Source organism: Lolium perenne, chromosome 3, assembly GCF_019359855.2.
Source record: "Lolium perenne isolate Kyuss_39 chromosome 3, Kyuss_2.0, whole genome shotgun sequence".
NCBI lineage: Eukaryota > Viridiplantae > Streptophyta > Magnoliopsida > Poales > Poaceae > Lolium > Lolium perenne.
The window spans coordinates 59,784,694-59,856,782 of NC_067246.2; the positions used below are offsets into that span (position 1 = coordinate 59,784,694).

General features: G+C 47.4%; 2 protein-coding genes and 1 long non-coding RNA gene across 3 annotated transcripts; all 3 read right to left on the bottom strand.

Annotated features, from left to right (window-relative positions):
- Window positions 1-10,202: 10,202 nt before the first annotated feature.
- Window positions 10,203-12,037, bottom strand: LOC127341134 (UDP-glycosyltransferase 1-like). Its single transcript, XM_051366905.2, has one exon. It carries the CDS (start codon window positions 11,849-11,851, stop codon window positions 10,391-10,393), a length of 1,461 nt encoding a protein of 486 aa, XP_051222865.2. The 5' UTR covers window positions 11,852-12,037; the 3' UTR covers window positions 10,203-10,390.
- A 22,970-nt stretch (window positions 12,038-35,007) lies between these two features.
- On the bottom strand, window positions 35,008-37,502 carry LOC127341135 (uncharacterized). Its single transcript, XR_011754017.1, has 5 exons — window positions 37,167-37,502; window positions 36,739-36,805; window positions 36,469-36,534; window positions 36,236-36,325; window positions 35,008-35,266 (listed from the first exon to the last, which is right to left on the bottom strand). It is a non-coding gene; the product is annotated as an uncharacterized lncRNA (long non-coding RNA).
- Window positions 37,503-38,089: 587 nt separating this feature from the next.
- LOC139830048 (UDP-glycosyltransferase 1-like) lies at window positions 38,090-40,061 on the bottom strand. Its single transcript, XM_071827965.1, has one exon. The coding sequence runs from the start codon at window positions 40,009-40,011 to the stop codon at window positions 38,485-38,487; it is 1,527 nt and encodes a 508-aa protein (XP_071684066.1). The 5' UTR covers window positions 40,012-40,061; the 3' UTR covers window positions 38,090-38,484.
- Window positions 40,062-72,089: the final 32,028 nt, after the last annotated feature.

Genomic DNA, 72,089 nt, shown 5'->3' on the forward strand with positions numbered 1-72,089 from the left:
TCCGGACTCTGAAAGATGCGAATGCAGAACTAAACAAACAACTGGCGGAAGCTCAAGGTTGGTTTCCGCCCTTTGCTCATCACTTAAGTCACATTCCGATTTTAACCTGTGTTATTATAGGCGCATCCTCGTCCCTTGTCACAGCCTCCTCGGAACTTGAGAACCTGCGCTCCTCGTACCAAGAATTGGAAACGAAACTAAAGGAGGCGGAACTAAAATGGGAGCAGGCCGAGAAACAGCTGGCGGAGAAAAACTCCGAGCACGTCAGGGAAAAGGGCGAATTTGTATTGAAAAGAAATGCTGACAGCGAGACCATCAAGAGGCAGCAGAAAGAGCTCAATGGGTTCCAGAAGTATATGGAGACCGCGGAACATCACTGGGACTTGCTCAGCGAGAACATCTTGGGTATTATGCTGAAACCTTGTCTAGATGTTTGCTCCGACCTTTTTCTTGTGCTCAAATTGCATACTTATATCCTGATTATCTCGTGCAGAGCCGCTTGGGTATCCGGAAAAGCGTCGGAATTTGTTCCCCCGAGACGACCTCCTTCAACTAGCAGGCGATGATTGCAAAGACCTCATCTCCGCCTCCCGGAAGATATGCTACAACTTATCCATCAAGAGGAGTCGTACTTGCAATGTTCGCAAGCTCATACAAAAAATGGACGTTCTTCCGGAGCTGGTGACGGATCTACAAGCGTCATCAGCCCGAGGCGCAGCTGTGATGGCCTTGGCCATGTGCTTGGCGCATAACTCGGAGCTTGATCTTGACCAGGTGACCACCGGTGTTCCTCCGGACGCGGATGTCAATGCGCTCCTAGATGCAGTAAACGGCTACGACACCCGCATCGCGCGCAGGATCCGGCATGAAGAATTCTACGACAAGTTCGTGCTTCCTGCAGACGAGCCCCTGGAAGCCGAACTTCAGAAGGAGCATGACGCGGAAGCACGACCTGCGGAATCCGGCACCCAGTTTACCTGGACCAGCTCCAAGGATGCCCCCCAAGAGGAACCCAAGGATGGCGCTGCAGCTTCGAAGGAAGAAAGTGACGAGGACGTGTCGTCTCCGGCAGAGGATGCCGAAGAAGGGGACCCAAAGGGCAAAACTTCTCCAGCTAAGGGGGAGTGAAAACTTTCTTTCCTGCGGGAAAAACAATGCATCCCCCAGCGAGGGTTTGTAATATAACTTTAAATTCTTAAGTAGCTAGGGACGAAACATTTATGCATGGGCGGAAACAACTTATCCTGCTATCCTTTAATATTATTTGCATGTTTCGTTTTGTTTGGAAAGCAAGTGCTGATTTCTATGTTTTCCGGCTTACTCGCTTGACCTTCCACGAGCCGGAAGCCCTTTAGCCGGAAACGCTCGCCAGCGGCGATGAAGCTCAATGGCAATCCATCAATAACCGCGGAAACAAGCCCCCAGCCGAGGTGCCGGAAATCGGTACTAGGAATCCACGAGTTCGCAACAGAAAAAATTTCCATCAGAAAACTTAAGCTTACGTCCTAAAGGACGATTTTGAGAAATCACAACTTTCATACACGCCTAGGCGGAAATATCCAGCTCTGCGGTTTTAGTCGGAAAAAGCATACACGATCTAAAATGAACAAGTAAAGGAGGTAAAAAACTCAAAGAGTGAACCAAAAGCTTTATTTCATTGATCATGTATGATTGTTACAATGTATGTAATTCTATGCTAAGTGTGGAAAGGACGTAGCTGTGCAATGTTCCAAGGACGCTCTGTTTCGTCGTAGATGTCACCCGGATCCTCCCTTTTGCGTTTCCGACGCCAGTTAGCAGGTCTATCCTTTAGCTCTCGGAAATCGACAAGGTAGTACGATCCATTGTGAAGCAGTTTGTTAACGACGAAGGGTCCTTCCCGTGGAGATTGCAACTTGTGATCTTTCACCTGGCGAAGGCGGAGAACCAGGTCTCCGGCCATGAACGAGCGATTCCGGACTCGACGGCTATGATAACGCCGGAGCTTCTGCTGGTAAATGGTGGAGCGTTGGTCTGCTAAGTTCCGAGCTTCTTCGATCAGGTCCACAGATAGCTGTCTGGCCTCGTCAGCAGTTTCTTCATCATATGCGGAAACTCGCGGTGAATCGTGGATGATGTCGGAGGCCGGGGAGCACGGCTTCGGATCCGTATACCAGGAAGAACGGAGTGAATCCTGTTGACCTGTTGGGGGTAGTTCGTAAACTCCACAGGACGGAGTCTAACTCCTCTGCCCAAGCTCCGGCTGCGCGGCGCAGCGGTTCTTCAAGGCGTGGTTTTATTCCGGATAAGATGAGTCCATTGGCTCTTTCGACCTGACCATTGGACTGTGGATGAGCCACTGATGCCAAGTCTAGTCGGATCCCAACGTCATGGCAGTAATCCTTTAATTCTCCTTGAGCGAAATTCGTGCCATTATCTGTGATTATGCTGTGCGGGATGCCGAATCTCGTCGTGACGCTGCAAACAAATTTGAGTGCCGTAGCACCGTCGGCCTTTCTCACTGGCTTTGCCTCGATCCACTTACTGAATTTATCAATAGCGACCAAGAGGTACTCAAAACCGCCAGGAGATGATTTCTTTAGCTTACCAACCATATCAAGCCCCCAGACCGCAAACGGCCAGGTGATAGGGATGGTCTTCAGCTCTTGGGCTGGAGCATTTGGTTGAGTAGCATAGTACTGACAACCTCGGCAGGTTTTTACCAACTTGTCAGCATCTTCTTTAGCTGTGAGCCAGTTAAATCCTAGCCGGAAAGCTTTGGCAACGAGGGACCTGGGAGCGGCGTGATGCCCGCAATCCCCTGCGTGGATCTCTCTGAGTATTTCAATGCCATCTTGACTGGAGACGCATTTGAGGAAAACTCCCGTTGCGCTTCGTTTGTAGAGTTGTCCATCAACGATTGTGTAGGATCTTGCTCGTCTGATGATCTGTCGTGCTAGGACCTCGTCCTCCGGCAACTTCTGATCAATGAGATAGTCCAGGAAAGGCTGGGTCAAAGCCGGAATGATAACCATCACTTCCTTTGCCGGAGATACTGCCACTTCTGGATTTTCCGGGTTAGCGCCTTTTACTGAGGGTATCCGTAGGTGCTCCAGGAAAATGCCAGGCGGAATTTGCTTCCTGCCGGATCCGAGCTTGGATAGCATGTCTGCCGCTGCGTTATCGTCTCTCCTGACGTACTTGACTTCGTATCCGAGAAAGCACTTAGCGATCTCGTCAACTTCGTCTCTATAGGCCGCCATGACGGAGTTTCTGGCGTTCCAGGTTCCGGCTACTTGTTGTGCCACCAGGTCAGAATCTCCACAGCATATAATGTGCTTGATCCCGATTTCCTTAGCGATGCGCAGACCGTGTAGTAGAGCCTCGTATTCCGCCATATTGTTTGTAGCTTCGAAGTGGATCTGCAGAACATACTGCAGTTCTTCTCCGGTAGGGGACTTCAGGGTGACTCCGGCTCCTGAGCCTTGATGCTGCTTGGATCCATTGAAGTGCATGACCCATGTTTCTGGTTCCGGCTCCAGACTTGCATCCGGAGCTTCAGTCCAATCTGCGACGAAATCTGCCAAGACTTGGGATTTAACCGCAGTCCTAGGTTTGTAAGCGATGTCGAAGGCGGATAATTCGATGCCCCATTTAGTCGTACGTCCTGTTGCGTCAGCGTTGTTGAGAATCGTCGACAGCGGAGCCTTGCTCACAACTGTTACTGGGTGCTCTTGGAAGTAATGTCTCAGCTTCCGGCTGCCTAGGAACACTCCATAAGCTAGCTTCTGAAAGTGAGGGTATCTTTGCTTTGACTCCGTCAGTACCTCGCTAATGTAATATACTGGTCTTTGGACGTCATATTCATGACCTTCTTCCTTTCGCTCCACCACGATGACGAGACTGATGACTTTGTTGGTAGCTGCCAGGTAAAGGAGCATTGGCTCTGACTCTGCTGGGGTTGCCAAGATAGGTGGGGATGTGAGTATTTCCTTCAACCCCCGAAGAGCTGCGTCAGCTGCGTCGTCCCAGACGAATTTGTCTGTTTTCTTCAGCAGCTTGTACAAAGGTAGCGCCTTCTCGCCAAGACGACTAACAAACCTACTGATTGCTGCGACGCAACCAGTTAGTCGTTGCACATCTTTGAGACAAGTTGGCCGTTTGATACACATGATTGCCTTGATTTTTTCCGGGTTAACCTCAATGCCTCTATGGGAGACTATGAAGCCAAGGAGTTTTCCGGCTGGCACGCCAAAGACGCACTTCAGCGGATTCAACATCATCTTGTACCTGCGGAGATTGTCGAAGGTTTCTGTGAGGTCGCTGATCAAGTCGGATCCTTTCCGGGTCATGACCGCGATGTCGTCGACGTAGGCGTGCACGTTCCGGCCGATTTGATCCTTCAGGCACCGCTGCATCGTACGTTGGTAAGTGGCACCTGCATTTTTCAAACCAAAGGGCATGGTGACATAGCAGTAAGTGCCGAAGGGGGTGATGAACGAAGTCGCCTTTTGGTCAGACTCCTTCATCAGGATCTGATGATACCCGGAATACGCATCAAGAAAACACAGAAGTTCCGCCCCCGCCGTCGAATCAATGACTTGGTCAATGCGCGGCAAGGGGAACGGATCCTTCGGGCAATCCTTGTTCACGCCGGAGTAATCGATGCACATTCTTAGTATTTCAGTGTTCTTTTTGGGTACAAGGACTGGATTTGCGACCCAATCAGTATGGATAACTTCTATTACAAAACCTGCCTCTAGTAACTTAGCTAGTTCCATTCCTATGGCGCGGCGCTTCTTATCTCCAAAGCGTCGCATAGCTTGCTTCACCGGTTTAGCCCCCGGATTTATGTTGAGGTAGTGCTCGGCGAGTTCCCTAGGTACTCCGGACATGTCAGAAGGTTGCCATGCGAAGATATCCATGTTAGCGCGGAGGAACTCGACGAGCGCGTCTTCCTATTTGGGGTCCATGTTGGCTCCGACTGAAACCTGCTTGGAAGGGTCGCCTACAATGAGGTCGTGCTTCTTGGTTTCTATCGCGGCCTTGAAGGAGGTCTTCTGTTCAGAGATCTGCTTCTTGGTGGTCTGCATCTCAGTCGGATCCACCGCGGGTCTGTAGCCTTGCAGGTCCTCTCCAGATATCACAGACTCTGCGAAGGCGGCTTCGCCTAACTCGCATTCATGAGCCTTCTTGTAGTCTCCGGATACGATAATCATACCTTTGGGACCCGGGATCTTGAGCTTGTTGTAGATGTAGCACGCTCTAGCGTGAAACTTGTTGTAGGTGGGCCTGCCAAAGATGACGTGGTAGGAGCTCTTGAAGGGCACGACCTCAAACGTGATCATTTCTTGGCGGAAGTTATTCGCGTCGCCGAAAGCCACGGGAAGTCTGATGCTGCCCAGGGAATTTGCCTTTTTTCCCGGAACCACACCATGAAATTCAGTGGTGCTGTGCTTTAGCTGTTCCTTGGTAAGGTTCATCCGCTCCAAAGTTTCCAGGTACATGATGTTTAGGCTGGCTCCTCCATCCATGAGGCACTTGGAGAAATCATACCCGTCGATGCGGGGACTTACAACCAAGGCGTAGCACTCTTTCGGAATGACAGTAGGATGATCCTTTCTGTCAAACGTACACGGAGTTTCCGACCACCTGACGTACTGCGGCACAGCGGGAACTGTGGCGTTCAGGATGCGGAGAGCTGATTTGCTTGCACGGACTGTTGGAGTTCCAAGGAAGGTGTGGTATGCGCCAGCACTCTTTTTGTCGAATGGGTTAGGTTTAGCTGCAGATCCGGCTTTGGGATCCGGCGAAGCGTCATCCTCGTCCATCGCCTCGGAACTGTCTTCATCCTTGTCCTTGTTCTTGCCCTTGCCTCCCTTGCCTCGTGGGCGGTGCTTCCGGGCTCACTTGTATCCTGCTTCCGGGTCAGATTTTAGGTCATTGACCCACTTGCAGTTGCGATTTGTGTGAGTGGACTTCCCTGTAGCCGGATCCAGGTGGGCCAGGCAAGGCATGTCTCTGTACTCTTCATAGGTTTGGGGGGCGCGGGTTCCGGCAGCAGTGACCTCATCGCCACGCTGCTGGCCCCTTCCAGCTCCACCACCGCGGCCGCGGCCTCTTCCGCCTCCTTGGCCTCCGCGCTGGAAGGCCATGGCGATCAAGTCGGATCCACCGCTCTTTTGGTCATCAGGGTTTTTCCGCTTGGTGCCGCTGCTGCTGCCGTTATCACGGTTCTTCTTTTGCTGGTGCAGGGGGATTGCTGTAGCTGCTAGATCTCCGCCTGCGTCGTCATCGGCGGCAGTATGATCACTGGCGATGGTGATCATGTCATCCAAAGTCAGCTTGTTTCCATTGACCAAGCAGGTCAATTTATGCCGCAGCAGCCCTCCTCGCTGTAGGCCACCAATGAAGGCGTGCATTGCTGTGCGGTTGTCAACGTTTTCGCACTCGTTTCTGCATGCCAACCATCGGGTGAGGAAATTCCTCGATGTTTCACCCTTCTTTTGGATACATGCCTGCAGGTCGCTTGTTGTGGCAGGTCTCTTGTAGGTGCCTCTGAAGTGTTTCTCGAAAGCGTTCTTCAGGTCAAACCAGCAAAAGATGGAGTTCTTCTCGAGGTCGCTGAGCCAGATCCGGGCTGGACCTACAAGGTACAGCTGAAGCATGGCAGGCAATGTTAGGGGTTCCTCCGGCGAAGGTTACAACATTGTAGTAATCCTCAATCCAGGTATCCGGCCTTTCCGTGCCATCATAATTCTTCAGGTTTCCGGGTAGCTTGAGGTTCATCCTTGGCTTTGGTTCCTCTCGAATCATCCTGCCAAAGCATTTTGGGCCAATGTAGTCAGATCTGTACTCATTGAGGCGTTCTCGGGCATCGCGTGGGCCGCCGCCTGGGGTTTTTGAGCGGGAGCGGGATCTTCGGCCACCGCCTCCGCCTCCGCCGCTGGGTGGCGGTGAAGGGGACCTGCGAGGGGGCCTGTAAGATTTTTTGCTTCCGCCTTCTGAATCCCGGCGGTCTTCCCGAGGCTCGCTCCGGCTTTGGTGGCTACCTTCACCTTGGTGATAGTCTCCTCCATCGTTCCGGCTTCGGCGAGGCTCTGGCTCACGCTCCGCGTTCCGGCTCCTTCTAGGCTCCGGCTCGCGATCATTATTCCGGCTCCGACGTGGTTCCGGCGTACGCGCCCTGGTCCTTGGCGGCGGCATATTGTCGTGGATGTTAATTCCACTAGCTCCATGGGGTCTGGTGTTTCCGGCTGGACTGCGGCGGCGAGGTGGTGGGGGACGCGGGTACCCGTTAGGCGGAGGTGACGGATCCCGGTACTTGTTCCTACCGGTGTACATTGCATCCTTTCCCTTCTTCGGATCTGACGGAGGCGTCTTCGACGGCACGGGGATTGGATTTGGGTGCTCCCTTGCTTTTCTTCTGCGCTCCGTGGATCCGGTGCGCGATTCATCATCAGGGTGGCGATTGATACGGGCGTCCTTCTGCGCGGTGGATACACAGTGATCCGGATTGGATTCCAACCTGCGCGAAGTATCGGCCTTACTCTGCTGCTGCATTGCAGAAGCAACGAGCTTGCGGACGTAATCAATATCAATTTCCTCGTCCTTTTTGTTCAGGATTTCCGCCGCTTTCTGCATGTTATCCTTTGGAGTTGCGAGCGGCTCCTATTCGACAGGGGTTGCGAAGTTGATCCTGCGGGGAGGGATTGCTTCTCTGATGATTCTATCAGCCTCCGCCTGTGCGTGGGTCATTTTCACCTCCCACTCTTTTCTCATGCTCTTGACTTGCTCGAGTGTTGCGGTGATTTCGCGATCCTGTCTTTCAAAACGGTTCATGAGATGCGCAGCTTCTTCCCTCTCATCCAATATAGCAGCTGCGGTATTGGCAAACTTCTTGGCTGTGGCCAGCATCTCCTTTCTGGTGGCCTCTAAAGCCTCCGGATCTACGGCATCGCCAGGAGTTATTGGCTTGTTGAGGACGTCTGACTTTGCGACTAAATCCATGCGTGCTTGTGCAACTATTTCTTCCGGAGACAGGACATCCTCGTACGGTGGTCCCCGATCTAGCGGAGATCCTATATTGGACGGTCCCGGATCGGAGGCGGTGTTTTCATCTTCGGGTTCCTGCTGATCCAGCTGTGCCACGGTTGCGAGAACCTGCATGGGCTGGGCGGACTCAACCTCGGGTTGTTCACCGTATCTGTATTCCTTTATCTTCCGATCGAACTCTTCGGTGTCCATGGAATCCCCGGATATTGGGCTTAGGTTGCCGAGGATTGATTCCTCAGGGTTTCCGGCACCCTCTGGACCCGGAGCGTCGCTTTCTCCGACAGCCTCCTGCTGATCCGGAGCGATAGCGTTTTCCGGCGCCTCATCCTGCACGGGGCCAGCTCCGACTTCTTGAGGGGCGGCTCCGGCGGTATGGGCTATGAAGTGCACGAAGTGACACCTTTGCTTCTCTAACACCTGGGAGACCCAGGCGGATCTGCATTGGTCTTCCACCGTTATTTCCTGCTCAGGGGCGGATTGGGTGGGTTTTGATTTTTCCAGATCTAAGGCGGAATCTTCCTTAGGAAATTCCTGCGACTCAGATCGGATCGTCGCGACTGCGTCCTGCTCAGCGGCGGTCGCGTCAGCGCTACTTACCAGTGGGTTTCCGTCGGAATCGACGGTTTCCCCGATGAAGATGTGTATGCCGCCGATTGGGACGATGGAGAGCTTGACGGGGTTAGTCTTAGCCGGAATCCAGCACTCATCCGGAGGGACGATCGGAAGATTTCCGGCGTAAAGAACACGCCCCACCGCGATCGTGTCGTCGTAGCTTCCCATGGCGGAACCCTCCCGGTTCCGGCCTCCAAACGCCGCAGGCCCCACGGTGGGCGCCAACTGTCGTTGCCTGTTCAACGGTACCTCGGAGGAGGGATCCTCACGAGGGGGAAAAGAAGTAGGGGCCATAGGGCGGAGTGCACTCGGGACGGTGGTACGCGATTTACCCAGCTTCGGAACACCTGCACGAGGACAGGGCCTACTGCTGCTTGTCTGGAATTATCTGGGCGCTTTTGCGATGTTACAATGAGTTGTGGTCGTGCCTCTAGGGCTCCCAGGATCCGGCTTATAAAGACGCACAGATCTAGGGATTACATGGAGAGTCCTAGCCGGAATACAAGTTGCCTATCTACGGTACCATGTCTTGCCGTGTACGTCAAGGATCCACCTTCCTCTAAATACGTGCCGGATCCGAATACTTCATGGGCTGTCACGGATCCGACCTTCCTCGTAGGTCGGTTAAGATCCGGCTTCCTGTTCCTGGGCTGAACTTCATCCTTCAGGATCTACAGCAACTGGGCCGCCCGATGGGCCACATGCCTCACCACCAACTATGGGCCACCCGGGCTTGCCGGATCTAGGCCATGCCGTTGATATACCCATAAAGTATACCCACAACAGGTGGGGTAGCTGGCGGCCACCTCGCCGCCCGGAGCTCGTCGCGTTTCTCCCGTGCAGTCTTTGTTGACCTCCTCCCCTGCAGCCACGGAGCTGGCGTCTTCGACATGGCATCAATGTCCATAAGGACGCCGGAGGAGACGCGCTCGAGGAGGCCGAGCTCGTGTGCTCCCTTCTGTGCCGTCCCAACGCGTCTCTGCGGGAGTTGCTGCTAGCGGTTCAGGGTGCTGGGCGCGACGGTTGGTGCTGCTACTTTGGGCGCACGGGGGTTGCTACCGGTGGAGGCCGGCGTTGCTACCTTAGGCGTCCGTCGTTGCTACTGGCGAAGGGCGGATATTCTACCTTAGGCCTTCGGTGTTGCTACCAGCGGAGGGCGGCTTTTGCTACCGGTGGATGCCAGCTTTGCTACATTAGGCATCAGATATTGCTACTGACGGTTCCAGGCGTTGCTACAATTGCACATATATGTTTGTTCCAGTGTCTCCGATGAGTTCTCGAGCATGTTTGTTTTTTGCTACATTAGCATAACTTTTTTGTTACAGATCTCCGGCGAGGTCTCCGGCGAGCTCAGACTTTTTCTTTTATTTCATAGACGAACTGTTTTTTGCTACATGCAGTTGCTGCCGAGATATGTATTTTGCTGCCGAAGGTGTTCTTTTACTGCATATCGTACATGACGTCGATCCGACGTTTGGGAACCGGGGCTGGGGAATCAGATCCCGAGAAACGTCCAGCACTGTCCAAAAATTTAACCGTCGGAAAATCCGACGTCGTTAAAAAATGAAGGGAGCAGCGGTGAAATTGGTGCACAGGAGCCAAGAGAGTACACTTCATGTTGTCGCAATGCGATTAGTAAATCTTTTATTTGGTCAACCGGACTGTATCCTACGCTGACATTGGCATCGTGCAGCTTGACTCGGACTGTGCTCTTCGATCTTCCCGCCGTCCGCCCGTCCTCGCCTCAGAGCTCTGCCGCGGCGGAAGGCAGCGCCGTCGAGTTCTCGTGTAACCTCTTTCTCGACAGCTCCGAGACGTAGCTGATCAAATCCGTCAGGTCGGAGTGCGACGACCCGCCTTCTACCATGGCCGCCCTCGCCTCGGCGGCGATCTCCTTGGCCTTGGTCCTTCTCACCGCCGCCTCCGGCTCATCGCCCATAAGCTCGGCAATCGCCTTCTCCACGTCGCCGCTCGTTACCTGAACCCCCTCGGTCTCCTTGGGGAGGTACATGGCGGGGATCTTGACGCCGGACCTGACGCCGACGCCGAGCACGTCCACGAGCAGCATCTCGCTGCAGAACTGGTCGGCGATGGTGGGCCAAGTCAGCGCCGGCACGCCGAGGGAGAGAGCCTCCAGCGTGCCGTTCCAGCCGCAGTGCGTGAGGAAGCCGCCCACCGCCTGGTGCGAGAGGATGGTCACCTGCGGCGCCCACCCCCGCACGAGGAGGCCCCTGTCCTGGACGCGCGCCTCAAACCCCTCGTCGTCGAGCAGAGCCCTGACGGCAGCGTCTGTCTTGGCCTCCTTGATGGCCCAGACGAACGGCCGCCTGGACGCCTCGAGGCCCTGCGCGAGCTCGGCAAGCTGCTTCGCCGACAGCTGGGTGATGCTGCCGAAGCTGACGTACAGCACCGACGCCGGCGGCCGGGCGTCGAGCCACGAGACGATGTGCCCGGCGTCGACGTCCGCGGGTTTGCCGCGGCCGGCCTTGGAGTCCGCGTCGTCGACCATGCCGCTCGAGGCGCAGGTGGGCCCGACTGCCCACGTCGTCTTACTGAGCGCCGCCGCGTACGCGTCGAGGAAGGTGCCCTCGATGCCGCGAAACGTGTTGAAGAGCAGGCCGTCGGCGGTGGCCTCGGCGTCGAGCACGTCTTGCTGCTCCTTCTCGACGCCGGGGTACTGGAAGAAGCCCCGGATCGTGGCCTTGCACCCGACGGCGTGCACCGGGAAGCCCGGCACCTCGAACGGCTCCATCTCGTCGACGCGATCGTAATCGTACACGCCGTGCGCGGTCAGGCAGTGCACGGCGAGCTGGAAGTAAGCCGACGGGAAGTGCATCACGAGCCTGGGGATGTCGAGACGGTCGCAGACCGGCGCCGTCCACGGGCTGGACCCGTCGGAGACGAGGCACACGGGCCGGCGAGGAAGCGTGCGGATGTACTCCTCCAGCGGCCCGGCCAGGTCCCAGATGGCGTGGAAGAACTTGATGAACATGCCCGGTTCGTGCCCTATCATCTGGTCGATGGCCTCCATACCCTCCGGCAGGCCGTGCCGCGGGCCGGGGAGCGGGAGCTCGACGAGCTCGATGGGGAGGCCCGCCGTCCTGGCGCCATCGACGGTGGCCCTGTTGCGCGCGGCGTTGACGGGCGTGGTGACGATGGTCACCCGCGGGCCGCGCGCGGCGATGAGGCGCGCCACGTCCACCATGGGGATGATATGACCCTGCGCCGCCAGCGGCACCAGCACGAAGTGCAGTTCCGACGACGTCGCCAACGATCGGGGGGCACGGCAGCTCGACCCGATTTCTCTCGCTCCTCTGGCTCACTAATCACTTCCAGTGCAGCTGTGGCGGCGGCGACTGGTCCTATGTATCGGTATCGGTAGGCAGCTAATCAGACAAATGGGTTAGTCGGTCAATATATGTGCTGCGTGACGTCCGTGGTGACGTGGCGTTGAGGATTGTGGAGGTAGTTAACACTAAATGATAGGAGCGTGGAGGCTACTCCATGCGCGCATGGATCTGTATCTGGCCATATCTCTGGGGAAGACTTAGGTAGGATGAAATTTTAGATGGGATCTATTTGAATTTTTTTTGAAAAGACAAAACATGTTTAAATTATCTGGAAAAAAATGACAACACAGATGTGTGTTACATATGCAAAGGTCAAAAATTTGCAGCTTCAAATTCGACATACACTTAGAAAGATAAATTTGGATGTAAATAGTGTGAAATCCTATTGAACCAGATCTATCACTATTCATAGTTGATTTTTTTTTCTCCAAGTGTAGATCAAATTATGAGCTGAATTTGTTTGGAGTTGTAAACACAACCATAGGAATGTTATATATTATTTTCAGTATTTTTGCATTTTTAAAATATGTTTTGTGTGGATTGATCCTGATGCCACTGCCTATCCTATACAAGTCTCTTCCCCGTATCTCTCGGGGACGGCAAGCGACAATGAGGTGATAGCATTTGGTAAGGGCATCTCCAGCGGGCCGGCACAAGCTGGACGTTCAAATTGACCACATGCGTTCGGCGCAAGCTGGACGTTCAAATTGACCGCATGCGTCCGTTGGTGTCGATCTGCAGACACCATACTGGCCGTGGTGATCGTTTGCGTCGGGTATCCCAACGGTGCAGACGCATTTTTTCCCGCTGACACAGTCAAGCTCGGTAATGACGGTTTAACATCCCGTCGAGGACTGCCGCCGGCGACTACCGGTTCTCGTGCGAGGGTGGTGGTTCCCGTGCGTGGCAACCAGATTGTCATGTTTCGCTCGCGCCGTTTCCCACCCGTCGTGGCTATATATGGTGGACGTCGGCAGACGAGACCAGCACACCTCAAACTAAACCCTAGCCTTCATCCATGGACGGGCAACTAGAGATTAGCACGGATCAAAATAAATATATGTCAATTATCATTTTACCTAAATTAAATAATAACACTAAAATTTGGGTTATCACATACTCCCCACCTTATAAGAATTTCGTCCTCGAAATTCAACAAATAAATAAGCATCAAGGTTAGTCAATCAATGTTAGTCAGAAACCTATCTAAAAATCGACCCATTTTTGCCTGTGTATCCTAAACCTAGAGCTCTTATACCACTTTAACTGTCACGCCTCGAGACAGGACCTGGAAGAATGACGACCGCCATCACAGTGGATATTGACAAGCTCATCTATTCAATTTACACATTTCTTTTACATTTAAGATAGAATATTATGTTGAATGTAGATGGGCTGCAGCCCAGTAAGGCAGCCCATGTAGTCTACAATTCATGAAATCTCAAGGCCCATCACGTTGGTAGCTTGGGACAGCCTTGGGGGACAAAGTTTAGTCCCACATTGCTAGTTGGGAGATAGTTGGAGTTGTATATAAGGGTTTCTATTCTAGTCTTTCCAAGTGAGTGAGAATAGAAGGAGCCCTCCCGCACTCCTCCTCCGCCAGCCCCGCCTCGGCTCGTCTCGTCACGCACGCACGTCGCGTTTCGTGACTCGAATTTGAGTTCAAGACACACTCAAGGAAGCCTAAATTTTTACTTGGTGCACCAACTGAGTTGGGTACGTGTCGACCTGCATGTGCATGCTCGCCGCGTGTCCCTCGCTTCCTACGCGTGGCAACGCGGTTAGTTCAGCACTCCTCCCAGGCTATACAAGGAGACATATCAGATCTGGAGTCTACAGCTCTCAGAACTCTCTAGTCGTCTCTCTCACGAAGTTTCTTTTGCTGCGCTACTCTCTAGTCTTCCCCATCCCGCCGACTGCGTGCACAGCCGTCCGGGAGAGCAGACCTCCGAAACTCCGTCCGTTGAGATCCTGCACCGGGAGATGGGAGATAAGGTTTTTGGGGAACGTCTCGGCGCGACGGCTCGCTGTTGTTCGTGCTTGTCGGTTCGACTGCTTCATCGACAGATCCGACTACACCATGGGAGACATCAACAATTCCCATGGTGGTGGTGCTGCTGCTGGTGCGACCTTCCCGGTCGCGATGTACGTGTTTTTTCTCTCCTACCTTGCATTGTTACTTGTTCCATGTTCAGATCTGATGCATGTGCTTAGTCTGATGTGTGTGGTTAAGTATACTTGTAAATCTGTTATGTTGTTTTCGGTAATTAATCTCACACGGAAATTTCCTAATAATCTAACAATCCAAAAACCTTATATGCTTAGTCAATTTTCACCATCTGGTTTTGTTGCTGCGCTTAAATCGAGCCTGTTTATGGGTTCTCATTTCAAGAGATGGCAGAATAAGACCCTCTTGTGGATCACTTCTATGGGCGTGCACCGAGTTGCGGAAGGTATTCCCAAAGGTTCGCTTACTCCTGAAGAGGATAAAGCGTTCGGGGATGCCACCGTAATCTTTGTGGATGCCGTCCTAAGTGTGCTTGGAGACAAGTTGGTTGATGCTTATCTACACATCCGAAATGGGAAGGAACTGTGGGATGCACTAGATGCTAAGTTTGGTCCTGTCGATGCCGGAGGTGAACTGTATGCAATGGAGCAGTTCATTGACTACAGAATGGTTGAGAACCGATCTGTAGTAGAACAGGCTCATGAGATACAGATCATGGCAAAGGAACTTGAGCTCCTCAAGTGTGTGCTACCGGACAAGCTTGTCGCGGGATGCATTGTCGCTAAGCTTCCCCGTTCGTGGAGGAACTTTGCCACTTCTCTGAAACATCAGAGGCATGAGTTCTCTGTTGAGAATATCATGGGCTCTCTGGATGTTGAGGAGAAGGCGAGGGCAAAAGACAAACACACTGGAGGAACCGAGGGACGTTATGCTGCCAATATGGTGCAGAAAAATGCCCACAAGTTCAAGGGAAAGAATAAGGGAGTCTCCCAGACTACCAACTTCAAGAAGAAGGGGAAAACAGAGAAGAAAGATCATTTCTGGGTGTGTGGCGTGACAGGCCATTGGGCTAATCGCTGTCCACAACGCAAAGGAAAGAAAGGTCAGGCTAGACAAAACTCAAATTCTGTCAACATGGTCATTGGCAACACCGGTGAAGGAACTACAGGGTATGATAATATATTACCTACCGTTTTTTCGGTGTTTCAGCCCACAGAATGGTGGGTTGATACAGGTGCTAATGTTCATGTGTGTGCTGACATCTCCATGTTTACCTCTTATCAGGCCTGAGGTTCCTCGGTAATGATAGGGAATGGGTTACATGCTACTGTTCGTGGTGTTGGCACGGTAGATCTGAAGTTTACTTCGGGAAAGATCGTGCAACTGAAGAACGTGTTGCATGTCCCTTCTATCAAGAAGAATTTTGTTAGTGGATCCCGTCTTATGAAAGATGGGTTTAAGTTGGTGTTTGTGTCCAATAAAGTTGTACAGTCTTAGTATGGTACTTTTGTTGGAAAGGGCTATGAATGTGAGGGAATGTTTCGCTTCTCTCTAGAAGACTTCTGTGATAATGTTGTGAACCATGTAAGCACTAGTGTTAATGAAACTAATGTTTGGAATTCACGACTTTGTCATGTTAATTTCGGTTGTATGACGCGGCTTGCTGATATGAGTTTAATTCCGAAATTCACCTTTGTCAAAGGCTCTAAGTGCCATTCTTGTGTGCAAACAAAGCAGCTTCGCAAGCCTCACAAGCCTACGAAGGAAAGAAACTTGGTACCACTAGAGCTCATACATTCAGATCTATGTGAGATGAATAGTGAGTTGACAAGAGGTGGAAAAAAATATTTCATGACTTTGATTGATGATTCCACTAGGTACTGTTATGTGTATCTCCTGAAAACTAAAGATGAGGCTCTTGATTTCTTTAAAATCTATAAGGCTGAAGTTGAGAACCAACTTGAAAGAAAGATAAAAAGGGTTCGGTCTGATCGTGGTGGAGAGTACTTTTCTAATGAGTTCAATTTATTCTATGCGGAACATGGTATAATACATGATAGGACGCCTCCCAATTCCCCACAATCCAATGGGATTGCGGAAAGGAAAAACCGCACTCTAACAGACTTGGTTAACGCCATGTTAGATGTTTCGGGTTTATCCAAGGAATGGTGGGGGGAGGCTATATTGACTTCGTCTCATGTCCTAAACCGTGTTCCAACCAAGAATAAAGAGATTACCCTTTATGAGGAATGGGAAAAGAAAATATCAACACTCTCCTAAATACGAACTTGGGGCTGTTTGGCTAAAGTGAATTTTCCAATCACCAAGAAGCGAAAGCTTGGACCAAAAACCGTGGATTGTGTCTTTCTTGGCTATGCTGCCCATAGCATTTCTTATAGATTTCTTGTGGTGAAATCTGGAGTGGACGACATGAATGTTGGCACCATCTTTGAGTCAAGAGATGCTACATTCTTTGAGGATATATTTCCTATAAGAGATATGCATGGCATGTCTAGTTGGGAATCTGATCCAATACATGAAACTCCTATGTAGTCTGATGAGGAATCTGATGATGAGAGTTCATATTCTGATGAAGATGACAATGAAGCTCCCACAAGGAGTAAGAGACAAAGGATTGCAAAGTCTTTTGGTAATTATTTCATTGTGTATCTTGTGGATGATACTCCACTACCATTTCAGAAGCTCTCGCATCTCCTAATGCAGACTACTGGAAGGAAGCGGTTCAAAGCGAGATGGATTCCATCTTGGCTAATGGAACGTGGGAGTTAACTGAGCCTCCTTATGGGTGCAAACCTGTAGGATGTAAATGTGTATTTAAGAAGAAGCTTCGAGCTGATGGTGACATAGGCATCCCCAATGGGCCTGCCGAAGATGGTACCCGGGGTTTACTGAAGGCCCACGACCCGAAGGATAAGAAGAATCGGAAGCCCAAGTTGCTAGTTAAGGAAAGCTAGAGTTGTATTAGGAGAGAACACTTGTAATATTGCGGGATGAGTTGGAAACCCTCCCGGACTCTGTAACTTGTGTATCACGAATCCCTCGGCTCCACCTCCTATATAAGGGGGAGCCGAGGGACAAAGAAAGCATCGATTCATTGTCTCACAAACCCTAGTTTTCATATCGTCGAGTACTTTTCGGCTGAAACCTTCGAGATCTACTTGCCCTCTACTTCTAACTAAAACCCTAGTCTACAACCCGTAGGCATTGACAAGTTAATCCCTTGTCAGATGGTACTATTGAGAAGTACAAAGCTCGGCTTGTAGCCAAAGGCTATACCCAAAAGGAAGGCTAAGATTTCTTTGATACCTACTCACCCGTGGCGAGATTGACTACCATTCGAGTACTACTGTCATTGGCTACCTCACACGGTCTTCTCGTTCATCAAATGGACGTTAAGACGGCTTCCCTAAATGGAGAGTTGGACGAGGAAATTTACATGGAACAGCCTGATGGTTTCGTACTAGAAGGTCAAGAAAGAAAGGTGTGTAAATTAAAGAAATCTTTGTATGGTCTCAAACAAGCACCCAAACAATGGCATGAGAAGTTTGAAAGAATTTTGACATCTGTGGGCTTTGTTGTTAATGAAGCCGACAAATTGTGTACTACCGCCATGGTGGGGGTGAGGGAGTTGTCCTATGCTTGTATGTGGATGACATACTAATTTTTGGGACAAGTCACAAAGTGATTGAGGAGGTAAAAACCTTCTTATCTCAGTGTTTCGAGATGAGAGATCTTGGAGAAGCTGATGTTATATTGAACATCAAGTTATTGAGAGATGGGAATAATGGAATTACACTTGTGCAATCTCATTATGTTGAGAAGGTGTTGAGCAGATTTGGTTATGCTGATTGCAAATCTTCTCTCACACCTTATGATCCTAGTGTCTTGCTTCGAAAGAATGAAAAGGCAACTAAAGATCAATTAAGTTACTCTCAAATCATTGGTTCACTCATGTATTTAGCTTGCGCTACGAGGCCTGATATCTCGTTTGCTGTATGCAAACTTAGCCAGTTTGTGGCCAACCCGGGAGATGATCATTGGCATGCTCTTGAGAGAGTGATGCGCTATCTAAAGGGAACCATGAGTTATGGAATTCATTATACCGGGTATCCAAGAGGACATGAAGGGTATAGCGATTCCAATTGGATTTCAGATGCTAAGATGATGGCCTCAAGTGGATATGTTTTCACTCTTGGTGGTGGAGCTGTTTCCTGGAAGTGTTGCAAGCAGACCATCTTAACAAGGTCAACTATGGAAGCAGAACTCACAGCATTAGATACAACCGCTGTTGAAACAGAATGGCTTCGTGAGCTCTTGATGGACTTGCCTATGGTTGAAAAAACCAATACCGGCCATCCTCATGAACTGTGATAATCAAACTGTGATTATCAAAGTGAAAAGTTCTAAGGATAATATGAAAGTTCCAAACATATCAAGAGGAGATTGAAGTCTGTCAGAAAACTGAAGAACTCCGGAGTGATAGCATTGGATTATGTCCAAAGTGTTAAAAATCCGGCAGATCCTTTCACAAAAGGACTATCAAGAAATATGATAGACCTTGCATCGAGGGAGATGGGTTTGAGACCCACTTGAGTTGCCGAGGGGGTAACCCAACCTATGTGATCAGAAATTCCGTGAACTAGGACCTGGGAAAACAAACCGGAGTAACTGAGTAGAGAGAAAATTTAATACTCCCACTCCGCTGCATATGCAATTCTCTCATAGTTACTGTAAGGCAGGTTCACAATGTCTTAATGTGTTCTGAGCAGCTCTTGATGAGCGAAGACGCTGTCCTACAGGGCGATCTTTGAAGAACACACCTATACGAGTGACACTACTGGTCATAGTGTGGGAGATTTGGGTGAATCTCTAGTAAGCTCATGAAGGGCCGAGGAGTATGACTTATAAGCTCCACCCGAGGGGAAGGCTATGGTAGCCTAGTACCATGCCGACATTGATTAAAACTTGCTGCACAAAGACTGACAATTCAAGGCATAGTCCAGTGCTCAGTTGTAGTCAAGCCTAGCTCCTTGTCTAGGTGGAAGTTCAACTTAACAGCCTCCACTGAAGTGCAGGTATATTAAACAGTGAATGGAACTAATGTGTCATCTGATGTGCATATGAGATCTGGTGGGGGATTGTTGAATGTAGATGGGATGCAGCCCAGTAAGGCAACCCATGTAGTCTACAATTTCTAAAATCTCAAGGCCCATCACGTTGGCAGCTTGGGATAGCCTTGGGGGACAAAGTTTAGTCCCACACTGCTAGTTGGGAGAGAGTTGGAGTGGTATATAAGCGATGTTGTTCTAGTCCTTCCAAGTGAGTGAGAATAGAAGGAGCCCTCGCACACTCCTCCTCCTCCGCTCGCCCCGCCTCGGCTCGGCTCGTCTCGTCACCCACGCACGTCGCGTTTCGTGACTCGAGTTTGAGTTCGAGACACACTCAAGGAAGCCTAAATTTTTGCTTGGTGCACCAACTGAGTTGGGTACATGTCGACCTGCATGTGCATGCTCGCTGCGTGTCCCTGGCTTCCTACGCGTGGCAACGCGGTCAGGTCAGCTCTCCTCCCAGGCTGTACAAGGGGACATATCAGATCTGGAGTCTACAGCTCTCAGAACTCTCTACTCCGTCTCTCTCATGAAGTTCCTTTTTCTGTGCTACTCTCTAGTCTTCCCCATCCTAGCGACTGCGTGCACAGTCGTCCGGGAGAGCAGGCCTCTGAAACTCCGTCTGTTGAGATCCTGCACCGGGAGATGGACGATAAGGTTTTTGGGGAGCATGCGCGACTGCTCGCTGTTGTTCGTGCTGTTCTTTGCCTGTTCGACTGCTTCATTGACAGATTCGACTACACCATGGGCGACATCAACAATTCCCATGGTGGTGGTGCTGCTGGTGCGACCTTCCTGATCGCGATATACGTTCTTTTTCTCTCCTACCTTGCACTGTTACTTGTACCATGTTCAGATCTGATGCATGTGCTTAGTGTGATGTGTGTGGTTAAGTATGCTTGTGCATCTGTTAAGTTGTTTTCAGTAATTAATCTCACACGGAAATTGCCTAATAATCTAACATATTATATTCTCTAAGTTGCTTCCCACCCTGCCGGTTCAGCCTAATTCTTCGAATGATCTCGTTTTCCTCATGTTCGTACGTTAGCATCTAAAAGGAAAATAGAGGAAGCAAGGGTGAGTATGATAAAATTATACTCAGCAAGTAGACACATCGAAAAAGAAAAGATTAGCATCATATCCAGCTAAGCCCCGCTCCTCTGAAACCTAAACACATAGCATCCCAGCAGCTCTTTCTCTCGCTCGTTCTCACTCCCTTTTTGTTGGTCGATTGGTGGACGATGTGGCGTGTCTCACAGGTAACTCTGGGTATTTAGGGTGTGTTTGGTAGCCCGGGCCAACCGAGAATAATTATCTCCTCTCATACATGATGAACCTAACCAAGCTAAATTGAGATGAGATGTTGTTTGGTAGCACATGTATTAGAAGAGATGAGAAGAGATGAGATGAGATGTTGTTTGGTAGCACTTGTATGAGATGAGATGGTTAGGATACCACCACAATTGATTTTAGCACTAATTTAATATTTGAACAAAGTTGAGACTATATCTAAATATAAAATACACACTTTACAAAATACACAATAATTTAATTAGGGCAAGTTTTACAAACAGGACCAGTTTTTTCATAAAGGACCTTCAACAGAATGAAAAAAATCAATCAGGTCCGCTCATGAGGAGACCCTGCCGGAGTGCCGGTGGAGACCTTGCCGGCGTTCTGGCCGCGATGGGAGGATGCCCTGGCGGCGGCGGGAGATGGTCTGGCAGCGGCGCGAGCATTCGTGGCCTAGAGGCGCGGTGGTCAGGGCCTGGCCGGGGTGCTCTGGCGGCGGCGCGAGTTCGCCCTGGCGGCGGCACGATCACTACTGGTCATAGTGTGGGAGATTTGGGTGAATCTCTAGTAAGCTCATGAAGGGCCGAGGAGTATGACTTATAAGCTCCACCCGAGGGGAAGGCTATGGTAGCCTAGTACCGTGCCGACATTGATTAAAACTTGCTGCACAAGGACTGACAATTCAAGGCATAGTCCATTGCTCAGTTGTAGTCAAGCGTAGCTCCTTGTCTAGGTGGAAGTTCAACTTAACAGTCTCCACTGAAGTGCAGGTATATTAAACAGTGAATGGAACTAATGTGTCATCTGATGTGCATATGAGATCTGGTGGGGGATTGTTGAATGTAGATGGGATGCAGCCCAGTAAGGCAACCCATGTAGTCTACAATTTCTAAAATCTCAAGGCCCATCACGTTGGCAGCTTGGGACAGCCTTGGGGGACAAAGTTTAGTCCCACACTGCTAGTTGGGAGAGAGTTGGAGTGGTATATAAGGGATGTTGTTCTAGTCCTTCCAAGTGAGTGAGAATAGAAGGAGCCCTCGCACACTCCTCCTCCTCCGCCCGCCCCGCCTCGGCTCGGCTCGTCTCGTCACGCACGCACGCACGTCGCGTTTCGTGACTCGAGTTTGAGTTCGAGACACACTCAAGGAAGCCTAAATTTTTGCTTGGTGCGCCAACTGAGTTGGGTACGTGTCGACCTGCATGTGCATGCTCGCTGCGTGTCCCTGGCTTCCTACGCGTGGCAACGCGGTCAGGTCGGCTCTCCTTCCAGGCTGTACAAGGGGACATATCAGATCTGGAGTCTACAGCTCTCAGAACTCTCTACTCCGTCTCTCTCATGAAGTTCCTTTTGCTGCGCTACTCTCTAGTCTTCCCCATCCCGGCGACTGCGTGCACAGTCGTCCGGGAGAGCAGGCCTCTGAAACTCCGTATGTTGAGATCCTGCACCGGGAGATGGACGATAAGGTTTTTGGGGAGCATCTCGGCGCGACTGCTCGCTGTTGTTAGTGCTTTTCTTCGCCTGTTCGACTGCTTCATTGACAGATTCGACTACACCATGGGCGACATCAACAATTCCCATGGTGGTGGTGCTGCTGGTGCGACCTTCCTGATCGCGATATACGTTCTTTTTCTCTCCTACCTTGTACTGTTACTTGTTCCATGTTCAGATCTGATGCATGTGCGTAGTGTGATGTGTGTGGTTAAGTATACTTGTGCATCTGTTAAGTTGTTTTCAGTAATTAATCTCACACGGAAATTGCCTAATAATCTAACATATTATATTCTCTAAGTTGCTTCCCACCCTGCCGGTTCAGCCTAATTCTTCGAATGATCTCGTTTTCCTCATGTTGGTACGCTAGCATCTAAAAGGAAAATAGAGGAAGCAAGGGTGAGTATGATAAAATTATACTCAGCAAGTAGACACACTGAAAAAGAAAAGATTAGCATCATCTCCAGCTAAGCCCCGCTCCTCTGAAACCTAAACACATAGCATCCCAGCAGCTCTTTCTCTCGCTCGTTCTCACTCTCTTTTTGTTGGTCGATTGGTGGATGATGTGGCGTGTCTCATGAGTAACTCTGGGTATTTAGGGTGTGTTTGGTAGCCCGGGCTAACCGAGAATAATTATCTCCTCTCATACATGATGAACCTAACCAAGCTAAATTGAGATGAGATGTTGTTTGGTAGCACATGTATTAGAAGAGATGAGATGAGATGAGATGAGATGTTGTTTGGTAGCACTTGTATGAGATAAGATGGTTAGGATACCACCACAATTGATTTTAGCACTAATTTAATATTTGAACAAAGTTGAGACTATATCTAAATATAAAATACACACTTTACAAAATACACAATAATTTAATTAGGGCAAGTTTTACAAACAGGACCACTTTTTTACATAAAGGACCTTCAACAGAATGAAAAAAATCAATCAGGTCCGCTCGTGAGGAGACCCTGCCGGAGTGCCGGTGGAGACCTTGCCGGCGTTCTAGCCGCGACGGGAGGATGCCCTGGCGGCGGCGGGAGATGGTCTGGCAGCGGTGCGAGCATTCGTATCCTAGAGGCGCGGTGGTCAGGGCCTGGCCGGGGTGCTGTGGGGGCGGAGCGAGTTCGCCCTGGCGGCGGCACGGTCTTCGGGGCCTGGCGGCTCGGTGGTCGGAGCGTAGAGGGGGCGATCTAGGTGCGACGGGAGGACGGCCTGGCGGCAGCGCTACTTGTCCCTGGCGGCGACGCGAGTCGTCCCTGGTGGCGGCGCGCCTCATCCCTGGTGGCGGCGCGATCTTCGGGGCCTGGGGGCGCGGTGCTCGGAACTTGGCGGCGCGGTGCTCGGGGCTGAAAGGGAGGAGGCGGCCGTGTCTTTGCGGATGAAGAAAAGAATGAGCAGAGGAAAGTTGTGCGGGTGAGGGTTCGGGGGTGCGCGAGCCACGCGCGTGGGAATTTCTGCGGGATGAGCTCGCCCAGGCTGGGTTGCGAAGCTCGATTTGAGCTTCATAACCGGGCCTGCCTGAGGAAGCTTTTCTGTATGAAGTGGGCATAGCTGAGATGAGTTGGCCCGACCTAACAAACACATGTTTCACTTAAAATCTCGGTTGAGATGGGAATTTCTGAGTTGGCTCAGTCTACCAAACACACCCTTATAGTAGTTGGCTGCCCTCCAAAATATCTTAGTCAGGTTGACCCTATTTTTTTATTTTATGCAAATATTATTGTCTAATTTATCTAATTTGAACACTAGAGATTAGCATGGAACAAAATAAATATATGGCAATTATCATTTTACCTAAATTAAATAATAACACTAAAATTTGGGTTATCACAGAAGCCCCAAAAGGTTGCACCGCAATTGTCGGCCTGGCCAGCGGCAATGCGGTTGGGTGACGGCATCCTGAGGCGGATTGTCGGGAAAGCGTTCCAAGTAGTCCAGGAGAGCTTTAAATCACGCGGACGCTCTGTTGACACCCTTGACTCCTTCTTGTTCATGCTGCTCATTTTCTCTCAGCTCTCTCTCTCTCTCTCTCGTTTTCCTCTCAACTCTGGTGCTATTTCTCCCATATAAAAACCATTTATTGTTCATTAGCTTGCTATTTGACCCCGAAGACCACCAAATACAATAGAAACACCTGATTGTAGATGGGTTAGTTGCGGGAGCGTTTTGGTGGAGGTGTTGTTGTTGGTGGTGGTGGTGGTGTTGTTGTTGGTGGTGGTAGTGATGGTGGTGGTGGAGGTGTTGCTTCTGGTTGTGGTGGTGTTGATGCGTGGTGGTGGAGCTGCTGCATGTCCTGAAGCTTGGCTGCTAACCGAGTTGTTTCTCACGTTTTAAAGGAAAATCCTAACCCTCGCTAGTTATATGTTAGTAGGCTTGTGTTTAAAGCTGGTAGAGTAATACATCTGCTAACTGATTAGGTACTGATTTAGGTTGTCGGTAGAAAAATATTTATTTAATTGGCTCGGCAATAAATAATTATTTCGTTGGTCGCCGTTCATAGTTTTATTTATTTGACATGTACATGCTTATAGATGTCGGGCGACACAGGCGATCCCAACACCGCCACCACCACCACCACCATCTCCGCCCTCTCCTCTGATCGTCCACCGGGCACGTCGCCGCCGGTGAAGCAGGTGCACAAGGACGCTCTCATCTCGATCGCCAACGGAAAAATCGTGCGGAATCCTAGGTTCCTGAGAATTGTGGAGGCTAGGGTTTCGGTGGTCGACATCAATTTGAAACAAATTGGTCATGAGGTGTGTTTGGATTCGATCAATGGTGGAGCGAGTTGCTGGATCAATGGAGTTTGTGTCAAAATTGACCCGGAGACGAAGCTTGCTGCCTATTCTCGTCGTGATCTTCGTCGCGAGCTGTCCTGTGTGCGTGTTTGCAACATGGTCTGACTGGGTCCTCAGCTTGGTTTGGCCCGATCCATGGTGGCCTATACCCAAGACGTTCCTGGGCCGCAGCCCATTACTGTGCATGTCACGACCTTATCAGTCACCACTCTGCCCCGGATCAACCCTAGATCTAGCCAGACGGGCGCTGTTGTGTTCGTCCCCCACCCTCCCACGCCGAGATCCCAATCCCCTTCCCCAAATCCACCGCCGATCTGGTCCGGCATAATCACCGGCGACCGGAGATCGTTCGCACAGGTGTTGCAGTCACCCCCACCGATGGATCGTCTCTATGGTGGTCCTAGGCGCTCCCCACAGAGAAGATGACAGAAGAGTAGCCAACCATCCTCGACATGGATCTGAGGCGGATCGTCGCGATGGACAACGTCGCTGGGAGGAAGGAAGGTGCCGAGAGGTGGATTGGAGGCTCGATGAAGAGCGACAAAGAGAAGATGACAGAAGAGTAGCTGATCAAGAGCGGCTTCGCGCGGAGGAGTGCCGCCGCGTTGAGGAACGCCGTCGCTTGGATGAAGATCGTCGTCGGGAGGCGTCCCGCATCTCTGAACGCATGGCCCGTGAAAGGGCGCTGGTGGACAAACGGCGCAAGGAGTATGAAGCTCGCACGCGTGACCGCTGGGCACATCGATCTGAGATGCTGCCTGGTGCCTCTTAACATCTGGAAGATCTGCATAGATTTTTCGATGTAAGTCTGAACAACTGCTCTTCTATACCACCTTCAGTTGCAGCTGCAGGGTCTGATAGATTAGACGTTAGCCTGAATCAACAACAGTTTGTTCCTAGTCTGAATCAACAACAGTCCGTTCCTAGTCTGAATGTTTCTCCGGTAGCTCCTATTGTGCCTGAGCCGGTGGGGTCCTCTGTACCTCCACCGGCCCTGGGCTTGAATGTTACTGCCTCTAAAGCTGCTGATAGTAGATTCATTAAGTTTAAAGGTTCATGTATGAATTGCTACGGTGAGCATCATCTAGACGTGTGTCAGAGCAGAGAACCATGGGAATACAAGGCGCCTTTTTATGGCAGTGAAGAGTTTGGATCTGGGTTTTACTCGATTCATGTACCTGATATAGAGACTCGGCCTGTGGAGCAGTTGGATTACACTCATATTACATTTGAAAAAGGTGAAGTTAACAGCAGAAATATTGAGCATGAATTTAATGTCTGGGCCGAATCTATGAAGATAAAATGGAGGTTCTTTGCAAAGGAGTCTCTTCCACTGAGTTCAGAACAAGATTCCCCTCAGCCAAAGTTATTGATGAGCTAGCACATTTTGGCAAGCTCTTCATGAAAACTGTTCCTGGGGCTATTATTTCACTGGAAAAATAGGCAGGTGATATACAACCAATTTCTATGATGGATGAAGCTTGGTTTAGGGTGAAAGGATTCCTATAAATTTCAGAAGTTGGTCTATTGTCTTCTATGCTGCCACCCTGGTGGGTAAACCTCTGTCACTTGATAAGAATTTTCTTAGGAATTTTTCATATGTAAGAGTGAAGATTGGGAGCCAGGATTTATCCTTGGCTCCAAATACAAGAATTGGCGAGCTCAAAGGTGGGTTCTACGAGTTCCAATACACCAGAGAGTTGTGTGAGCCAACTCCTACCCGTGGCACTAGAATCATGGTTACTGATGCTAATCAAGGTGGGGAGGGTGACCATGGAACTCCCAAGAGACAGAGAACTGGCAGAAATGATTCTGATGCAGGGTCTCAATCTGCTCCTCCAAAAATAACCAATAATACTGATAGGACTAATGTTTCGACCAGGCAGACTGCTGCAGCTATATATGTTACCTCTGGTAGGGATAATGGTAAAAGGAAGTTGTTTGAGATGGATTTACAGGACAAGTCTGACAGAGAGACAAATGCTGGTACTTCTAGTTCCAATCTCCCACAAGATAAAATTGGTAACAGTGGCCTCCTGTCTGATGTGCACAAGTCTGTGACTGAAGCTTTTACTCCATCTGTGTTATCCCCTCGTCAAGCATCCTCTAGTGCTTGTACTTCTCCTTCTTACACTTAGTTTCTGCTTAATTTGGTCAAGTCTGTAGTGATAAAGCTTTCATGATCCAGAAACAATACAGAAAGGAATTGGGCCCCATTTTGGAAGTTGTCAATGAAGAAGATGTGTTTGAAGAACATGTTGATTATGATTCTACTGAATCTGAGAGTGCCGCAACTTCTGAGAGATATATAAATCCTGGACAGGGTGTGATGGCTCTGGCTGTTCCTACCCTGCAAGAAAGGGCTGCTGCTGCTATCTCTGCTAATGGTTCTCAGCCTGAAAATGATGGCACTCAAGAAGATCCTCTATCCCAAGTGGATAATCCTACTGACATGGAGTCCAATGCTGACGCTGGTATTAATGATTCTTTTCCTCAAGCAGGTGGTGGTTCTCAGACAATTAGGATGAGCTCCAGGATTATCTCATAGGACCTGCATACTGCTAGAATTCCTGAGAGAGCAAGTAGGAGTGCTGCTGCAAGAGATGTTTCAGGTACCAATCTTACTTCTCATAATTCCTTTGCTTTACTTGATGATGATATTATTCATGATAAGGCCCTTGAAATGGGGGTCAACCCAGAAACTCTTTCCATGGAAAAAAATTAATTATCTAAACGACCTTGAACAAGCTAGACATGCAATTGCTATGGTCCAGAGTACCCAGAAACTTGAAACTGAATTAGAATTAGAGAAAATTTTGCTTTTGGGCTTTGGGAGAGATCAAGACCTAGGGGATGAGGATGATTTTACAACTGTGATGTCTAGAAGGAGCAGGAAGAAAAGAAGAAGTGGTGGAAAATCTGGGAGATGGAGAGAGACACCAATAAAATCAGGTGGCTCTCTCAAAGGGGCACAATCAAAATCATGTGCTGCCTTAGTGAAAGTAAACAATGTTCACCCTTTGAGTGACATTGTTACTGGAACCAGATGTAGGAAAAAAATCCAAGATACTTATGTTAGGATCCACTCTTAATTGCAGAGGTGTGGGAAAGAAAGGCATGAGCAGGTTTTTGTCTGATTTTATCAGTGAACAAGATGTTGACTTCTTGGGTTTGCAAGATACTATCAAGAAAGATTATTCTCCTACTTTTTCAGGACTATTGACCCACAGGGACAATTTGACTGGAAATGGATTAGTTCCATTGGTAGAAGTGGTGGAATTCTGGGTGGTTTTAGGCTATCCATATTTTCCATTATTGATACTGTTGTTGGCAAATTCTTCATCAAAGTTGCCTTGTTTGATCTGAAGCTTAGCCTGAACTGGTGCTTGGTGATTGTATATGGTGCTGCTCAGTTGTGTGACAAAGAAGAGTTTCTGACAGAGCTTGGCATGGTTTGCAGTGATCAGAGACTCCCCTTACTCATTGGTGGAGATTTCAATATCATAAGATTTTCATCACAGAAGATTAAAGGGATGAGAAGCAATAGGTGGTCAGATATGTTCAATTCCATATTTAATACATATGCTCTTAGAGAGATCCACATGTCTGGTGGTCAGTACACTTGGACAAATAGCCAAACTGTTCCCACTCTGGAGAAGCTAGATAGATTTCTTATGAGTAGTGCTTCAGAAGACATTTCCCCCCTGACAATTTTACACAAATTGAATAGGGAAATTTCTGACCACAACCCTCTCATTCTTGACACCATGGAGAACAAGCCCAAGAAAAAAAATGTTTTCAGATTTGAAAAAAGTTGGATAAAAGAAGAAGATTTTCTTGCTAGGGTTGATAGAGCTTGGCAACAAAATGTCAGAGGAAGCAACAGTCTTGACAGATTACAGAAAAAGTTGAAAAATGTCAAGAATAGTTTGAAAGCTGGGGTTATAATTTGAGAGGGAAAAATAAAAAGAGAAAAAATGATATATCTCAAATTCTGGTTGATCTGGAAAGTAGGGAGGAACAATCTCCTTTGCCCCTGCAGATATTAAGAAGAGGGCAGAGTTACAGCAAGAGTTACTTCATATCCTTGACAGAGAGCAAGAGATAACTGGTTGCTGCAAGGGGATTGTAATACAGCTTATTTTCATAGAATGGCAAATGGGTGTAAAAGAAAATCCACTATTTTCTCTCTAAAGAATGGGGACTCTGTGATACAAGGTGATGATGATTTGTTACAACATGCTACAAATTATTACAGAAACCTTTTTGGCCCTATGGAGGACAGAGGAGTTAGATTGAATGAAAATGTTTGGAGAAATGAAGAGAAGCTGAATGACATTGATAGAGAAAATTTGGGCAGAAGATTTACAATGGAGGAAGTCAAAGATGTGGTGGACCGGATGGAAAAAAAACAAGGCAGCTGGCCCTGATGGGATCCCATTGAATTCTATCAAGTATGTTGGGAGATTGTCAAATTTGATATTATGGCTGTGTTTGATGATTTGTATGAGCATAAGATTGACCTTGCTAGAACTAACTATGGGATTATTACTTTGATTCCAAAAGGAAATGATGCTCATAGAATCCAAAGGTTTAGACCTATCTGTTTACTGCAAGTTCTGTTCAAGATTTTCACCAAAACCCTCACTGTCAGGGCCGCTCCAGTTATGGAAAAATTGTTGTCTCAGTGTCAAACTGCTTTCATCAAAGGGAGATACATCACTGATGGAGTCATGCGGCTCCAAGAAGTCCTGAGAGAGAGTAAATTCAGGAAACCGCTGGGTGTGGTGTTGAAACTTGACTTTAAAAAAGCATATGATAAAGTCAATTGGAACTCTCTGTTTGATTGTTGCTCCCAGAAGGGTTTCAGTGCTAGCTGGCTGGTTTGGATAAAAAATGTAGTGACTAATGTCACTCTGAGTGTGAAAGTAAATGATAAAATTGGCCCTTACTTTGCCAATTACAAGGGGGACACGTAAGGTGATCCCTTTGCTCCTTTCCTTTTCAATATGGCTGCAAATAGCCTATCCAAGATGGTGACCCTGGCACAACATAATAGTCCCATCACAGGTTTGGCCAGTAACTTAGTGGAAAATGGTATTGCTATACTCCAATATGCTGATGACACTATCCTCCTCATTCAAGACAGTGAAGAACAAGCTGTGAATTTGAAACTTATTCTTTATATTTTTTGAGTCCATGTATGGCTTGAAAATTAACTTTGAAAAGAGTGAGGTTATGATGATCCTGGATGATGAAGTGAAAGAACATAATTTTGCCTCTCTGTTTAATTGCCAGCAAGGGAGTTGGCCTATAAAATATGTAGGCACTCCAGTACGTGCAAGGAAAGCAACAGTTGCTGAAATGAGTTTCCTTGGGGAGAAAACAAAGAAAAAATGGGTGGCTGGATGGGGAATACCATGTCTATTGGTGGGAGAGTGGTTAAGATTGATGCTTTTCTATCAAGTGTAGCTGTGTACCAGATGTCTATGAGATTGCTCCATAAAACAAATATTGAACAGATGGATAAGCCCATCAGATCCTTCTTTTGGTCTGGGAGTGCTGATAAAAGGAAATATCATTTTGTGAGATGGAATTGGATTTGTAAACCCAAGAAAAAGGTGGTTTGGGTATTAAAAATTTGCAGAAGTTCAATGTCAGTTCAATGTGCAAGTGGTGGTGGAAACTGGAGAATGGAACAGGCCCTTGGCAGAATTTAATTAGGCAGAAATATATGAGATATGGTGGTGTATTTTATACAAGGAAGAGACTTGGAGATTCCCCTTTGTGGACTGATATGTTACATGTTAAAAAAATATTGTGTGTTAGAAGGATGATGGTGGGAAATGGCAGGGACACAAGCTTTTGGTGTGATTCATGGTGTGACCAGATTCCTTTGAAAGACAGATTCCCAGATATAAATGATATCTGTATTGAGCAAAATGTGACTGTGGCTGAGGCAGCTGATATGCACTGGATTTTTCTTTTAGAAGATGGATGACTCCTGACCTTGCCTGTCAAATTCATGGATTGCATCAAATCATGACATAAACTGTTCTCACTGCTGAATAGGATAGACCTGTGTGGAAGTGGACAAAAGGGGGGAAGTTTCCAGTTAAATCTGTCTATAATCATCTATGTGGTGCAAGTCTGGGCAGATCCTTCAAACATCTCTGGAAAAGCAAAATACCTTTGAAAATCAAAATTTGGCTATGGATGATCTGGCACAATGCCATTGCTACTAAGGACAATCTGTCAAAAAGGAACTGGCAAGGAAGTGCCACTTGTCAGTTATGTGATGGTGCTGAATCCATTTCTCACTTGTTCTGTTCCTCTCCAGCTGCCAAGTTTGTTTGGAGTGCTGTTGGTAGAATGATCGGTGCCCAATCCAGACCTGGGTCTTTCACTCAATTTTTCTGGTGGTCCCTCCAGTTCTTGCCTGCTAGCAGAAACACGCAGATTGCAGGGTTGGCTGCAATTTGCTGGGCCATTTGGAAGCTTAGAAATCGTGCTTGCTTTGAGCATAAGCTGATCAACAGCCCTGTGGAGCTAATTAGTTACTCTAGTGTCTTTATGAAATATTGAGCATGTCTACATGAAGAGAAAGATGCTGATGACTTACACGCGGGCGCTGATGGTCTGTTGCGGCTTGCCAGTGCAACAAATTTTGATACTCCTGCTGCTCACGGTGGTTCTGGACAATTGCAGCGCCCTCTTCAGATCAGGGGTGCCAGTGTGGAGGCTGCTGATGATGATATGGAGCTGGAAGAGCAGGAGTGATGTCCTCCCCCCTCTCCCCCGTGGCCGCTGGCAAATATATCAAGATGTTTCATGGCGTTTTTCTGTCAGTTCCTATCAATCAAGAGCTTAGCTTGTTGCCGCTTGTTTTTGTTGGTAGTCGTTTATGGCCCTGTGTTAGAAAACTCCTTTGTCTGTCTTCGCTAGCATTAGGCGGCGTTTTGTAATAGTTGTTGTAGCTATTTTGCTGTTCCGTGAACACGCTTGTGCGTGAAACTCTGCTGTTTTCGTTATCCTTGGGTAATAAAAATCCGGTCCATGGGATCGTTTGGAAAAAAATAGTTTTATTTATTTAGGAGGTCGGTCCTCCTTTTTTGACGAGTTTGTATTTTGTATAGGCGTAATTTTGTCAAAAGAAAAGAAAAATATATATGCTTCCTTGTGGCAATATAATTGAATTTTTTTTCGTCAACCAGACTGCACTATCGTATGCTGAGTTGCTGACATTAGCGTCGGCCGAGAACCAACCTGAGGTTGGGTGGTTAGGAGGGTGGTTGTACACAAGAGTTCAAATCCTAGGTTTGACATCTATATGTCTCATAAAGGTGGAATATTCTTTCAGTGGGAGGCGATGTTTCCGCTGATAGAGAGACCTATGTTAACTTCATCAATTTCAAGATCCGATCTGCCAGCTCAGTCTTTCGTTCGAAAGTGCTCTGATTCTTAAAAAAAGGCATTGGCGTCGGTGTTAGCACTAATCTTGAAGTTTGTTAGCTAGAGGCTGTTTGCATATGTACGTGCGCGTGTGGGTGCGGCCAGGTCGATCGTGTGCTGTTTACAGATACTAGATTTAGATGTACGCCTTGGCGCACGATCCCGTAAAATTCACATCGATTAACATTTTGTATCAAAGTAAACAAAATCACGAACATAGTAGAGAACTCTTAGACAGTTAGGAAAACAGGAAAATATATTACAATAACACCCTATTATAAATGACAAGTGGTAAATAGCACAATATACACTCAGGTAGAGTAGGTACATTTGGTGGTATGTACATTCAGGTGAAGGTATGAACTTAATAAAAACAACAAATACCTCTCTTTGATTGTTACACGGATGGATACGGATGCTAGTTTGTAACAAATATACCTCATTTAATATTCTTGGTTTTATAAATAAAGTTTTCACTTGGTTCCTCAACTCGCCCTACTGCACAATCAACATCTTACTTCACCTACACCATCCAGCTTTTCCATCCAGAATAGGAGAATGATGAGGGATTGTAGCCAGTGAATCGACAAAGTTGTACCTCGGTGTATTACTATCTCCATATCTATAGCAGAATCGATGGGTAGAGTGCCAGCACAGGATGGAGGAGAGACCAAGCACAACAACGGTGAGATCTCGTCGAAGGGAGAGAACCCGCCCGATAAATTCTTTTAGACGACCCTCATATTGATATGAAGACCATGCCTTGAAATGTCACTAAATACCACTGCAATGGATTGCACATCCAATAAAAGAGCAAGGGATTCCCAATAGAAATGTTGCAAATGTTTATAATCTGAATAAAAAACAACCATAGCACAAATTAAAGTAAAAGTAATCTCATTTTTTCAGCTTAATAATTTCATATACAGTTAAAGAAAGATCATCTAACGCAGAAGCTAATACATGTATGACATATATAATAACTACATGGTTAATTGCCTACGAACTGACTTTTCATACGTAAATTCATTTTATGTGATCGAGTTATATAGGTCCCATAGAAAGGAAGATATGAAATAAAAAGTCCAATTATGGGAAATGGTAAGATTTTCTCCCACAGTTAATAGGCCCTGACCTACATCCAACCAGGCCATTATATGATAAAACACAATTCTTCAAATGATAAGATACAAAACTATGTTTTTTTGCTGAATCGGTTTATTTAAAAATCAGTTCGATGTTTAAGAAAGAAATAGCAACAAATTAGTGAGGAAATAGCTTACATATTGTCTCCGTCTTCCTATGCAACATAATTTACATATCAGCCTGCTATACCTATGCGTGTCTCTTTGCATAATATGACCTATGCAATATTGTTTATATATCATTTTATTTTTTAGACTCTCGTAGGTAGAAATCCAATCACATCTACATTTCAAAGCATATATATATATCTGCTAAATTTAGCAAAGAACAACAACCATAAAGAAAACAGAGACCTCTTGGAGTGCTTCATGATACAAAATGCTTATTGATGCATGAACATTCTGATTATAACCTAGAAAAACGAGAGAGAAATCCGACGAGTATCAAACATGAGTTATCTTTAATCCAGCATTACATGCTTCTAGTGTCAGCAGTAGAAACTTTCATTATATTAGTAGACCGAAAGAAAAGGCGCGCTTGAATATGACAACGGCATATGCCTACAAAAGGTTTTACATACAACTTCAGTCATGATAGGACATAAATATTTACGACACATGCCTATGCATCAGAGAAGAAGCTACCTTTATCATTAGGCAGGGAAGGTGGCTGATCTGGATCAATGGTAGCTGAACCAATCTCTTCAGACCCATCAACCAGAGGAGGCAACTCTTGAAACAAGGCTCTTTGAAATAGGGCATTGTCGAATTAACTACTTGATTTTCTAATGCAGAGAAAAGCAGGAAATAATTACTTCTCAAACAACTATAGCACATAAATAACATTTCAGCCAAAATCTAATATTCATCTCTGAGCTCTTATTAAGTTGGTAGAAAATGCCATGCTTGTTCATTTAGGTGGAAAGAAATTAAGCATAATTGTTGTTTGAGCTCTAAATATGTTAGATTCTAACGTAATTCCTGAGATACTTGTTAGAGTTGCTTTCTGGCCGTTTGATCGACCTTGCATCCAACAATGTAAATACCTTAGTTGTACCGCAAACAGACGGCTTGGATGCGTCCTAAGAGCGACTATCCTCGGGTCATGCTTGCATTAGTCGTTACTTTCAGATCAGCCAGTTCAAAAATATAATAGGAGGCATGCCAATTTTGACAGTACAGTTGAGATGTTTGATCTGAAGGTTGTTGTGCATACCTATAAAGCTTGTAAGCTGTTGTGCATACCCATACATCAGAGAGTTGATGTCAATCAATCTTTGTTGCTGGTTTTACAATTTGGATTTTTAATAACTAAAAAGTAACTAAATATATTATGCCAAGTTGATGCAAATGATTTCTATAATACGCAATAGGATGCATTGCCCGCTGCAAATTCATATTCGACCAGTAAGAAATCCATACATGTGAAAAAAAAGTAAGCAATCTGGTTAGTTGGATTGACATTCATAAAATAATTAGAATGCATGGAAGTTTTAGTGGACCATAATCTAAAACAGAGTATATTTTTATTGTAAAAATAGTCCAAGCAATCATCTCTTAGCAGACCATTAAGACAGTCTCCGTGGTGAAGTAGAAAAGAAAAAGGGGATCTGTGAGCCTACCTATGAACATAAACATAACCATATAGAAATCTTAGATGACAAAAATATCTCACTGTGGCTTGTCATTAGCAAGGGTCCTGCTTCTATTGAGTCAAAATACCTTAATGAAGGATAACCAATACAGAAACTGTAGCAGAGACAATATGCGGGTTCAGCTAAATATTGATACCACATTTCTCACTTCCCAGAAAGGGAGTAAACCCATCTAGCCAGTAGACCATGAAAACATTAGTTGTGACCAAGCATCAAACACCAAATCACATTATCGAATAAGAAAACCTTGTGGGCATGCAATTCTCACTGATATTCAAGATAGTAGACACATGCATCATGTACCTGTCAAGAAACAGAGGAACCACAATAAATTCATGTAAGATCACCAATTAATCCCTATAACACAGGCAGGACGAAATGCAGAAAAATAATATCGCAGTGTATGCAAAACATTAAAATAACATAAAATCCAGTAGCTCGGTAAATACCACTGATTTTAGAAAGGGGCGTAGCAAATTTAAGGGAATGTTAAAATTCGCTTATTTACACACTGGGTTGACCACCAAAATATTAGTTATAATTAGGATGCTCATGTACCATTCATTGTGTAGTAATAAATGATCTTTCAAAACATCTGCTTCCGTTTGACATCTTTAGTAATAAATGATCTTCCAAATTTGTAGGAAATTACTGAGCACTTTCATAAAAGGTCAAAGACAACTAATTAGCAGAGCATAGTTTTAAGCCATGTTCTTACAATGCAAAGTCAACCCGAAGTGTTCGACTACTTTCCAAATATTATGAACTCAGCGGTTAGTTGGCTAGATTTCAAATATCACAAACATAATAAAAATAAAACATTTGAGCACTGATGAAATGTCATAGATCAAGAACAGATTATGGTGAACAAATTTTATTAGAACCATCTTAAAGCCTTATAGTCTAACACCATGAACCTTGATAAGATGGTAGGAGGTACCTGTACCCTAATGATGATATAGCACTCACGGGCACAAAGCAATTCAGACGGATAGAAAAATTCCAATGATCATGTCACCAATGATGAGCCCAAAGCAACATAACATGCTTCTGCTTGACAACTAAACCTGAAATGCCCATATGACATAGAGCCAATCTGGTATGCAGAAGCAATTCTCTCTAATAAATCATGCACACGGGCATCTGATAATTAATTGCACACAAAGAAAATCCTAGAAAGCTAGGAGAAGAATATAAACAAGCGCCCCTTTTTGTTGGGTTACCATGTAGTTGAATAGTAAAAAACAGGAAATAAACTGATACGAAGCTTACCAAATTACATCTCCCTCGGCACTATTAATCTCAAACCAAGCCAACCTACTGATGTTGTCCCTTGCTGCCGTTCATCTCTTCTAATGAAAGCTACAAAGCACACACTAAGCATTTGAGCAAAGTAATATCAAACTAAGGGATCAAAAACAATTGTGGGTGTGCGAGTGAACATCCAATAGAACATACACATGGATTGGCATGAAAGATATCAAGCAAGCATGATGAACTGAAACCTTTATACGGAGGAGCAGCCATGGCAATCTTGTCGCTCCAGCGAGCCACCGCCGTACTATTCCTTCCTAGGAAACACACATGTTAGTGGAGTTTGTTTCTTTTATAAGCCACTAATCTGCAAATATAAAAGACTGAAAAGTTCATATATTGGCGTCTTGTTTTTCAGTGTAAAACTAATTATCATTGGTATTTCTTTTGCACACACTAATTTTGAGTAATTCAGACCAGGTTCAATACAAAAATGTGGATTTGACCTGAGAGAGGGGAACCTCAGATCCTCATCGTAGCACCACCATTATTTGCATCTGTAGCTCTGCCTCAACAAATCTAGGCCTTCTGTAAAAAAACAAATCTAGGCCTGAAACACAATCCAGGAATATTCAGCTAGGCAAGAAAAGAGGGGGAAGGGCTGGCATGGGATTGAAGAAAACAAATTAGTTCATTTCTTGTCCAATCGCATGACCCATATTTTGACCTATTGCAAACAGCTTGATTTTTTTGATTGAGGCTAAAGTTTAGAAGTTTTTTTTGTAAGAAATAGTGCAAAGATAGGAGACAGATTAATATTTCCCCTACAGGATTTTCGTCAAACATCTTGTATGCATAGATGAAACAAAATCTAAACAAACAAAGATGAGGATTTATGAGGATTAGAGAGAGAAGGTGAGAGAGGGAGATCGGAGAGGAACGTCCATACCTGCAGGTGGACTTATTCTTGATGATGAAGACGGTGACACGGTAGCGGCGTCGGCTGTGTTGGCCATCAGAGCCGCGCACGACACTGCTGCTTCGCTGCAGCCATTTCCTCACCACCTCCAAGAACCCATGGCGGCTAGGAAGAGAAGGAGTGGAGATGAGGACGGAAAAGCAGATCGCCCATCTCCAGAACACGGAGAATACGAGCCGGAGGCGGAGGCTCAGATGCGTCCGCAGTCGCGCGCGAAGAAGAGGGCGCATCGGAGGAGCTGCGGCGTGTGGTTCCCAATCGACGACGATGTCTCGACCCGGCACATGTCTCGAGGGAGCAGCGGTGGCTAGCGGCGGCCAGCAGCAGCGGCGGCCGGCGGCGGCCGGCGGCGGAGGGTGCAGACAAGGACGAGGGAAGAGGAGGAGACGAGACAGGGGCTGCCTCTGCGAGACGAGGGAAGAGGAGCAGACAAGGACGAGGGAAGCGGCGGCGTCGGACGGCGAGCGGTGGCCTGGCGGCGTCGGGCGCGGAGCGGGGGCGCGGAGGGCGGGCGCGGAGCGGAGGCGGCGGCTGGGAGCGGAGGAGGAAGGGGAGAAGGAGCGACGGGATTGGAGCTCGCAGCCACGCGCGGCGGGAGAGTCTGGGCCGAGCGGGCTTCACAGGACCCGTGGATAAAATGCGGGTCTGAGGGAGGGCCTCGCGCCCTGGATGGAATGGCTGGCCGAGATCGCGCCACGTCAGCTCGATCGGACGGCCCAAAATTCAAACGCCTGTGAGAGCCCCATGGGGGTGCAGCAATCATACCGTGAGATTCTAGGAGAAGAACAAGTCTGCTAGCTGTTGGTGGCTTAGTGCATGGATAAGCATAGATTTAGTTAGTGGCTCCTGGTCGTGTGCGTAGCAGCCGGCCGGGTTGTTGCCTAGCGTCAGCAGCTATTTATATCTTGTATGCATCGAGTGTAGATGTGTGCGGCAAATAGAGAAGATGTAGTCTCCAATAAGTTTAGTGGCCGGCAGGCAGGTCACCGTGGAGGACCGCCGAGGCAGCCGAGGTGTGTGTTGGAGTGTGTCTCTCTATTTGTAATAGCCAGCTGAAAATGAAAAGACTAGGGCGTTGGTGCGCCCGTGGCGGCGTTCGTTGCCGGCAAGAATTCTGTCCTATATCTCTTTCTTCTACCTCCGTCCGTGAGCTGAGTGAGAGAGAGTTGGAGGGTGCAGCCTCGGGCAGTCGGCCCGTTGGAAATGTGCTCATGCAGCTTCACTCGGACTGCACTCACGATACACCATCGTCTTCGATCTACCATTCTACCCGCCGTCCTCGCCTCAGTCAGAGCTTTGCCACCGCTGAAGGCAGCGTCGTCGAGTTCTCGTGTCCCCTCTTTCTCGACAGCTCCGAGACGTAGCTGATCAAGTCCGTCAGGTCGGAGTGCGACGACCCGCCTTCCACCATGGCCGTCCTGGCCTCCGCGGCGATCTCCTTGGCCTTGGTCCTTCTCGCCGCTGCCTCCGGCTCGTCGCCCATCAGCTCGGCGATCGCCTTCTCCACGTCGCCGCTCGTTACCTGAACACCCTCGGCCTTCTTGGGGAGGTGAACGTACATAGCGGGGATCTTGACGCCGGACCTGACGCCGACTCCGAGCACGTCCACGAGCAGCTTCTCGCTGCAGAACTGGTCAGCCATGGTGGGCCATGTCAGCGCCGGCACGCCGAGGGAGAGAGCCTCTAGCGTGCCGTTCCAGCCGCAGTGCGTGAGAAAGCCGCCCACCGCCTGGTGCAAGAGGATGGTCACCTGCGGCGCCCACCCGCGCACGAGGAGTGCCCTGTCCTGGACGCGCGCCTCGAACCCCTCGTCGTCGAGCAGAGCCCTGACGGCAGCGTCGGTCTTGGCCTCCTTGATGGCCCAGACGAATGGCTGCCCCGACGCCTCGAGGCCGCGCGCGAGCTCGGAAAGCTGCTTCGCCGTCAGCTGGGTGATGCTGCCGAAGCTGACGTACATCACCGACGCCGGCGCCCGGGCGTCGAGCCACGAGACGATGTGCCCGGCGTCGACGTCCGCGGGTTTGCCCCGGCCGGCCTTGGAGTCCCTATCGTCGACCATGCTGCTCGAGGCGCAGGTCGGCCCGACCGACCACGTCTTCTTACCGAGCGCCGCCGCATACGCGTCGAGGAAGGGGCCCTCGATGCCGCGGAACGTGTTGAAGAGCAGGCCGTCGGCGGTGGCCTCGGCGTCGAGCGCGTCTTGGTGCTCCTTCTCGACGCCGGGGTACTGGAAGAAGCCCCGGATCGTGGCCTTGCTACCGACGGCGTGCACCGGGAAGCCCGGCACCTCGAACGGCTCCATCTCGTCGACGCGATCGTACACGCCGTGCGCGGTCAGGCAGTGCACGGCGAGCTGGAAGTAAGCCGACGGGAAGTGGATCACGAGCCTCGGGATGCCGAGACGGTCGCACAGTGGCGCCGTCCACGGGCTGGACGCGTCGGCGACGAGGCACACTGGCCGGCGAGGAAGCGCTCGGATGTACTCCTCCAGCGGCCCGGCCAGGTCCCAGAGGGCGTGGAAGAACTTGATGTACATGCCCGGTTCGTGCCCTGTAAGCTGGTCGATGGCCTCCATCCCCTCCGGCAGGCCGTGCTGCGGGCCGGGGAGTGGGAGCTCGACGAGCTCGAGGGGGAGGCCCGCCGTCCTGGCGCCATCGACGGTGGCCGTGTTGCGCGCGGCGTTGACGGGCGTGGTGACGATGGTAACCATCGGGCCGCGTGCGGCGAGGAGCCGCGCCACGTCCACCATCGGGATGATGTGGCCCTGCGCCGCCAGCGGCACCAGCACGAAATGCAGCTCCGACAACGTCGCCATAGCTGGCACGGCAGCTCGACCGATCTCTCTCGCTCTAGCTCACTGATCACTTGCGCTGCAGCTGCAGTGGCGGTGACTGATCCTGTAGACGCCACTTCGGTCACGGTCAGTGGTGCGCGTAGACGTCGAGGATATACACGCTGCGTAGACGTCGACGATACGTAGAGGTAGTCAACAGATCGACTGGTAGAAGCCTAGAAGGTAGTGATAACGATCGGATCTTGGAAGTTGCACATGGATCTCTTGGGGGTGGCGAGCGACGGTGGGGCGATACCATTGTTTAAGTGGTGTGGCGGCAGCCTCAGCACGCAGGAAAGTTTGCAGAAGGTTCGTCGTATATGGTGGGTTAGAGCATCTCTGGTCGCCGTGTCCCAAATCATCCCCAAACGCCGCCGAATCGAGAGTTTGGGACGTGTTTTGCTTGTGGCATGTTTGGGGCACGTCGTTTCCCAGTCGCGTCCTCAAACGCTGCCCCCAAACATGAAAACATAACTATCTATCTATTATATACTAAAAGCACAATACGGAGGTCTAAAATAGAGACACCACGTTAATCCACATCATCAGAATTATTTTAACGGTTAGATCTATAATTTTAATGGACAAGATTTAAAAAAATTACGTAACAGGTACAAGTACATATTTAATGAACATACGTGATATGTCACGTTTGACATGTAGTGCCAGTACAGTTTGAAGAAAAAATACCGCACGATCACGTGAGAAAAAAAAACTGATCAATAGAGTTTACGTTCTACCATGTTAGACGTGACTCAATAGGATGCTAGCTACGTTTTGACAAATCTACGTGCAATAATAACTAGAACGTGGTGGCAAGATAAAATGTCATAATATTGATTAAAGTACAAACTGTTATATACGTATCCTTTTTTATTTTAAAATAAGTATCTCAAATCTATTTATCTATTTATATACTACTAAAATCATAATATGAAGGTATAAAATAGAGATATCACGTTAATCCACACCAACATAAATATTTTTAACTGTTATATGCAAAGAGTTGGATGTTAAAAATAGAAACGTGTAGACTCGCAGCACCCAGGAGAGTCCATCCATGCATGTTTATCTGCCAAATAGACCGTTTTTCTGACCTAGACGTCTGGCGATTGGCGATCGCGAGGCGACTAGGGTTTTTTCTCCTCCGCGCCGGCTCTTCGACGGCGGGAGTTCCTCTTCTTCGGTGTGATCGGATCAAGGGTTCCCTGTTCCCTTGCGGAGCTGGTCGATGGTGTCTCCTCAATCAAGTTCGACGACTCCAGTTATGGGATCGGGATCGGGATCGGGTTCACGGAAGCAAGGAGACCTGGATGACATGCTGATGCGTTTGGGCATTGACGAGGAGGAGATCGATGATCTGGTCTTCGAGGATGAAACTGACGTTCCGAAAGAAGGTATGAAGTGGACTGCCCTAGCTAGGGTTCATACTGCAAACCCGTTTAGTCCGCAGACTTTTGAGCAGCACATGCGTGTTGCTTGGAGCCCAGCGAAGGAGATAATCTTTACACCTCTGGAAGACAAGCTTTTTTCCATACAATGTTCCTGTCTTGGCGATTGGATCAAGGTTGAGCAAGGGGGGCCCTGGCTGTTTAGACAAAACGTTGTCTCGATTGAAGCTTATGATGGTTTGGCGGCTGTTGATTCTATTGACCTTAATTTCATCACAGTATGGATACAGATCCATAAGCTGCCGATCGGATACAGGAATAAAGCTTTGGTTAAAAATCTGGTAGAGAAGAAGGTGGGGAAGTTCGTTTCTGTTGAGCTGAAGGTTCAAGGGATTGGGAATTTTGTTAGAGTCAGAGTGCGCCTGGACGTGCGGAAACCTCTTGCAAGGGTTGTGACTATATCACGCGAGGGCCAGCGAGAATTTTATGCTGTGAAATACGAGAAGATACCTAAGTTCTGTGGATTCTGTGGCCTGTTTGGGCATATTCATACCGAATGTGGTACTGGGGAGCATGAAGAAAACTCTTTGAAGTGGGGGGATTTCATTAAAGCGGATTTTGACACTTGGTCCGGCCGCTCTTCGATAGGAAACAGAGGGGGTTTTGGAGGCGGACGAGGTCGGGACCAGTTTGGCAGAGGCCATGGTATGCTTGGTCGTGGTGCTAACGTCAGTTGGAGATTCAACGCTATGCATAACCCTGATGACAGTGGCACTGAGCTGGAGGATACTGGGACGAGCCCGATCAAGACGGGGGCTTTACCCAAGGATGGGGATCCAACTGGTTTAGCAGCTAAGAGGGTTTTAAGCTTTGAGGAGGAAATTCCCAGTGGTGATTTGCTACCTCCAGGGGAGGGCCTGACGGAGGATCCTAATGCAATGGCTCTAGATACTACCCCACCTATTGAGCCAGGTGGAGGAGAGGGCTTGAACAAGGACAGAACAAAGAGGTCAAAGAAGGACGGTGTGAGATCAAACAATTCTAAAGGATCGGCGGACTCCAGTAAGGGGTCTGTCTGGTCGCAATGAAACTTCTAAGTTGGAACTGCCGGGGAATGCGTAAGCCCTCGGCAGTTCGTGCGCTCCTGGCGATCCAGGCGCGTATTAAACCGGATGTGTTGTTTCTGTCTGAAGCGCATCTGTGTAAAGTTAAGGCAGAATCGTTGCGTCGACGTTTGGGGTTTGATGAGATGCTGGTGGCAGAAAGTGATGGTAGGAGTGGTGGATTGGTGTTGTTGTGGAATAAGGACATCACGGTTACTTCAAAAAAGGTGGAGCAGAACTTTATAGATATTCGCATTAACGAAAATGGTGAGTCGGGATGGCGCCTCACAGGATTCTATGGCGAACCTAGCAGTGATAAGAAATATCTGTCATGGGAATACATCCGCTCCCTCCATGATGATATTGATCTTCCTTGGCTACTCATGGGGGATTTTAACGAAATCCTATACTCGTCTGAGAAGGAGGGGGGGGGGGGGGGCGACTAGACCTCTCAGGTGCATGAAAGCTTTCCGTGACACGCTTATTGACTGTAATTTAGAGGATATGGGATATGAGGGGGACATTTTTACCTGGAGAAGAGGGTTGATCAGGGAGAGGTTGGATAGGGCGGTCTGTGATCCGAGGTGGTCGTCCATGTTCCCGTTAGCAGGTGTTGTTCACGAAGATTTTGGGAAATCTGATCATCGTCCGATTTTAATTGATACTGAGAGAATGGCCGGCATTCAAACACAGTATGCTAGAGCTCCTCTGCGCTTTGAAGCCCGGTGGCTTTGTGAGAGCTCGGTCGAGTCAATTATCCAAACAGCCTGGGACCGTGCTAAATTATTACATGCAGGGAGATCTTTCCGTGAACAGACTGAAGAAGTACATGAGGCTCTGCATGAGTGGGACAGCACTGTTCTGAAAGGCCCCAGGAAGCGCCTGCGTGAGCTTCAGGTTGAACTGAATCTGGTTATGTCGGGTCCCTTATCGGATGATGCTTTGTCAAAACAGAGGGAGCTCCAGATTCAAATAGAAAATTTATTGGAACAAGAAGAAATTTACTGGGTACAGAGAGGAAGGGCGAATTGGTTGCGACATGGAGATCAAAATACTGCGTTTTTCCACCGTTTTGCGTCCGGACGGAGGAAAAGGAATTTCATCAAACAACTATCTGATGATGCGGGTAATGTTATTGATGATCAGGATCAAATGATGGATATTGCTTCTGGGTATTTTCAGCAGTTGTTCACTTCAGAGGTGCACGATCCGGATCAGGGGGTCATAGACAAAGTCTTGCCTTGTGTGACTAATGAGATGAATGAGATTTTAACAGCACCATACACTAGAGAGGAGGTTAAAAAGGCTATGTTTAACATAGGTGACCTTAAGGCTCCGGGCCCAGATGGGCTCCATGCTATCTTTTACAAGCGGTTTTGGCACATTATTGGAGAGGATTTGACTGATGAGGTTCTGTTGGCGGTAAACTCGAGAGTAGTTCCTGAAGGATGGAATCATACCACTATTGTGCTTATACCAAAAGTTGAGAGCCCTGAGTCGATTACCCAATTTCGACCCATCAGTTTATGTAATGTGGTTTACAAGGTAATTGCCAAGCTGTTGGCAAATCGTTTGAAGCATCTTCTTGGAGATATCATAACCCCGAACCAGAGTGCGTTTGTTCCGGGTCGTCTTATTACGGATAATATTCTCGTAGCTTATGAAAGTTACCATACTATCAAGAGTAAAAGAACGGGGAAGTATGGAATTTGTGCGGTGAAGTTGGATATGCATAAGGCCTATGACAGAGTGGAGTGGACTTTCCTCCAGAAGATTTTGCTGCGGCTGGGTTTTGACCAATCATGGGTTGATCTCATCATGGCGTGCGTATCTTCTGTCAGGTATCAAGTTCGTCTAAATAATGAACTTTCTGATTATATTTACCCTACTAGGGGCCTCCGTCAGGGGGACCCCCTCTCACCATACTTATTTCTTCTTTGTGCGGAGGGCCTCTCGAGTTTACTGAAGCATGAAGAAATGACTGGCAATCTTATTGGGGTAAAAGTGTGTAGAAGTGCCCCGGCAGTTTCTCACCTCCTCTTTGCAGATGATTCCTTGATTCTTATGCGAGCTGATGCAAACAATGCTATCACCCTCCGGAACGTGTTGAATGAATATTGTGCGGCTTCGGGACAGTTGGTGAGTGATGCGAAATCGACCATCTATTTCAGCCCTTGCTCGAATGTAGAAGTTAGAGAGGAGGTTTGCACTATTCTGAATATCATGACTGAGGCAATAACTGACAAATACCTTGGGCTGCCGCCACTGGTGGGCGTTGATAGAACAGATTGTTTTCAACATTTGATTGATAGGATTTGTAAAATTCTAAGTGGCTGGAAAGAGAAGAATATGTCCTTTGGAGGTAAAGAGGCGCTACTGAAAGCCGTCATTCAAGCTATTCCTGCGTATGCTATGTCTGTGTTCAAGCTACCCAAACAGATTATTAAAGGGATACTATCTGCAATGTCCCAATACTGGTGGGGAGATGATGATCAGAAGAAACATATGCATTGGTTTGCATGGTGGAAGATGTGTGTGCCCAAAAAACAAGGTGGCATGGGGTTTTGGGATCTGCACTGTTTTAATCTGTCAATGCTTGCTAAACAGGTGTGGAGGCTGATTTCTGAACCGGACTCACTATGTGCTTCGGTGTTAAGGGCGAAATATTTCCCTACAGGTGACATTCTGAACTGTAATCTAAAGAAAGGAAGCTCTTTTACATGGCAGAGCATATGGGCAGGTTTGCAGACCTTCAAACGGGGACATATGTGGAGAGTTGGAAATGGTTCTGAAATCAATATTTGGACTGACCCATGGGTGCCTGGGAGTCCAAATCGGAAAATTATAACAAGAAGAGGGAATGTTGTCCTTACAAAGGTATCAGAACTTATTGATGTTGAGACTGGACAGTGGGATGAGGAGATTATTAATGACATTTTCTGGCCGGTTGATGTCCAAAGAATCCTTAATATTCCCCTAGCTACTAGCATGATGCAGGATTTTGTCTCATGGCACTACACTAAAACTGGAGTTTTTTCTGTCAGATCAGCATACCATCTGGAATGGGAGCACCAACATGGTATCAAACTGAGGAGGACATCCAATTATGGTACTTCTTCCAATCTACCTGTTTGGAAAACTATTTGGTCTCTTAATGTCCCTGCAAAGGTCAAGATCCATCTGTGGAGATCCCTATTAGGTGCTATTCCTAGCAATGGAGTTTTAGCTAACAGACATATGATTCCTAGTTCTCAGTGCAATTTATGCCAGTCAGACTGCGAGAGTATCTGTCATGCTTTCTTCAAGTGCCCGAGGGTCGGCGAAATTTGGGCAAAATTGGGCATGGGTGATCTTATATTGCATGTGTGTATGCATGAGCCTCATGGAGGAGCGGTTCTTGAAGCCCTTCTCAGAGATCGCCTAGTAGCTGCGCCCTTGCTACCTGAGGTTGATCGTAATGATCTTCTGGCTGTTGGCATCTGGTACATCTGGTGGGAGCGAAGGAAGGCTGCTCATGGGGAACCGGTCCAAAACGTTGCAAGAACGGCGCAATCAATCTCTGCGTTATCCTTAAGTTACTCAAGAGCAAAAAAGAAAAAAACAGACGGTATCAGGCAGAGATGGTCTAAACCTAAGGAGAACTTTGTTAAACTCAACGTGGATGCAGGGTTTTGTGAAGATACTGGTACAGGTAGTACGGGTGCTGTTCTGAGGGACGACCGAGGAGCCTTTCTGGCGGCGAGCGCTACTGGCATTCCCTTTATTTCTGATCCATCGTCGGCGGAGGCAAGGGCTTTGCGCGATGGTCTCCTTTTGGCGGCGCAGATTGGGTGCAACAGGTTAGAAGTGGTTTCTGATTGCTTGGAGGTAGTCAACATCATGCAACAAGGAGGAAATTCTATGGGACCTGCTGCAGCTATTTATGAGGAGTGTACCATGCTTTGTAGGGGTTTTACGGAGGTTGAGTTTTCACATAGTCCTAGAGAGGCTAATGTAGTAGCGCACGAACTAGCTAGACATTCAGGGGGAACCGAGTCAATTGTGTGGCTGGATGATCCCCCGATTTCATCCTTAGTGCGCTTGCAGATGATGTTTCTATTCTGTAACTGTGTAAGCCAGCAAGTTCTTTTCGCACTCTTTTCCTTACCAGGGTACCGAAGGGGGCTGGAAGGTTTTTAATGAGGCGGCTTGCTGGCTATATTAATGAGAAAGGTATTTTATGTTCAAAAAAAAAAAAAGGAGAGTCCATCCATGCACGTTCATCCGGCCAGAGATATGGCAAGAAAAAAACACATACCTGCACAACATGCAAAGGGTTGCATGGTAAAAAATATAGCGACCAGTCTAAACAACAGATTTAGTCACTGTGTACTTACCTACCGACACAAATATGTCAATGTAATTTTTTTACCGAAAGCATCAATGCTGCGCCAACAAAAGTCTATTTCAAAAGATAATAACAACGCAAAACAAAATCGTACATAATAGTAATTAAGAAATAACGCATGTGATCTAGGATGATTACAACATTTTATAAAGAGAGAAAGTCAAAACATCCGACCGTTGATTTGATACACTTTTTTTTGAATTAATATGTTATAATGGCTAGACTTTTATAACTTTGTTGAAAAGAGTTATTAGACATTTGATTGGCTAAATCATTTTCTGTCTATCACACGCATTTTAGTGCCTTCCGCCAATCGTCTCACCCCTAGCCTTATCATATTGTATTGTGACCGCCGCGATGAGAAAATCAGCTAGGCAACTATTTATCATTATTCCTTCCGTTTCCATGGGCAAATCAGAGACGTCCACCGATAGAAAATCAGCAAACAAAATCAACCGGTCAATGATCCATTAGTATTTCTCCCGTAGTCATGGGAAATCAGCCAAACAAAACCTTGGACTCGGTGGCATAAATTCATTGGTTACTGTCAAGGATGCTAATCAAAAGGCATTATTCTCATTGACTCTTCTACCAAGTAAATTGAAAGGTGGTGGCTTGATTAAGCTATTGGTGGGCGAATCAGTAATCACAATAGTGAGGAGGCAAAGAAATCAGCACTTTGATATGGTTACGCTGGAAAAAAAATTCACCCTACATGCGAAGTTGATATCTCCACATGTTACATGATTAAAAAGAGCTGAAGTTCGGCACATCTAGGAATTATAAATTATGGCAGGAAACGTAAAGTACATGTGTGCCTAGACCATTACATTTGAAGAGCTGAAGTTTGTGCGTATTCATTGAATATGAAGTTACATGTTTCAAATAGACCCAGTTGAATTTGTTTTCAAGTTTAGGTATTTGAAGCACGGATGCAATAAATAGATATACTAAGATAATTAATTTTCTATGCTCAGGTATTTGAAGCCACATTTTTCTGATAGGATGTAAGAAAAAAATATGTTTATTGCATGTCAATACAAATCTTCGCATCGGGTAATGTATCTCGGGAATTTAACCCCTCTAAGTAACAACAAGAAGACCTTCACATTGGGTAATGTATCTAAGTTAGTTATATTCCTCAGTGATTTGTCTGGTCTACTTTAAATTTTGCTTGAATTGGCTTCCTAATTTTTCCTTTTGGTTATATCTAATATGTATATATCAATTCCAAAAGTCCGCTAAATATTTAGTTAAGCAGTTCTCGATTTCTTTGGCCAATAGTACAAAATAATTTGATTGAATATTGAATATAGCTATATATAGATATACACTGTGATTTCTACTATGTTCCAAAATACATCCACACTAAGTGTGGTGTCGAACATATCTATTTGGATTGCTAATTCAAAGATTTCTCATTTCTTCAATAAAAAGTTTTAATTATTTACATACACATAGTTGCAATTGTTCAAAATATAAATATCATCTACTTTTGAATGGGAGAAGTACTTTCGTTAATGCCAGTGGAAACATCAAAGTAACGATGGCAAGATCATGATGTCACTTTCCCTCTACTGTGACATTCAAATTATCAAAACAGTGAGAAATAAAGAATCAATATCATGAGATTTTCTTTTTTAGCAACCGATATTATAAGATTTTTTCGCTCAAATGTTTGGTAATTCATTGTTTATTTCTTAGTAATAAAATTATATACACAATTGTAAACAGTTTATCTTCTAAATATCTTCATATCGAATATGTTGTGTATTTTTTAATATAGAAGACAATAGAAAAGAAAAGGCAGCATATAGATTTTTTTAAATATTGTCGTACTAAAGATGATGCCCTCGAATTTGCGAGGGCCACCTTGCTAGTTTATTAAATATACCATACAAATAAATATGTTTAGCGGAGATTGTTTTCAAATTAAAATACAACAAACAATAAAAAAACTAAATAAATGTAATAAATAGGGCTAGATCAAGGTGCCGCGGCATTTGCTGATAATCCTTTGATTCTCCACAAATGCTCAAGGAGATCAGCTTAAAGTTGCTCGTGAACATTGCTGTCACGGATCTCTGCGTGCATGGTGAGGAAATTAGCAAAATATGCAGGTAACTCATGATCAACCTCCGCAAGAGGCCCTGACACTCATAGGGACCAACATGTGTCCTGACATGATTCTTGCGGTCATCCTCAATGATCATGTTGTGCATGGTCACACAAGTCTGCATCACCTCTAACATTTGTTCATGAGACCAGCTTAGAGCAGGGTACCGGACAATTGCAAATTGAGCTTAACACTACTAGAAAATAGGCAATTAGTGGCGCACCACTATTCCCCATCAGTGGCGCACTGCTGGTGCGCCACTACTATCATGCCACTGCTAACTTTTAGCTTTTAGTAGTGGCGCACTACTGGTGCGCCACAACTACCCTAAATATCAGTGGCGCACTACTCTGTGCGCCATTGTAAAGTCCAGTGGTGCGCCACTATTACTCCAAAGGGGTGCGCCATTGTTGTTGAGCAGCAGTGCGCCACTACTGTCTGCTGTTGGTGCGCCACTATTGCCTCATGGGGTGCGCCACTGTTACCGCGAGCTGGTGCGCCATTGCTGCTTGTCAAGGTGTGCCGCTGTTGTATCTCAGACGTGAGCCATTGCTGGCAGCTTCGGTGCGCCACTGCTACTTTCGAAGGGGATCAGCGAGTAGTGCGCCACATGTTCCAGACTAGTGCGCCACTGCTACTTAGTGGCCGTGCGCCACTTATGGACCACTAGTGCGCCACTGCTAGTATTTCGTTTTTATTTTTTGTATTTCTGGCTGATATTTGTATAGGTTGTATAGCACAGTATAACAGCATAAATACAGGATATATATAACACATATAAACATCAATACAGCTTATCCATACATAGTTCTTCACATTAGCCCCGTATGATTCACAAGATTTCACATTAGACAAGTTACGCGGTTACAAGTTACGGGGTTACAAAGTCTTAAATGAGCTAGTGGTTACACAAGATCGATATATCATCTAAAGTACCATCACATAGAAAAGAGCTAGAGTCACTACTAGCACCATCCCGATGAAAGTGGTCTTCATCCGGTTCCTCCTCCGCTCCCTCCTCTCTCCCGCCAGATAGCGTGCGTATCTGTCTTCGGCCTCCACTCTAGTGGTGTACCCTTTGTAGCTGTTACCGCTAAAAAGGTGAACCTATCTCCGACACTCCTCCCAGTCATTGTAGACTCCGGGAACCTTGCCCTTGTACACGACATACCACGTCATATCTGCATATATGCACAAGCCAATGAAACATTAGTGCACACTCATAGATGTTTGCAGCGAATAAGAGCAAACTAAAAAACGATACAAGTAGTACGAACTAAAAGGCATGCCTCATACATTGTTGGTCGGAACAAATATTAACATTCCGGGATGGCGTCAGTGAGGTCAGGTAGGATGCACAAGAGATTGATATTTGTGCCATCACACTAGGCTCACTGGCGTCACCCCGGAGTCTAGTGATCGACCGAATATTCTGATCATCGGCATTTCGAGATACCAAAGCAAATGGAATGACAAGGGTCTCATACATTGTTGGTCGGAACAAATATTAACATTTAGGGAAGGGGTTAGTGAAACCAAGTAGGATGCACAAGAGATTGATATTTGTGTCATCGCACCAGGTTCTCTAGCCCCTCCCCCAAGTGTAGTGACCACAAAATTTAATCATCGGCACTAAAATGGAAGAAAGGCCAATGCAATTAAGAAGTGCCAACTCAAATTAGAGATAAGTAGCTAGTATGAACTAAATCGAATGCCTCATACTTTGTTGATTGAAACAAATATTAACACTCAGGGATGGGGTCAGCGAGGCCAGGTAGGATGCACAAGAGATTGATATTTGTGCCATCACACCAGGCTCGCTGGCCCCACCCCATAGTGTACAAGTGACCAAACATTCTAATCATCGGCCAATGCAATTAAGAAGTGCCAACTCAAATAAGAGACAAGTAGCTAGTATGAACTAAATGGAATGCCTCATATTTTGTTGGTCAGAACAAACATTAACATTCCGTGATAGCGTTAGCGAGGCCAGGTAGGATGCACAAGAGATTGATATTTGTGCCATCACACCAGGATCGCTAACGTCACCACGGAGTGTACAAGTGACCAAACATTCTAATCATCAGCCAATGCAATTAAGAAGTGCCAACTCAAATAAGAGACAAGTAGCTAGTATGAACTAAATGGAATGCCTCATATTTTGTTGGTCGGAATAAATATTAACATTCCGTGATGGCGTAAGCGAGGCCAGGTAGGATGCACAAGAGATTGATATTTGTGCCATCACACCAGGCTCGCTTACGTCACCACGAAGTGTACAGTTGACCGAACATTCTAATCATCGGCATTCTGAAATACCAAAGCAAATGGAATGACGAGGGTCTCATACATTGTTGGTCGAAACAAATATTCACATTCAGGGATGGAGTTAGCGAGGCCGGTAGGATGCACAAGACATTGATATTTGTGCCATCACACCAGGCTCACTAACGCCGCCTCGGTGTGTACATGTGACCGAACATTCTAATCATCGACATATGCAAATAAAATTAACGACCAAATCAAGTGCGGAAAACGACTGTCGAGACTACAGAGCCATATATATAAGTTCAGAAACATAGCCGAACTAGATTAATAGCATCGGTTACATATAAATTCAACGACCGTCGAAACTAATTAAACAGACTTGCAAGTAAAGTGCTGGATAAAGTTTATTACAACACAAGCTCGTCTTTAGTTCACAACTACATAACTAGGCTCGCACATAGAGACTTTCTACTCGTCTAAAGGGACGACGGAGCATGGATAAAACTGCCGCCTTTCTTCAAGCACATCCATGACCGGTAGTCGTCTCCCTAAATTTGTAGAATTGTGTCTATGTCACTGTTTGACGGCTGATAGCCGGCATAGAACTCCCCCGCGCTTCTAATGACATCTTGAAAGATGATTTCACAAAACTCTACTTGGATGCGAAAGAAATCTTGCTTGATGCCGTCGTCCCGGATCCGCGACAAGCCGTTGCCCCAGTCTGTGAGATGCTCAGGCAGCGTAAGATGTTGCTGGTCCTGTATGAATGCCTCCATGTGGTGGAGGGCGTAGTAGGCATCCTTCTTACTAGAAGGCGGCTTCTTGACGCAGGGGAAATTTGTTATGTGCTGGAACACACGCTTCCCGTACCTATGATTTGGCCTCTCCATGATGCCTTTAGCTTTGACATAGCCATTGAGAGCATCGTCAAGTACAGCCTTGACATTCATGTAGTCCGTGCTTGACTTACTATCCGCATTGAAGTATGTGGCCATGGAATATTTTGGGGTTATGGAGATGAGTGTGCAGGTATTGTCTCTGCGTATAACACATAATGTTTAAGAACAAGACGATAGAAATCTAAAAAAATCACGTGTTAAGACCGGTGAGGGGATGACTTACTCGGGAAATACAGGCAGGAGGAGGTTGTACTTCTTCTGGTTCGCTAGAAAGAAGCCTTTGAGGTATTCAGATGCCACTTTCCGGTCACCGGCGCTGGCCAAGTGGATGGCACACATGTAGAAGGGGTCGGCTATTGCGATGCCCGGGGCCTTGTCTCTAATGATCCGCATCGCCTTACTGATCGAGTATAGGCGAGCGAAGGTGTAGTGCAGCGGATAACTGTTCAACACTGCGAAGATGTCATCATACCACAAGAAGATCTTCTGTGCGAAGCCGCTATCGACAAAGCCATGGCCCGAGGGCACCTTGGCCACATACGCCGGGTATCCATTATCTTTCTTCCTGAGACGCCACTCCTCCATATGCCAAACACCGTCCACCAGAGATCGCATAGCACCGGGTGCAACATCATACAATCTTTTAATTAGCATCGGCTCACCCGACACATGCACCCTCGACTCGATATCCTTGGGCACTGGTGGCCCGTCCTGAGCACGGATCGGTGCCGGCTGGCTGGCAGACTTGTCGTCCTTCTTCTTTCTTTTCCGTCCCTTCGGCTTCGGATTCATTGCCTTTGCATTCTCCTCATCGCAAGCATTCTTGAGTGTGTTAGGGCTGATAACACTTTTCACACCGGCTGTCCGCTGAGTCTTGGTGAAGTCGGCAGCTGGAGGCGTCTCCTGAGAACCGAATAGACGCTTGTTGCAACTGGGTTTCCCCGCGGCGGCAGCTTGAAGGGGTTGGCTAATCAGATCGTAGTCCGCCGCAAAATCGTAGTTGCAGTCAAGGTTGGCAAACATAATATCCTCGTCTGGACCATCGTTCGGATCCTGCGCCATCTGCATCTCCTCATCAGCTGATGGCGGCACCGTTGGGGTGGTCTTTCCATGGCTTGGTGCCGGCACGGCTAGGCGTGCTGTCTGTGGGGTGGTGTCGCTCGCATCCAAACGAATCTAGCTCTTTGGCCAAACCATGGACCAATTGAAGCATTGGTGGAGGGCAAGGATCTCATCTTCGTCGGCACCATGGGGTTGAAAGGGAGGTACCACGTCGTCATAGCCAGCCAGCACCCGAACCAGTTGAATCCTATACACGTCGGGTTGCATGGGTACACCGTGCATCTAGCGGTTGCTCGGTTGAACGATTTTGGCCCTGGCAACATCGACCAACTCGCCGTTCACAATCTGCAGGAGAGTGCATGGGACGTCGGCGGCGCCCTGCGGAAAACATGTAGGGCGTTAGGGATGGCTAGTCAAAGGCAAGGATATGGAAGTCATCGGCCGAGGATTGGTTACCGTGATGGCGTCCAGCTCGGCTAAGGTCGAGGCACCACCGACGGCGGGCGTGCAAGTGATGGAGTGGCCGCTTGTTGGCGCGGTGCTGGGCGGCGTATTATCCGCTGCGATGGGTGCATGTAGCTGAAGTAATGGCGCCGCGGGAGTCACCAAGGTTGGCTCCGCCGGAGCCACCAATGTTGGCGCCACCGGAGCCACCAAGGTTGACGCCGCCGGAGACACCAATGTTGGCGCCGCCGGAGCCACCAATGTTGGCACCACCGGAGCCACCAAGGTTGGCGCCGCCGGAGACACCAGTGTTGCAGCCTGCGGACTCACCGATGGCTCCACGTTGTGCGAGTTGCTACCCGTGAAACTGGGAACCAGGGGAGGCCCCTTTTTTCCTCCCCTATACCACGCGTCCAGACCGGCAACCAAGGTAGGGATGATAGAGCTAAGCATCGTGCACACTTAGTCCTCCACTTGCTGTCGTTGCGTCCTCTGTTGGGTCTCCACGATATGTTGCACTTGTTGTCGCACTTGCTCCTCGACCAATGTCGGGATCTGCGCAACTTGTGCCTTGAGATGTGCGACCTCCTTCTCATCGATGGTGGCCTTTTTCTCCTTTTTCCCAGACTTATAGTGATCCGACCATTTCATAGACAATCCTTCGCCGACCACACGACCAGCCGACGTCGGCTTACTCAATGGATCCCTCTTCTTGTGGGCATTCAATGCCCTATTTAAAGGGTTGTCCCAAGGGGCACACTGCGAGGAGCTCGTGGACCCCGTGCCGCTACTGATTTCAGCTTCCTTTTTGCCTTCCTTAGCAGCTTCCTCCTTAGCCTACGGCAGGAACATGCATGAACAACTAATAATTTGGATTCACCAATTCGAATGCAACCATAAAGGAGCTAATTAAGAGGGTGCATTCCTTACCAGAAGAGCCTCAAACTCCTTCACCTCCGGATTGGTGGTGAGCTCCTTTGTTTTTGGGTCAACACGGTACCGGGCCAGGAGAAACTGCCTGCTTTGCTTGTTTTTGTATTGTGAGAAGAGGGGTTGGAGGCCGTTCTTCACACACTCCTTATCCTGGGCGTCCCATTTAGGTTGCGCCGCCCTAAACCGCCAGGACCAAGTTTGTGGGTGCCTAAGTTCAGTTTCCGCATGTCCTTCCCCCACTGACTAGAATCCGATGTTGACTCGCTCTCGCACTTGATCTTGAAATCAGCGTAGTCTTTCTCGGTGATTGAAGGATTTGACTCCTTGATCTTTTCGTAACTCTCACCATTCTGAATCATTTTCTTCACTCGGTTCCTCCAACTAGCGAGGGTGGTGCTCATCTTCGTGAGAGCGGCATTGTGCACTTTGTTCCGCATGAGATGTTTTCCTGAGCAGTCCATCGGGAACTCGTATCGTTCGTGCAGCTTCGTGAATAGGAGGGAGCGCAAATTCGCTCGGTCAGGATGCATGAGGTTCTCGGTGTTGATCGAGACCGTGCTCCGGAGGATGCAACCGAGTTGGGTCGAGTACCCTTTGACTAGTTTAGGGGGCGCCGTTGGATGCCCACTGGCGTCCACTTCGGTGAATGCCTTCTTCACGGTGCTGAGCACATTCGGGCGACGCTCCCTCTGTTGCTTCCTTGGCTCGCCGCCGTCCATGTGTTCACCGCCGTCCATGTGTTCGCCGCCATCCGTGGTGTCATCCTCGGCGGCACCATCGTCAGTGGTGTCATCCTTGGCTGCATCATCCGCTCGTTACTCTGGATCGATGCCATCATCCTCACCGTCGTCGCGGCGAGGTTGTGACTCCATCACCTCCATTTCATAGGTTATCATCCACAATGGCTTGCTTCCGCTGCCGCCGGCCTCATCGTTGTCGGTCATGTTCGAACTAAGTAGGAAAAAATGCATAAAATAGCGAAAAATTCCACGGAAAAATTGGGTATGACCTATGCTAATTTATGGACATAGGAGTGCCCCCATTTTCGCCGAAACGGAAATGAATCAACATTTCGACGATAATGGGCAACTCGGTTGATCCTTGCACAAGAATATGACAATATATAGGTGCACGACAGAAATGTTGATACCACCACATACACACCAACAACAAAATGCTAGCAGCAGTAGCAACAACAAAATGCACCAGATGGCAAGGAGCATGCAACTGCTAGCTAGCGGCACCAGGTAGGAGCACCGGCTAGCAGCAGCAAGGTAGCAGCAGCAAGCTAGCAGCAGCAGCATCAGCTAGCAGTAGCATCAGCTAGCAGCATCAGCATGCAGCAACAGCTAGCAGTAGCATCATCATCCATCCATGAAGAAATTATTCAACACCAATACATCATCAACAACAAAATGCACTAAGTGCTTCTCCAGGTGCTACTCCACAAAAACAATGGATAAATATATCACTCAGGTAATCAGCACATTAGTTACAATTTACCAAAAGCACACCAATTCCCAAGCTGACAGCAACCAGACTAAACATCGCTTCCTTATGTCCATTCCATGAAGCTAGCAACTAAATAAAAAATTCAGAAGCCACCTCTCTAGACTGAAACTGCTCTCTCTTCTGTCGAGTCCATCAAACCAGTAACTAAAAATCCCTACTATTTACAGCAGCAATAAAAACACCATGACACCGAGGAGGATGGAGGATGAGGATGAGAGGGGGCATCGAGGGCTACCTTGGAGGATGCGGCAGCGGTCTTCTGCAGCGGCGTTAGCAGTCGAGGGAGGCGCGGCGTGCTTCTCCTGCTCCTGCTCCAAGGTGCGTGTGGCGGTCAGGTGCTGCTACAACTAGTGATGTAAACATCAAAATGAACACTGTGAGCATCAGCCCTTCACTCTGATCCCAAATTGTATGCATTTGGTAAATTCCTTACAATAAATTATCAACAACTTAGCCCTAGAACATTTCAACAGCATAGGAACGATGAATCACTGCAAGCATCTTGACAACCCCTATGTTATCCATGTTAGCATGAACTGCCAGTAACTCCTATGTGCATCTCCTTCGTGCATACTACTAGTCAAGACTATAGCATGCTATCATATCGTGATATCATCCAACTATAAATATTTCTGCTTCTACAAGATTAGCCCAGCTCCACTGGACATCTATCTTCTTCCTTACTACAAATAGCAAGAACTTCTCTTTAAACCTAGCAGCAGCAACAATCAACCTAGCAACTAACAACAACCTAGCAACTAACAGCAACCTAACAACCTAGCAACTAAAAGCAACCTAACTAACAGAAAGTGCCTAGCAACTAACAATAAACTAACAACCTAGCAGCAGCAAGCAACCTAGCAACCTTTGCTTTTGCTCTCTGACTAGGAAATTTTTAGCATCTAAATTATATGCAGTATATGTCAGTAGATGGATGAACTAGCAGTATCAAGCTAGCAAGCACATAGCAGCAGCACTACAGATGTACCAAGTGAAGGAACATGGTTGAACAGCGGAGTACTTGAGCAATTACAGAGGAGGGGGAGCAGCAGCAAGCAGTTAACACCGAGCAGGAGGAGGAGGGGCATCAACAGCACTGGCTACCTTGGAAGGATGCGGCGGCGGCGTCAGCGGTCGAGGGCGGCGCGGCTTGCTTCTCCAGCTGCTGTTCCATGATGCGCGCGTGGCGTGCTGCTCCTCTGCGGCGAGGTCGGGGACGAGGTCACAGACGAGGTGATGCTCCTCCGCGGCGAGGTCGAGGATGATGTTGCAGACGAGGTGGGAGAGGCGGTCGCCGATGGTAAATCAAGGGGGCGCTTGAGAGGATCTGCATGGGGGAGAGAACGTGAGGCGGGTGGGGATCGAGGTGAATCGAGGGGGGAGGCGGCCGCCAGCGGGGAGGTGAATCGAGGGGTACCTGCGCGACGCCGCTGGGGTCTGGTCGCTCGAGTCGCCGGCGGTAAATCGAGGGGGTGAGGCCACCGGTGGGAGGAGGGGGATCGAGGTCGAGGGGATCTGGCCTCCGGGGTGGTCTGTGGTCGCTCGCGTGAGAGGAGGGGTGGCGTCGCTCAGTGGAGGGGTGGCGGCGCCGGTGGGAGGTGGCGTCTCTCAGGGGAGGGGTGGTGCTGCGAGGCAGATCGAGGAATGGCGGCGTCGCGAGGAAGAAGGGAAGGTTGCTGCAGGTGGGATCTGGTCGGGACGGGGAAGAAGGGGAAATTTCACTAAGTCCCCTGACGCCTTAGCAATAGCGAACCTCTCGGGGTGCGCCACTATGAGGCTTAGCAATGGCGCACCTCTAGGGGTGCGCCACTGCCTCTTTATGTCTGGGTCAAAAGAATAACGCGGGGAGGATTGACATATCCCGCTTAGTACCGCAGTTTCTCTGTCCCTAGCTGGTTTGTGCCAAACCCCTGCCGGCTAGGTTCGAACCCTGGCGGCCCCAATTTTTATCCTTTTTTAAAATTGATTTAACACTATAATAAACATCCAAAATAGCATAATACACCAAAATAAAAGGCATAAATAGTTACAATTATGTAGAATATTTAAAATAAATTATATGTCTATTTTGATCGGTACAGTGTGTAGATTAACAATATGACATCCATTATTCATACACGAAAATGATACATAATTATCTTTTCACAATCTTCTTGCCCTTATTTCTCGCGGTTGAATAATTTAGCCCCGGAACTCCTAGACATCTTCTCTTGAATGGACGGCCTTTAGGTAGGGTGGTCCTGCTTCGTCTTGTTGTGTATGGTTCTTCATCATCGTCGTCATCATCTTCCATCTTCGAATCGCCATACTGGTCGAAGTCTAGCTCGTTGGCGGCTCCATCCATTCCGATGATGCTCCTTTTGCCTCTCCTCAAGACAACACGGCTGGGCTTTTGCGGGTCGGTAATGAAGAAGCATTGGTCCACTTGGTAAGCTAGTACCCATGGCTCATATTCTGCGGTGACCTTTGCACCCGCTATCTTGGATTTGGCTTCGGGTATAACCATGGTGGTGAAATGCCGGTCTTCTTTTACGACGTTCTTGGCCTACCTGACACGGAACATCGGCACATTCTCTCCGGCGTAGCTCAGCTCCCAGATCTCCTCGATCTTTCCGTAGTATCTCTGCTTGATGTCACCGGTGTAGGATTCTGTAGGGATTCGTAGCATAGAAAACAAAAAATTCCTACCGCGAGAACGAAATCAAAGCCAAGATGCAATCTAGAAGATGGTAGCAACGAGGGGATGAAGGGACTAACCCTTGAAGATTTCCAAAGCCTACGAGATTAGATCTCATTGTTGCAGAAGATGATCACTTGCCGCTTTCAAAAGCGCGTAGAAGTTCTTGACGGTGCCACAATCGGGCAGCACCTCCGTACTCGGTCACACGTTCAGTATTGATGAAGATGACGTCCTTCTCCCCGTTCCAGCGGGCAGCGGAAGTAGTAGATCCTCCTTGGAATCCCGGCAGCATGACGGCGTGGTGGCGGTGGTGATGGAGATCTCCGGCAGAGCTTCGCTAAAGCGTATGCGGGAGAGGTGGTGGAGGAGGGCGGCTAGGGTTTGGGGAGAGGGGGGCGCCGACCACTAAGGGGTGCGGCCAACTAGGGCTTGGTGTGGCCGGCCCCCTCCCCTTGTCCCTCTTTTTATAGGTGGAACCCCCAAGAGTTGGTCTACAAGTCTTTGAATAAGACCCCAACCCAAATCCTTCCATATGGTGGGAAACCTACCCAAGGTGGGATTCCCACTCAAGGTGGGATTCCCACCTGTCGTCGTGGTGAACAGACAGATGCCATAGGATGGCTTAGATTGGGGCCGAATGGACGCTAGAGGATTCGGGGGAGGGTTTGCGATTAGATGGGATGAACTTCCGGATGCTTTCCTCAAGAACACAACCAAAGGCCGGTATGCAAGAAGAGAGACAAGAGGAAGAACTCTTCACTAGATCGCTTGCTTCATTGATCTCAACACGATTACAAGTTCTTGGATACAGATTCTATCGTCTAATCTCCTCTGTGGACACGCGCCTGTAAGAGGCAGTACCCCCTCTCCTTATATAGGGGAGAGGGTGGCTTACAGAACAAGAAACCCTAATGGCATCTTTGACTGGACAAACTACTTTACAAAGCTATTTTAATCATAGATGACGCCGGAGTCTTCTTTAATCAGGAACGCTGACGTCCTCCGGCTTCTTTCAGCGTCACCTCTCTCTTTGGCGCCAGGGCTCTGATTAAAGCCGCTTTGCTTACCTCATCCTTGTCTTCTTGCTCTGAAGAGAATCTTTGACCAGTCCTGCCGATAGGCCCTTCTCTCCGGTATCTTCTTTACCGGGTTCCGGCATACCCCCTTGGGGATACCGGCTTAGCTTCACTTAGCCCAAACTCCTACCTTTGTGCTCCGGTAAGAATATTAAACCGGTATCTCGATGGCTCAAACCATCCGGTTTGGCATGCCTTTGGCATACCGGGGGTTATCCCCCCAACATTAGTCCCCGAAGCTGGTATAGTCTGGCGGATTCTATCCTACAGACCATGCCAGGTTTTCATGTTTTTAGGATACCGGTTTAATCTCTCCGGCTTTGAGCTTGGATCCGGCATCTTAGCCCTTATTTGTCTTTTTTCTCTTTGCAAGGCATTCCCCGACATCTCTTTTCTCCGGTATCATTCGCATTTACTCTTTCCTCGGCGAAGTCGAGAATATTTCGGGCCCCGCGCCTGTCAGTGACATGCGCACTGTCCACTGGCGCGCCAGTGTCAGATGTCACTTCGCTTCGACTCCCGCGCGTTCATTAAATGCACCACTGCGGATCCCACTAGCCACTTCAGATCTTGTGTATGCCTCCGTGTGGCTTCTTATTTTTTCGCGTGTATTTCCTCGCCACGTGGCGGCCCGTGGTGCGAACCGTCGCGGGCCGCGAGGCGAACCGCCGCGGCCCGGCGGTTTTCGGCCCATCTTCTCTCTTCTTTATAAGGACAACTGCCCTTTCTTCTTCCTCTTCTCGCATTCCCCAACCTTCGCGCACAGTGCTCCTTGCCATTTGCTTGTTTTCTAGATCTTGGGTCGATAGTGTTCTTATTTCCTCTTTTTCTTTGATTTTCTTCTTACTCGTAGATCTTCGCGCGGGGTTCAACTGTGGGATTTCTGTTTTTTGGCCTCCAAACCAATGTCTGGCGAGGAATCTTCCTCTGCTTCGTCTTCTTCCCCCTCCGATAGCCGGCGTAGACAATCTCCCGGCGAATCTACGGCTTCAGATCCGATGGATACCGATTCCGGCAACCAGCAGGGATCCGGTAGCCGCCAAGAGTCCGGTGGCCATCTAGAATCCGGTAGCTCTAGCCAAGCATCCGGTAGCCACCTAGAAACGAGTAGCTCTAGCGAATCATCCGGTGGAGAGCCCTCCCCCATCACTCGTGGAGCCTGGATGGGCTCCAATGTTACTGAATATGAGATCGATTGGCTATACCGGTCCCGCAGGATTCCGGAAGGAGTAACCTGCCGGCTTCCCGGTGACGAAATTGTATCGGAGCCCCAGCCCGGTGAACATGTTGTTTTTCTTGCTCATTTTGAGCGTGGCTTCGGCCTTCCTGCCTCTCCTTTTTCCGGGAGTTCTTAGATTTCTATGAACTCCAACCTCACCACCTTCCTGGCAATGCCATTTTTTACCTTTCCTGCTATGCCACCTTCATGGAGGCCTACATCGGCATTCGTCCCACTCGTGAGACGTTTGCCCGCTTCTTTTCTCTGAAGATTAATTCCGTTCAGGGCAAGGAAATTCCTAAGCCCAAGCCGCCTATGGAGTGCGGGTCCTGCATCGTTGGCTCCCGCCAGGGGAGTCCTTTCTTTAAGTTCTCCGGCCTCGAGTCCTGTCGCGCCTGGCAAGGGACTTTCTTCTACGTGAAGAACAACGGCCGCGCAAATCTCATTGATCTTCCGCCGTTCAAGGTGGGGCCTCCCAGTAGAGCCAACTGGAGTTACAACCCGAAGACGGATCATATCGAAACCAACCGGGTGGTACGCTTCATGGCCTCTTTGAAGAAGGAGACCAACATCTGCTCGGATGATATCATCCGCACTTTTATTTCGCGCCGGGTGCTTCCTTTTAAGCGCCGGGTGCATAGGATGAGCGAGATGTATGGTCCTGGCGATCCCACCAAGATCACAGGCCGTCCCCTTAGCAAGAAGGACGTCGTTCGCAAGGCTAAGCAGATCTGCCAAACTGCTATGCCATTTGACTGGGAATGGGGCCTTCTTCCCCTCAGCACTACTAACCCTCCGACCCAAGAAGTAAGAGATTACGCAATTAGGGTCGGTTTTGCTGGTAACTTTTTTGCTCTTGTTAACCCTCTTTTTTCGTGTTTCAGGCCAAGGACCGCTTCCCCCGCATTGAAGCAGAGCGGCGTGGGATCTGCGTGAAATGCGCCCTTGACTCCGTCGACCCAGATCCTTACATTTTTTGGAAAGATCTGAAGATGGGCAAGACCCCAGCCTCGCGCCTTGGCAGGTCTCTGCCGAAGCCAACCGGTTCTTCGGATGACTTGACCATGCTTGAGGTATTCTTCTTTTCCGGTTTCTTCTTCTTTTTTCATTGTTGCTTTTTTGCGAATCGCTTCTTAGCCATTTTTAACTTACAGGTCCACGAGCACGTGCCGCCCTTGCGCGCCGAGGCCGGCCATGAGTTTGTGGACAAACTCATGGCCCAGGGCCAAAAGAACAAGCTGCCGGCATCTGATGCCGGTTCCAGCTAGGCCCCTCCCTCCAAGCGCTTCCGGACTGAGCCCTTGGGGGAGAAGGAAGTGGGCGTGCGCCGCTACGGGCGCAAGCAGATGCCGACTGCCTCCGGGTAAGTTTCTTGCTTTCTTGCTTGCCTCTTTTTGCCAAGTTCTTTTTTCGGTTGCTTTTCTCCAACTGTTTTTCTTTCTTTTTCTCAGCCCCGCGCTCAAGCTTGGCTCAAGGCCAACGGGCTCTGATGGTTCCGCAAGGACCTCAACCCCTCCTCCTCGCTCAAGCCCGGCATCATCTGGTGCCGGCAACATCTCTGCCTCCCCTTCGGGGGGCACAACAAGTTCGGGGCGTGCGGCCCCTACATCGCCAGATCACCGCACGGAGGAGGATCTTTCCTTCCTTCCAGAGAAACAGGATACCGGCGCCAGCAACATCGGCGCCGAGGAAGAAGCTGCCGGGCGGGCGGAGCCTTCGGCTCCTCCCGTCCTTGAAAAGAAGACAACTTCCGCGCCGGAAACTTCCGCGCCGGAAGGTTCCAACCCGGGTGACGCGCCTAGCGCTCCCCCTTCTCCACGAACCATTCTAATGCCACCGCCAGATGCTCCTCGCACCAAGCCCTCCGGGGCCGCTCCAACTGCGCTGCCGCCCAAGATCTCCAAGCTTATCAAGGGGAAGGCGACGGCCTCCAACGCTCCTTCCGGCGGCCAGCAGCGTCTGGTGCTGCACGTCTCTAAGGCCGCCAGCGCTACTAGCAAGAAGGCCACCGGCCTACTTGGCCGCATCACTGAGTTCCAGCGCAGGGGCCAGGACCTGGGGCATCTGCTGCCCTACGCCCAGAAGTGGAATGCCGCGGATATGACTCCGGCGACCCGCGGCTTGGGCAAGGACAGGCTGCAGCCACCTGACCCTGTTGGGGACCGGTCTTCCGAGGAGCACTTCATGCGGCTTCGCTGCGCCGTGAAGGAGCTCGACAGCGCGTGGTACGATGCCACGAACAACTTGATGGTACGCTTTACTAACTCTTTTCAACTTTTACCGGTTTCCTTGCTTCCGGATTTTTTCTATCTTTTCTTTAGTTTGATGCCGGTTTCTCTCTTGTCTATCTTCCCAGTCCCCGAGTTTTGTGGTGAAAGCGCAGCTTTTAGTACGAAACTTTAACTTTAGAAACTTAGCGTGAAACCGGCACTGCCAGTCCCCGAGGTTCGGGTTAAGCATTTTGTTCTTAGCGTGAAATTTAGCTTAAGAAACGCGCGAAACTAGCACTGCCAGTCCCCGAGTTTCGGGTTAAGAACCCTGTTCTTAGCGCAAAACTTAGCTTAAAATGCGCGAAACTAGCACTGCCAGTCCCCGAGTTTCGGGTTAAGAACCCTGTTCCTAGCGCAAAACTTAGCTTCAAATGCGCGAAACTAGCGCTGCCAGTCCCCGAGTTTCGGGTTAAGAACCCTGTTCTTAGCGCAAAACTTAGCTAATCTCTTTTTCTTGAACAGCTCACGGCTGACGCTCGGAAGGCCCTCTTTGAGAAGCTTCTATGGGAACATCGGGACCTCGCTGAGGCACATGACAAGTGCCAAGGTAAGTTTTTGTACTACCGGCATCTTTTTACCGGAAACCTTTTTTCTTCTAACATTTATAATTTTTGCTTAACAGTGATCCCGGAAGCTTCCATTGAGGCTCTCAAGGAGCAGCTCGTTGCCGCCCAACGTACAATTTTTCCTCTTCCTGTTAGCTTGGTTTTCTTTTCATCTTAACCAGCACAATCTTGCTAACACCTTCTTTTCCGGGTTACAGGGGAGAAGGACCAGCTCATCCGGCGGCATCAGGAGGATCTGAGCGCCCAAAAGACCAGCTACCAGGAGCTCAAGTCCCAGCTCATCCAACTGGGGCTTGATCATGCTAAGGCTCTCAAAGCTGCTGAAGCTGATGCAGCTGCCAAGATGGATGAGGCTCTTGAAGATGCCAGCAATGCCAACGTGGTGTTGCGAGCTGAGCTGGAGGAGCTGGCCAAAGCCCAGAAGGCTACCGAGGAGAAAGCTGCGCGGCTGGAGGAGGAGCAGAAGGAGTGCAACCGGCTGGTCCTGCAAACTGACACACTTGCCTACCGTAAGTCCTTTCCTTTTGCACTTTCTGACTACTGCACACGAGCCTTTTTTCTTCCGATCACATTTTCTTTTCGTTATCTTTCCTTCCGGTTGTATTTTCTTCCGGATTCCTTTCCTTAGCCTTTTTCTTTCTTTGCACAGGCCTCTTCCCGGACTCTCAGAGGTATGCTGTCAAGAAGGTTGACGAGCGCCGCACTGCCCAGGGCCAAGCGAATCTTGCCGTGCCATGGACCCCCTATGACCATCTGGTCGCGCTGAGTGCGCGGGTGTCTCATATGCGCGCCATAGATCGCAACTTATCTGACATTCCTGATGTAGCTACCCAGCTCTTCAGGACTCTGTGGCCTGGCGAGGAGGTGCCGGATACTTTCTCCCTGATCAGCGACCGTCTCAAGGGCGCCGACAAGAGGATCCGCGAGTGGCAGTGCTCTGCTGCCCGCGCCGGAGCAGATTCTGCCCTCCGCGTTGCTTGCTCATGGTATCCGGAGCTGAACTAGGATGCCCTCACCGGAGTGCGCGAAGGCGCGGAAACCGATCTGGACCCGATACTTACCGCCAAGCGGCAGGATCGCTGATGTCTACTTCCCCCTCCTTTTCCTGTAGACAGTGTTGGGCCTCCAAGAGCAGAGGTTTGTAGAACAGCAGCAAGTTTTCCCTTAAGTGGATCACCCAAGGTTTATCGAACTCAGGGAGGAAGAGGTCAAAGATATCCCTCTCATGCAACCCTGCAACCACAAAGCAAGAAGTCTCTTGTGTCCCCAACACACCTAATAGGTGCACTAGTTCGGCGAAGAGATAGTGAAATACAGGTGGTATGAATATATATGAGCAGTAGCAACGGTGCCAGAAAATAGCTTGCTGGCGTGTAGTTGATGGTGGTAGTATTGCAGCAGTAGTAACGCAGTAAAACAGTAAACAAGCAGCGATAGCAGTATTTAGGAACAAGGCCTAGGGATTAGACTTTCACTAGTGGACACTCTCAACATTGATCACATAACAGAATAGATAAATGCATACTCTACACTCTTGTTGGATGATGAACACATTGCGTAGGATTACACGAACCCTCAATGCCAGAGTTAACAAGCTCCACAATTCAATGTTCATATTTAAGTAACCTTAGAGTGTAAGATAGATCAACATAACCAAATAGATCACATTAATACCATCATAGTTATAGTTAACTTCACAATCCACAAGAGATCATGATCATAGCCTACGACAAGAACCACATGGTGCACACACTAGTCACCTTTACACCATGCAGGAGGAATAGAATACTTTAATAACATCACTAGACTAGCACATAGATGAATTGTGATACAAAACTCATATGAATCTCAGTCATGTAAAGCAGCTCATGAGATTATTGTATTGAGGTACATGGGAGAGAGATGAACCACATAGCTACAGCGAAGCCCTCAGCCTCGGGGATGGATTACTCCCTCCTCATCATGGAGGCAGCAATGGCGGTGAAGATGGCGGTGAAGACGGCGGTGGAGATGGCTCCGGGGGCAATTCCCCGTCTCGGCAGGGTGCCGGAACAGCGACTTCTGTCCCCCGAATTGGACTTTCGCGATGGCGGCGGCTCTGGATGGTTTTCTCTGTTTCCGTCGAACTTGTCGAGGTTTTTAGGTCAGGGACGATTAAATAGGCCGAGAGTCGGAGTCGGAGGGGCCACGGGCTGCCCACACCATAGGGGGGCGCGCCCCCCCCTTGGGCCGCGCCGCCCTGGGGTGTGGGGCCCCCCTGGCACCCCTCTGGCCTTTCTCCGGTGCTCTGGAAGCTTCGCGTATTTCTAAGACTTTCGGTGTTGATTTCGTCCGATTCCGAAAATATTTCCTTACTAGGATTTCTGAAACCAAAAACAGCAGAAAACTTGACAAGCGGCCTTTCAGCATCTCGTCAATAGGTTAGTTCCGGAAAATGCATAAAAATGATATAAAGTGTGAACAAAACATGTTGGTATTGTCATAAAACAAGCATGGAACATCAGAAATTATAGATACGTTGGAGACGTATCAGCATCCCCAAGCTTAGTTCCTACTCGTCCTCGAGTAGGTAAACGATAAAAGATAATTTCTGAGGTGACATGCTACCAACATAATCTTAATCATACTATTGTAAAGCATATGAGATGAATGCAGCGATTAGAAACAACGTAAATGCAATGAGTAAACAATTGAATCATATAGCAAAGACTTTTCATGAATAGTACTTTCAAGACAAGCATCAATAAGTCTTGCATAAGGGTTAACTCATAAAGCAATAAATTCATAGTAGAGACATTGAAGCAACAAAATGGAAGATTAAGTTTCAGCGGTTGTTTTCAACTTGTAACATGTATATCTCATGGATAGTTGTCAATGCAAAGCAATATAACAAATGCAATAAGCAAGTATGTAAGAATCAATGCACAGTTCACACAAATGTTTGCTTCTTGAGGTAGAGAGAGATAGGTGAACTGACTCAACAATAAAAGTAAAAGAATGGTCCTTCAAAGAGGAAAGCATCGATTGCTATATTTGTGCTAGAGCTTTTATTTTGAAAACATGAAACAATTTTGTCAACGGTAGTAATAAAGCATATGTATCATGTAAATTATATCTTACAAGTTGCAAGCCTCATGCATAGTATACTAATAGTGCCCGCACCTTGTCCTAATTAGCTTGGACTACCGGATCATCACAATGCACATGTTTTAACCAAGTGTCACAAAGGGGTACCTCTATGCCGCCTGTACAAAGGTCTAAGGAGAAAGCTCGCATTGGATTTCTCGCTATTGATTATTCTCAACTTAGACATCCATACCGGGACAACATAGACAACAGATAATGGACTCCTCTTTTATGCATAAGCATGTAACAACAATTAATAATTTTCTCATATGAGATTGAGGATATTGTCCAAAACTGAAACTTCCACCATGGATCATGGCTTTAGTTAGCGGCCCAATGTTCTTCTCTAACAATATGCATGCTTAACCATAAGGTGGTAGATCGCTCTTACTTCAGACAAGACGAACATGCATAGCAACTCACATGAAATTCAACAAAGAGTAGTTGATGGCGTCCCCAGTGAACATGGTTATCGCACAACAAGCAACTTAATAAGAGATAAAGTGCATAAATACATATTCAATACCACAATAGATTTAAGCTATTTGTCCCATGAGCTATATATTGCAAAGGTGAATGATGGAATTTTAAAGGTAGCACTCAAGCAATTTACTTTGGAATGGTGGAGAAATACCATGTAGTAGGTAGGTATGGTGGACACAAATGGCATAGTGGTTGGCTCAAGAATTTTGGATGCATGAGAGGTAATCCCTCTCGATACAAGGTTTAGGCTAGCAAGGTTATTTGAAACAAACACAAGGATGAACCGGTGCAGCAAAACTCACATAAAAGACATATTGTAAATATTATAAAACTCTACACCGTCTTCCTTGTTGTTCAAACTCAATACTAGAAATTATCTAGACCTTAGAGAGACCAAATATGCAAACCAAATTTTAGCATGCTCTATGTATTTCTTCATTAATGGGTGCAAAGTATATGATGCAAGAGATTAAACATGAGCACAACAATTGCCAAGTATCACATTATCCAAGACATTATAGCAATTTACTACATGTATCATTTTCCAATTCCAACCATATAATAATTAACGAAGCAGTTTCAACCTTCGCCATGAATACTAAAAGCTAAGAACACATGTGTTCATATGCAACAGCGGAGCGTGTCTCTCTCCCACACAAGCATGATGTAATCCAATTTATTCAAACACAAACAAAAATAAAAACATACAGACACTCCAAGTAAAGCACATAAGATGTGACCGAATAAAAATATAGTTTCAAGAGAAGGAACCTGATAATTTGTCGATGAAGAAGGGGATGCCTTGGGCATCCCCAAGCTTAGACGCTTGAGTCTTCTTGATATATGCAGGGGTGAACCACCGGGGCATCCCCAAGCTTAGAGTTTTCACTCTTCTTGATCATAGTATATCATACTCCTCTCTTGACCCTTGAAAACTTCCTTCACACCAAACTTCTCATAAACTTCATTAGAGGGGTTAGTACATAATCAAAAACTCACATGTTCAAAGGTGACACAATCATTCTTAACACTTCTGGACATTGCTCAAAGCTACTGGAAGGTAGTGGAACAAAGAAATCCACTCAACACAGCGAAAGAAGCAATGCGAAATAAAAGGCAGAATCTGTCAAAACAGAACAGTCCGTAAAGACGAATTTCTAATAAATACTTCCGTTGCTCAGATCAGAAAACTCAAAACTAATGAAAGTTGCGTACATGTCTGAGGAACACTCACGTAAATTGGCATATTTTTCTGATTTTTCTACAGAGAAAACAGCCCAGATTCGTTACAGATAGAAATCTGTTTCTGCGCAGAAATCCAAATCTAGTATCAACGTTCGATTAGAGGCTTCACTTGGCACAACAAAACACAAAACTAAGATAAGGAGAGGTTGCTACAGTAGTAAACAACTTCCAAGACACAAAATAAAAACAAATTACTGTAGCAAAATAACACATGGGTTATCTCCCAAGAAGTTCTTTCTTTATAGCCATTAAGATGGGCTCAGCAGTTTTAATAATCCATTCACGGAAAATAGTATTTGAAGCAAAAGAGAGCTTCAAGAGGCAAATTCAAAACAAATTTAAGTCTAACATGCTTCCTATGAAGAGGAATCTTGTACACAAATGAATTCATGAAGAACAAAGTGACAAGCATAAGAGGATAAAACACGAGTAACTTCAAGATTCTCAACATAAAGAGTGGAAACTTAATATTATTAAGATGCATACGACCATATTTCCCTCTCTCATAATAACTTTCAGTAGCATCATTGATGAAATCCACAATATACCCATCACTTAAAACATTCTTATCATGGTTCATATGCATAGAAGTATCATTAATTTTGGCATAAGAAGAGTTCTTCTCACTAATAGTAATTGGAGCAAGATTATTATCAAGAATTTGAACATGGTAAACAAGTTGCATATTAAGGGAATTGTTTTTGGTAATCCAATCATGACTATGACAAGTTTCATAAGGATAGTTATTACCTATATCATAGCATTCTTTATAATAATCATCAAAGATCGGAGGCACAGTGTCATCATAAGAAATAGAATAGTTATCTTTCACAGTCGGTTTATCTGTGTCCACACCATCATTGTTATTAGAAGGAGATGTATCAAGAACATAATGACCAGTAGCAAAAGGATTTTCAAACACCTCTTCCCCAAGCTTAGAGCTTTCTATATCATTAAGGGAGGAAGCATGGATAGCACTGACACTATGGCAATTATTATCATCTTCAGAATTAGTTTCCCAGAGATTTGTAATATCAAAAGTAGTGTGCTCATTCAAATCATGATCGCTAATGTATGTAAAGGGCATAGGAAGATTATCGTATTCAGATTCATTATCACAATAATCATTAGGAGCAACATACTTACGGTTACCTAGCGTTATCTCATTCACGCGGGGATACGCTGTTACCTCTTTCTTTTCATTCTCCTTCTTCTTCTTCTTCTTCTTCTTCTTCTTCTCTTCCTTCTCCTCGTTCCTTTCTTTAGGAGGAAGAGGCTTGAAGGGTGGCTTGTCCGCATAACCTGATTTACTTTCAGAAACAATAGAAGAAACTTGGGAGGATCCCTCCTTTTCATTAATTAGTTGAAAACACACAGCGGTCCTATCATATTTTGGTAAGGTGTCATCTTCTAAAATATTTTGTATGTAAGTATTTGTATGGCTATTATCAATGCAATAAGAAAAACACCCATGCAGGACATCATCAATATCAAGATCACTCATATGTAACAAAGAGATTTTTCTCGACAATTCTTCACACCCCAAAAATAAAGTAAGTTCATCATGCTGATTAGGAGTAATTTCATCATCACAATACAAATTTGCAGCACTCATTGGGTTCAAATTATCATTGGAGGAGCATTGAAAATTAAAATGACCCACTTCATGGCAAACTTCACAAATAAAAGGATAGAGGGCACAAACTTTTTTACCAAGATCATCTAGAACCCTAAGCCACTTTCTAGTTTTTTCATTAATATGATGGATGCAATGTTCATCTTTGACTTGATTAATTCCACAAGGTCTATGCATTCCACAAAAACTAACATGCTTATAGGAAATAACATTCTTAGGAGTTTGAGCATGCTTATTGCAATAATTAACAACAATTTCATTCTTCATGCAAGCCTCTTTAAAAGGTTCATGATACTTATCAAAATTCTTCTTAGGCAATTCAAAATGAGAAGCAAAGGATTTATAAAGATTTGCAGCAACTTGAGAGTCAAGACCATAAGTAGCACTCATATTTCGAAATTTATCGGTATCCATAAAAGCTTCAATGCATTCATAATCATAATTTATACCTGACTCTTTACCTTTGTTGTTCTCCCATCCTTCAGCGTTGTCCTCAATCCGATCAAGAAGATCCCACCTGGCTTCAACCTCCTTGCTTGTGAAAGATCCCTCCGAACACGCGTCCAGATAGTCCTTGTGTTGTCCTGAAAGCCTCGCATAAAAATTATTAACAATAACATTACGGGGGAGCTCATGAATGGGACATTTGAGCATTAGTGATTTCAATCTCCCCCACGCTTGAGAAATACTCTCTCCATCACGAGGATAAAATTTACAAATATAATTCCTATCAATATGCACTTCATGCGGAGGATAAAATTTAGAATAAAAGAGAGATGCAATTTCCTCCCAACCAAGAGAATGTCTATTCTCCAACAATTTATACCAATGCGCCGCTTTACCAGGACAAATAAGCAGAGAATAGCTTCTTCCTCACTTCATCCATAGAGATACCTGCACACTTGAATAACCCGCATAATTCGTGCAAAAACAGTAAATGATCTCTAGGATGGACAGTTCCATCCCCTTTATAGTGGTTGTCCATAACACGTTCAATAATTTTCATAGGTATTTTATACGGAATACTTTCAGCAGGTGGATTTAAAATATCAGAAGCATCATTAGAGTTATCGCATATGGGAGATAAAGCATTATCAGAACAAATTTTCTCCCCTAAAGATGGGAAGCTAAAAAGATCACAAAAACTAGCTTCCCCAAGCTTAGACTTCTTCATAGCATTAGCAGTAATTGCATTCATACTAATAACATCGCTACTAGCATGCAAATAAGGTTCCATAGGTTTTTTAATTTTCGCATCAAACAATTCTAAATCAGGAAAAAGACTAAAAAGCTCACCAATTTTTTTGTTGTTTTCCATTATGCCTAACTAGTGTAAACAAGAAACAAAAAGATGCAATTGCAGGATCTAAAGGAAATAGCTTCGAGTACTTACAACGGCGAAAATAGCTTTGTAGCCGAGATCCGGAGTGTGAGTACCTTTTACCTTTCCTCCCCGGCAACGGCGCCAGAAAATAGCTTGATGTCTACTTCCCCCTCCTTTTCCTGTAGACAGTGTTGGGCCTCCAAGAGCAGAGGTTTGTAGAACAGCAGCAAGTTTTCCCTTAAGTGGATCACCCAAGGTTTATCGAACTCAGGGAGGAAGAGGTCAAAGATATCCCTCTCATGCAACCCTGCAACCACAAA

Coding starts and splice junctions, on each gene's coding strand:
- LOC127341134 (XM_051366905.2), bottom strand. CDS start 11,851: ATGGTGGACGTGGCGCGCCTCATCGCCGCGCGCGGCCCGCGGGTGACC.
- LOC139830048 (XM_071827965.1), bottom strand. CDS start 40,011: ATGGCGACGTTGTCGGAGCTGCATTTCGTGCTGGTGCCGCTGGCGGCG.